At 38.6% G+C, this 72,089-nt stretch overlaps 2 protein-coding genes across 2 annotated transcripts; both read left to right on the forward strand.

The window, feature by feature from the left end:
- Positions 1-22,336: 22,336 nt before the first annotated feature.
- On the forward strand, positions 22,337-23,888 carry LOC110940288. The gene is made up of 3 exons (XM_022181835.2): positions 22,337-22,729; positions 22,809-22,924; positions 23,482-23,888. The coding sequence occupies exons 1-3, from the start codon at positions 22,574-22,576 to the stop codon at positions 23,606-23,608; spliced, it is 399 nt and encodes a 132-aa protein (XP_022037527.1). The 5' UTR covers positions 22,337-22,573; the 3' UTR covers positions 23,609-23,888.
- A 2,988-nt stretch (positions 23,889-26,876) lies between these two features.
- On the forward strand, positions 26,877-28,216 carry LOC110940287 (probable E3 ubiquitin-protein ligase RHY1A). Its single transcript, XM_022181834.2, has 3 exons — positions 26,877-27,290; positions 27,372-27,487; positions 27,718-28,216. Exons 1-3 carry the CDS (start codon positions 27,135-27,137, stop codon positions 28,031-28,033), a joined length of 588 nt encoding a protein of 195 aa, XP_022037526.1. The 5' UTR covers positions 26,877-27,134; the 3' UTR covers positions 28,034-28,216.
- Positions 28,217-72,089: the final 43,873 nt, after the last annotated feature.

Raw genomic sequence — 72,089 nt, forward strand, 5'->3', positions numbered from 1 at the left:
TTGTTTATTGAATTTTGAAAATAGATCGACAACTTGTGTTGTCGGGATCGTCCAAAAACAGAGGAAACTCTGCCCTTTTTTCGTAAAACGAAACGTTTATTTTATTAGACGAAGCCCGTCGGATTCAATTAAATTTTTATAACAATAATTATAATTATAAACGTAAACTTATTTATTTAGTCATTTATTTATTTTCATTCTTTTGATAATACTTCTATAATTATCTTAATGAGTTAATTTGGAAGCAACACATAAACTATGTATACTCTATGCGAAAATATATATATATATATATATATATATATATATATATATAAATGTATATATATATATATCAACAAGTTATACTTTAGATTTCACTTCCTATCCTCCATCATAATTCCTTTTACTCATGCACCATCGTTCGCCCTTATAGGGTGACCTAGGTGTAGCGTCCTCCCAAACTCGCACACTCGTCAACACTTGGATAATCGGAAGACTTAGCAATTATGTGAGTATACTTGCAACCCCCTTTTTATGTTTACCACTTTTTGGGGTGTAACATGTTTAACTATTAAACACACTTAAACTTATTCTTTATGCAATGCACGAGAACAATCCTTATACATGAATACTATGTTATGATACTTGATGCTTATACGTGGACCATACTTATGTGATATGTTTTAGTCATTAGCTTTCACGAGCCTCCATTTGACATGTATAACGCTATAGGAGTAACGCACCGCCCGTAGACTAGTGGTCATGTTGAATTATATTATTTTGCGTAAACAAAGGATTGGCTAGAAATATTACATGCCATGTTAGGTTGATCTTGTATAAACTAAGTTGCCACGTGGATTCGTTTTTTTAAACTTTTATATTTATACTTATTCTTAAACTTGTATACTCGCCTTTGCTTTTGCATTGAATTGTATTTTAAACATGTTACAGGTTGAGGACTGATGATGCTATGAAAATGGATTAGCAAAGATGCCTAGATACTCACTTAGACGTTTAGGTTTAAAGTGTTGTATCAATTTTGTTATGTGATGTTGAACAATGTTGTTATTTGAATTTCTTGTAATGTTTTAACAATTTATTTATGAAACGAAATCGGTTGAATTAAATATTGTCACAATTAGTGTTATGAAGTCTCTTGCAATCTATTTCGTCTCACTCTGATGTTTCCGCCATCGGTTGGGGTGTGACACAAACGGTCGGTGCTCTTCAATATGCAACTTTAACTCGTCCGCACATTGCTTCTAAAGTTAATAAGGTTTGTCAATTCATGCATGCACCTACCGAAAATCATTGGGCTGGTGTGAAACGCATTCTACGTTATTTGAAGGGCACGACTGACATGGGTCTCTTATTTCGTCATAACACGGGGTCTAGGCTACAAGCCTTTTCTGACTCTCATTGGGCTACTAATCTTCGGGCGTTCTCGGATTCTGATTGGGCTGGTTGCCCTATCGATCGTCGATCCACGGGAGGATATGCTGTTTATCTGGGTTCTAATCTTATTTCGTGGTCTGCTCGAAAACAACGAACTGTCTCTCGATCTTCAACAGAATCTGAATATAAGGCTATTGCTGATACTGTGGCAGAACTGATTTGGCTGAAATCTCTTCTTCATGAACTCGGTCTTTTCAACAACGCACCAACACTTTGGTGTGATAATCTTGGTGCAACCTATCTCTCTGCTAATCCAGTATTTCATACTCGTACAAAACATGTTGAAATAGACTATCACTTTGTTTGTGAACAAGTTACTCAAGGAAAGCTGAATGTCAAGTTATCCACTGATGATCAAATTGTTGATGTGTTTACAAAGGCGTTACCTTCACAAAGATTTGAGTATCTACGGTCCAAGTTGCAGGTCGTTCCCCGCCCTCAACTTGCGGGGGAATGTTAGACTATGTGACAACTCGGACCCTTGATCCGGATCGTCGAGAGATGAGTATTTTTATTAATGCTCATATTCACTTTTATTATTATCATTATTATCCTTGGTTGTTATTAAATACCGATAGCGGACAATGAGAGATTCATTTATTTAGTTATTAATTTAATTACCGTTATAATTTTAAGTGTTAAGATAAGCGGGCCAGTCAGTTAAGCAAGACACCCGATATTTTACAGACCCAAATGGTATTTTGCGGATTAGTCTACTTGGGTCAAGCCCAACCCAACTCATCTAAACATCCTAAAACCCTAGCCTATATAACATGCTAATCCCCCTTACCCCTCATTTTCTTTCTAAAAACATAAACCCTAAAGAAATGGGGCAGCCGCACACAACAACCACTTCTGTCTCCCTCTCTAGATCTCCGGTCACCGGAGATAGATATTCCGGCGAGCTCCGGCTCCTCTTCCGATCACACACCCACACTCCCTATTTCTCCTCACCCTCATTCTGTCCGTTTGCACAACACAAAACCCTAACCCCACTTCAAATTCCTCCTCTGCAGTTAGATCCACACACACACCTAAACCCCTTGTACTCCTTTCATCACCCTCACGCACACACACCTCAGCCCCTGTTTTACTTCGAGCAGATGACCGGCCACCACCAACCGTACGGCGGCACACAGCAGAGACGCAGAGAGAGAGAATCAGCGGTGGAGGCGGCAAACGGAGATGGTGTGGGTAAATGAAACGGGACGGTGACAAACAACGGCAACCGACGGCTGTGAAACGGTGGTCATCAGTTTCAGCTCAGATTTGATGCTCGGGTCTCAATGTTTCAGTTACGGCTAGTAATATATATTGTCTTTGAACAACTGTGGTTGCTATGAATCTTGGCTATGTGTATTAGAGGCTGTTTAAAAAGAATGTAAATGTCGGGTGTGTGATATTACCTTTGATGTTTATTGTGGTTTTGGTTAGAGCTATAGGTGGTAAACTGTATTGGTATACATGAGGTTCAAAAGTATGTTAGGATGTTTAGCACCAACTGTTAGTAAAATGATTTAAGAATGTCTAAATAATATGGCTGAGTAAGTATGAATTCGAGATTTATATGATGTTTATGGTATTACCCTAAGCTTAACTGTTTGTTTTACAAGTACATAAGGTCCGAAGGTGCTCAAAACTGTTATGATTATATTTAGGTGTGTGTCTGTTATGGAATTGATTGTATATTGGGATGTGTTAACTATTGAAGTGTATTATGCTAGAGAATTTTGTGAACCTTGGTTATACACATATAAATATAGCCACATTTAAACTGCTTCGTATACAAGATGTTCCTCGCTACGATTAATATGCAACTTGTTTGGTAATAATATATGATACGAAATGTTGACTGATCATATGAGAACGTTGAATGAATATGAATGTGAAAACCCTAGATGATGAACTGTTTGAACGATGCCAAAAATATTTGAAATGTATGCATTTGATCTGAGTTGGTAAGGGTAGGAAATGGGGAACATGTTAGTGAAACCTGATTGGCTAGTACATGCTTATGAAATTTGATTGGCTAGTACTATTCTGAGGAATTCTGGAAGCATCTGCACAGCTGCGAGTCGAGACCTTTGACGGGTAGTCCGTAGGACAACCCTTAAGTGGTATAAATGATATTAAAATCCCACATTTAATCGGGTAATTGTCTAGAATTAGATAACTACGGTTGCTTGTGTTTCAGGTACATTTGGGGCTTAAAAGTGTGGAAATAAAGCTTCGAATAGGCGCAACTGGATTGGAGATTGAAAGATGGAGAGTATATGAAAAAAAATCAATTATTGTTATGGAAGAATTAAGAGGATAGCATTATAGAGGACGAAATTACGAGAACGTAGGCGAAAACGGTGAAGAAAACGGAGTTGAAACAAAAAAGTTATGCCGAAAACAAATTTCATGCTGAAGCCTACCGTAACTTACGATGGTACCGTAAATTACGGTAGACCCCAGCACTTTTCTTCCACCGTAAGGCAGTAGAGACCCACCGTAAGCCATTCCAAGCCACCGTAAGCTACGGTGGTACCGTAATTTACGGTGGAGGCCAGCGTGAAACTTGTAACTCCCTCATTTAAGGTTGTTTATGGTGCCTTTTCATCATCTAATCATTCCCATTCGTTTTGTAACTCCTAAGGTGTAGGATCGTGTTTCGATCTCAATGAGTCGTTCAGAGGAGTTTTGTCAATCGCAGATGCGGAAAACAAGCAATTAACGTAGGAACAGCTAGTATTACACTTTAAACACTCTATTGCATTAAGATATAACAGATTACAGGCTAATCTCGATCCGGCAGCACCTCGGTATGAGTTTCTCCAAAAGTTACAAATGATTCGCTCCAAGGACTATATATAGTGTTTCTGGTCCGCTCCAAAGACACATGACCACATAAGCGGACCGTCTTTGGTTGTATAAGCGGACCACACTGATTGACAAATAAGCGATCCTAACCTGTCCAAATAAGCGAACCTACCACTTAAAACCTATACAATTTTCTATTTTCTCGTACTACGTGCCCTGATCTAACATTCTAATACTATGACTCAATCTAAGACGAAGTCAACAGATGAAATGCACCAACATAAGGGGGCGAATTTGGGGTGTTCTAAGGTGTTCTTGAGTGATCTAAACATGAAGACTTTGTTTTTGATTCCAATGGACAAAGGTTCGATTGTGAGGATGGTTCATAACACTATGAGCGGCTAGGTTTGCTTGGTGATCGTCTCGGATGTAAGGTTTTATTTGTGACAATTATGTTTGTTCTTTAATTTCTGGAATATTAGACTGTGCATGTGTTGTTAGTTTATTATGGTGTTTGATTGGTTGTTTGTAAATTGTTGATGTATGTTTGATCATAGTTCTAAACCATATGTTCTTGGTGCCGTTGGCAATCGAGATATCATGGGAGGGATTAGGGTTGGATATGTGTTGATTGGTCATCGGGTAACAACCTCGCGTTCTAGGAATCCGAGTACTTAGTTCCCTTTCATCACAAACAATTGATCTTACATGAGCCATGTCTATGTGGTTCTTTCCAGTTGAACATAAACGTTAGTTGTCCCTTAAAACCTGAAACTCGGGATGATCACTATCCTCTTATCTTGTTACAAAACTTAACCTTGATTTGTAATCTAATTTAGTTTAATTTAGTTAATTAAAACCAATCAACCCAAACATTGAAATTTATTTTTCTTTCAATTTAGTTTACTTTAGTGAAGTTAGACATACATCGAGATAGCACATATTCCATAAACTCCCTGTGTTCGATACCCACTTGCCACTATCTATATAGTTGTTCTTGGGATTAAATTTGATTGTGACCACGACATCACGTCAAATTTTGGCGCCGCTGCCGGGGAGTAGTGCGCAACGTGTGTTATCTTGTGTATTAGTTTGAAAAAAAAATTAAAAAAAAAACAAAAAAAGATTTTTTTATGTTCATGATTTACACTTGGTAGTTGAGTTGTGTTGTGCAGGATGACAGGGCATTACACAAATTTCAGCTTATTTACGTGTAGATTGTGCGGGGGTCCACGACATCCATGTATTGGTTGCCATGAGGCTCACTATAGGAGGGCGCATGGAAAACCGGTGTCTTATGTTTCACAGCTTCCACCTCCATCATACGTTGACGATTATGAATCAGAAATGGAGGATGACTATTATTCATATGGATACGATCGGGACGAGGAAGTTTATTATGAGGCAAGGATGGATAGTCTATGTTTTTGTTGCGGTCGCGATCACACTTATGATTATGATGTGTGCACGGTGTATTCAGAAAACCCAAAGTATTGGAATAAAAAGATGATGGAAGCGCGCATCTATAGACCGTATCAGGGATATCGACAATATCATCCCGAAGAATATTCTGAGCCCGAGGGTGTTTATGTTTATGAGACCGAGGAGGAAAAAGAGCTTGCTGTATTGGAAGTAACTTTGTCCAAACTCGAGCAATATTTAGCAACACCCAAACTGTCCGATGAAGACCGAATCAGCTGCTTAGTTTCTAAGTGTCATACTTTAAAATTGAAGATAGAGATAGAAGAACGCCTCTCACCATTACCTGACGATATTAGAGATTATTCTCACATGAAGGAGGAGGTTGTGGAGGATAATACCACACCAATGAGTCCTTTATCTGATGAAGAGTCACTTGTAGATCAGATGATGTGTGCAGATTATGAGGTAGAGCAGGCTGATGGGATGGATATGTGTACCGAACCTCTTCCCATATCAATGATTCAAATTAACAAGTGTGGGGAAGAGGGTTCGAGGAATAAGATGAGAAGGGTGAAACTACCAGACATTAAGGTATATGTCATGAAGTGGACTAGCAAAGCCCGTAGGAGCAGCTTTAACATGCCAAATATACTGACAAATCTATGGAGATGGCATGTAAATTTCTGGGCATTTGTTGGAAATGCTGCGGGTAAGTGTGCATTAAGACCACCATAACGCATATCAGGTATGGTCATCGGGTAACAACCTCGCGTTCTAGGAATCCGAGTACTTAGTTCCCTTTCATCACAAACAATTGATCTTACATGAGCCATGTCTATGTGGTTCTTTCCAGTTGAACATGAACGTTAGTTGTCCTTTAAAACCTGAAACTCGGGATGATCACTATCCTCTTATCTTGTTACAAAACTTAACCTTGATTTGTAATCTAATTTAGTTTAATTTAGTTAATTAAAACCAATCAACCCAAACATTGAAATTTATTTTTCTTTCAATTTAGTTTACTTTAGTGAAGTTAGACATACATCGAGATAACACATATTCCATAAATTCCCTGTGTTCGATACCCACTTGCCGCTATCTATATAGTTGTTCTTGGGATTAAATTTGATTGTGACCACGACATCACGTCAACCTTATGGTTGCGATTCGAGACCTTTGATTGGCAACTCGAAACCAGACATCATGCTCCAGGAGTCGAGACCAGCCTGGTTGCGACTCGAGATCTCATGATCTCGACTCAAGCCCGACTCGAGACTGGACAGGTTGCGACTCGAGATGTCCTGATCTTGACTTGATACCAGACTCGAGATCTCAGTGGTTGCGACTCATAACCGCACTACTCGAGACCTCCCGTTTACGACTCAGAACCCAGTGGTTGCGACTCGAGACCTCATAGTCTCGAGTCGAGACTATCCGGTTTTGACTGGACTACTTAAATTCATTATTGGGCCGCACTATGTGATGTTACGTTTTGGGCTATGTGCTACTGTTGTTGATTAACTGCTACTGTTTGATTGCTCACATGGTAAGAGAGGCCCAAAAACATATATGCTGATACGATACGTATTACTGTTGCCATTGCTGTACATTGTACAAAGTGTGTGCATTATATGAAATGTGGAATTACGTGCTACGTATTAGATACGTGCAATTTATACGAGACGTTACTTGCACACGAACCTAATAAATATGTATAACCATAATAGGGTATGGTTGACCAACCTAACACAAGTAAATTGTCTGCCGAGCAAACCAAGGTGAGTTCACACACTAAAAGCATGCGTCCCAAGGAGGGACACGGACAAACTGCCATATTTGGAAAACTTACTTCCGAACTATTATTTCCGGGGGAAAAACAAATGGGCACTTTTTAAACTACTATCTCCGGGGGAGATACGTTTGGATATCATTTACTCGGATAAACTGCCAACTTTGGGAAAAACACTTTCGAACTGTTATTTCCGGGGGAAATACGAATGGGTACTTTTAAATTACTATCTCCGGGGGAGATATGTTTGGATATTATTTATAAATCACAACTAGCAAAACTAAACGAAACTCTATCACACTAAGTCCCTGCTTACAGTACCGATTAATCGCCGGGGGCGAACGGGTTATTAGTTGATAGCGCTATTAGGTTTGACAACCTCACACCGTGACTGGGGGGATCGGGCGTGAACTAGTAGAACTTGCAACTTGGTCAATGATGATAGACATTGACTTGGGGCACAAAAACTTTCCGTCAACAGTTTCGGTATCAACAGTTTAGTAAGCTTACAGATGGGGTAGCTCCCCATAACGTGATTATAAATGGTATATCTAAACAACTTACGTTTTCGAAAAACTAAAACCGGACAACTCGTGAACTCGCCAACTTTATGTTGACACCCTACTGCATGCTTTGCAGGTTGCTCGAAACAGTTTTGGACGGACATTGCAATCGGTTGGAGTGCGTGGTTTGTAAGTTGCACAATTAATAAACTTGTGGTTTTAAATTACGATACGCTCTCCTTTCCTTTCCGCTGCAAACTTAAACTATGTTTTGAAAAATTTAAATTGGCCGCTAATTATACCCTCATTGCGACAATAACTAACCCGTTCAAGATAAGTAGTGGCTAAGATCCTGGTCAGTCACGCCTCCAAGCGGTGGTACTCCGCATGTGGATTTTGGGGGTGTGACAGATTGGTATCAGAGCCATTGGTTATAGTGAACTAGGTTTAAGATATAAAATATCTTTAAGATGAAAAATGTTTTTATATGGAAACCAGACTATAACCGTTCCTTAATGAAAACCACAACGACACCACACTCCTGATTGCAAGGTTCGTCAGATTCAGGTACTCACATGGTAATTATAGTCATCGGCATTTACTTGTGCACACATATATGTGTAAATGTGTATGTATATATGTAGCATATGTGCGTAAATACGTAGCTGTATAGTTTGTATTCAGTACTGTGAATCATACGAAAACTACGCAACCCTGATGTGCGCTAAGTGGGAGTGGAATCTCCTAACCTTGATTCGAAATCACAACACGTGGAGGGCAAGGAACCAGTTATCCCTAGCTCTCTCACCCACGCATTTTCTTTCCGATTTCCGTTCTGAGCTAGAACAAACCGACGCGATGAACCTCTAGGAGCCCGTTACGGATCCTAGAAAGAAGTTTCGAGAGCAAAGCGACACAGGATAGCAAATCCAAAATCACGCGTTATTGGAGAAACAAACTGCTATGGCGTAGTAGCACAACTATTTGGCTTCATGTGTGGAGCAACTAGCCAAGATTAGTGGGATCGACAACTTCATTCACACCCTTGTATTCGCATACTTCTTTTCCCGACTTGAGTGTTGAGACGCGTTCCCTCATCCGACCGATGACATGGATTCCTAAAGCACTTTAGTAAGCCTACACTTTTCGGATTTCTGTTTGCACATCTCAAACACAAGAAGCATGCACGATGTATGCTTCTCATTGTAGTGCCAACGATCGTATCGCGCTTCCATCGATCACGGAGCTAGTTCCCCAAATCCCTCGATTATGTGGTGAAACCTTATTCCAGTTCAACCTTATACCACAGCACGCCCCAAAACCCCATAAACTGATATCTTTCTTACAAATCGGCATATGTGGAGGCGTGACACGACGAAGACACAAACCAGACAACTCGTCGACGAGCACGACGACCTAGATGCTTACCTTAACCTTCCTTTTTCCAAGAGCCGTTATTCTTTGACGACTTTTCTGATCATGTGAATCCTTTCACTAGCTTTCGTACGAAGCAGCAATTATTGTTTGGGCGGTATCCTCACTTCTGACGTTTCTTTATTGCGACATCCACGTTTCTTCATATAGAAGCCTTGACCAGATCTCTCCTCGACTTAGTGAATTCAACAAACTCGACCTATAGTCGGAAAACTTTCGAGCCCTTGAAATCCAGCAATGTGTTGCTTCAATCATACTTCCTCAAAACAACCTGCTTTCGGAAGTTTCGCATCGAAACCCCTCGACGACGCAAGCGCTACTTTGAACTCAATCACGCGACTTAGAACTACACACTCAAGCTTGATTTCCTAGTGATTTGAGGAATCGCATCCCGCCAGACATCTTAGTAGCCCCTAAAACCTACAGACCCGCACGGTGACCATCCCTCTCTAGCTGCTTCTTACTATGCTAACCACATTGACGTAACACTCCATATCGGCAAGCTACGTTCTTTATTCTAACCACATGCAACTTGTGTACGACCAGCTACCTCATCAACACCAGATAAATCCTTATTGATCCCAAAGCCATTATGTTTGCCCCCAAGTTGAACGCATTGATTGCGACTACCCTTATTGCATAATTTCTTGCTACCCGCGTGATGCTTCACAAATTCCTACCCTATTCTGCACAAACCTCCGTTTGGACGAATTACCTTCTACGAACGTTACTCGTAGGAGCAACGAGCCAAGGATGCCCCGGAGGTAAAGGTATATCAAGTACGGTCCTTCGGACTTGATACGATCGACACACAGTCACAACTTCGAGTTTGTCCCACTTCGTCAAAATTTGACGCCTGACCCCTTCGACGACATCTGAACCTACCCCGAGAACCAGTAGGGGATCCGAACGACTCATATGCTTAACCCCAGGATCTCTACGGCCCAAACCGCTTTACGCTAAGTTTTCAACGCTCGACTTTTGGCGTCGCAAGGCCCGATTTTCTCGATCGCTTGCATTTCTCGTCAACTCAAAGTTCCCAAAAGGGGGCTACAATACACACGGTTCAGGATTTGGAGCCGTAGTCCTTGCGCTCAAAATGAGGAGACATTACCCGTACGGTACCAACTGCATGACTTACACCGATCACGAGAGTCTCCAGCACAGTCTTTGAACACGCGACAGCAGCGACGGGGTCAAACTCCTAAACGATCACGAATGCGCGATCAGGCATCATCCGGACTAGGCTAACAAGAGACTAAACCTAAGTAGGTAGGTGCGTTACATTTTACCATTCCTTCGAACCTCCTGATCAAACCTGAAACGCTCCAGTAGAAACTCTGCAAACAGAAAATCCTTTGGCTGAGTCCATGCGGGGCATGGAAAACCCGCTCGAACTCAAAGGCAATTGCGCTCAATGCTTTATGGAATGTTCTGGGTTCCATCTTACGGGAATCTCCGAGAGCTTGTGATGGGCGAAGCACACAAGTCCACATGATACATCCCAACGCGGACAAGATGCATCACGACCCCAAGGCCCAATTGGGGGATCATAAATCATTTGACTAAGAGTGCGCACTTCCTTGTGAACAAGGGGAAGGGCAGGTTTTCGAAACTTGCAGCTGTCTACTTGTAAGAAGCAATTGCTAGGCACGGGGTGCCAACCTCTATTATCCTGGATCGAGACCAACGTTTTGCCTCCGGGTCGTGGCAGGCTAGGCACAAATCCTTGGGCTCACATCTAGGCAAGAGCATCGCTGCACACCCGAATACGAATGGTCAAACAAACTGTTATTCCCGGGGGGAAATACTTTTAAACTACTGTTCCTGGGAGGGATGCCTTTAAGACTGCTATTCCCGCGAGGAATACCTATCCATATTTTGGTTAATATCCGATGTTAGTTAATAGACTCGACTCTACCACCTTATTAAGGAACCGGTTGAGACCGTGACCCTCGAGTGTAACAAGATGTCAACTGACCGAGTTCGTTGGAACTAGCGTCATGGCCCAGAGTATACCTGGGAACGAGAAAACCCGCTGATGCGCACGTATCCCAAGTTGTCTACAAACATTACTTCCAGCACTGAAGCTACAACTGAAATTTCGGGAAGAAATTTCGAGCCAACAAGGGGATGATGTGACACCCCACGAAAACTTTTAAACACACTAGTTTGTCAGTGGATGCGTGCTAAATTTCGGGACGAAATTTCCGGAACTTGGGGATAATGTGACACTTCGGGTTTTCCTGTACGTTACTTGGATGTTATAATTAAATTTGTGGAATTCTATGCTATGTGAAATGCATACGAACACTGTGTATCTTGGGCTACATGATCTTACGTGCTATGTGATCTTATGTCCTATGTGGCTTGCATGTTCGTTCTGTGGAGTTTCGTGAAATTGCTTGTATTTACGTATGGTAATGGAGTCTATGTATACAAATAGAGCGAATCGTATGACTTTTGCTTAAATTTCGAGGACGAAATTCCTGTAACATGGGGAGAATGTGATAACTCGGACCCTTGTATTGGAGGAGCCCTATCCCACATCGAAAGAATAAGACCTTCCGGTTGTATTAATAAGATCTTGGGTTACTCCCTCTATCACCAATTGGTTTTAGAGTGGAACCCCATAGACTTCAATATGGTATCAGAGCCACGGCTCTATGTCAGCTCCGGTTAAGGCCACGTGTACACCTCTTGATAGACCGGGTTACACGTGCGGGAGGGTATTGGAGGAGCCCTATCCCACATCGAAAGAATAAGACCTTCCGGTTGTATTAATAAGATCTTGGGTTACTCCCTCTATCACCAATTGGTTTTAGAGTGGAACCCCATAGACTTCAATACCTTGATCCGGATCGTCGAGAGATGAGTATTTTTATTAATGCTCATATTCACTATTATTATTATTATCATTATTATCCTTGGTTGTTATTAAATAACGATAGCGGACAATGAGAGATTCATTTATTTAGTTATTAATTTAATTACCGTTATAATTTTAAGTGTTAAGATAAGCGAGCCAGTCAGTTAAGCAAGACACCCGATATTTTACAGACCCAAACGGTATTTTGCGGATTAGTCTACTTGGGTTAAGCCCAACCCAACTCATCTAAACATCCTAAAACCCTAGCCTATATAACATGCTAATCCCCCTTACCCCTCATTTTCTTTCTAAAAACATAAACCCTAAAGAAATGGGGCAGCCGTACACAACAACCACTTCTGTCTCCCTCTCTAGATCTCCGGTCACCGGAGATAGATATTCTGGCGAGCTCCGGCTCCTCTTCCGATCACACACCCACACTCCCTATTTTCTCCTCACCCTCATTCTGTCCGTTTGCACAACACAAAACCCTAACCCCACTTCAAATTCCTCCTCTACAGTTAGATCCACACACACACACCTAAACCCCTTGTACTCCTTTCATCACCCTCACGCACACACACCTCAGCCCCTGTTTTACTTCGAGCAGACGACCGGCCACCACCAACCGGTGGTGGCATACGGCGGCACACAGCAGAGACGCAGAGAGAGAGAATCAGCGGTGGAGGCGGCAAACGGAGATGGTGTGGGTAAATGAAATGGGACGGTGACAAACAACGGCAACCGACGGCCGTGAAACGGTGGTCATCAGTTTCAGCTCAGATTTGATGCTCGGGTCTCAATGTTTCAGTTACGGTTAGTAATATATATTGTCTTGAACAACTGTGGTTGCTATGAATCTTGGCTATGTGTATTAGAGGCTGTTTAAAAAGAATGTAAATGTCGGGTGTGTGATATTACCTTTGATGTTTATTGTGGTTTTGGTTAGAGCTATAGGTGGTAAACTGTATTGGTATACATGAGGTTCAAAAGTATGTTAGGATGTTTAGCACCAACTGTTGGTAAAATGATTTAAGAATGTCTAAATAATGTGGCTGAGTAAGTATGAATTCGGGATTTATATGATGTTTATGGTATTACCCTAAGCTTAACTGTTTGTTTTACAAGTACATAAGGTCCGAAGGTGCTCAAAACTGTTATGATTATATTTAGGTGTGTGTTTGTTATGGAATTGATTGTATATTGGGATGTGTTAACTATTGAAGTGTGTTATGCTAGAGAATTTTGTGAACCTTGGTTATACACATATAAATATAGCCACATTTCAACTGCTTGGTATACAAGATGTTCCTCGCTACGATTAATATGCAACTTGTTTGGTAATAATATATGTTACGAAATGTTGACTGATCATATGAGAACGTTGAATGAATATGAATGTGAAAACCCTAGATGATGAATTGTTTGAACGATGCCAAAAATATTTGAAATGTATGCATTTGATCTGAGTTGGTAAGGGTAGGAAATGGGGAACATGTTAGTGAAACCTGATTGGCTAGTACATGCTTATGAAATTTGATTGGCTAGTACTATTCTGAGGAATTCTGGAAGCATCTGCACAGCTGCGAGTCGAGACCTTTGACGGGTAGCAAAACTAAACGAAACTCTATCACACTAAGTCCCTGCTTACAATACCGATTAATCGCCGGGGGCGAACGGGTTATTAGTTGATAGAGCTATTAGGTTTGACAACCTCACACCGTGACCAGGGGGATCGGGCGTGAACTAGTAGACCTTGCAACTTGGTCAATGATGATAGACATTGACTCGGGGCACAACAACTTTCCGTCAACAGTTTCGGTATCAACAGTTTAGTAAGCTTACAGATGGGGTAGCTCCCCATAACGTGATTATAAATGGTATATCTAAACAACTTACGTTTTTGAAAAACTAAAACCGGACAACTCGTGAACTCGCCAACTTTATGTTGACACCCTACTGCATGCTTTGCAGGTTGCTCGAAACAGTTTTGGACGGACATTGCAATCGGCTGGAGTGCGTGGTTTGTAAGTTGCACAATTAATAAACTTGTGGTTTTAAATTACGATACGCTCTCCTTTCCTTTCCGCTGCAAACTTAAACTATGTTTTGAAAAAATTAAATTGGCCGCTAATTATACCCTCATTGCGACAATAACTAACCCGTTCAAGATAAGTAGTGGCTAAGATCCTGGTCAGTCACGCCTCCAAGCGGTGGTACTCCGCATGTGAATTTTGGGGGTGTGACAGATTAAGATATTTAAATTAGACAAATTTATTATTATTAAGGGTACCAAGTTGTAATTAGTTTATCTATATATTGGGCCTTGTATTCATCATTATTAATCAATTTAACCTAATCACAATTACACGTTTCAATTGGAGCAAAACAAATTAAATTAAATTGACTTACTTTAATTTAAAACATTTGTTTTTTTAATAAAAAAACAATTTTCTTTTTAAGTTGAAAAGGCAACAAACTTTTTTGAAACAATGGGTAGATAAACAAAATCATAAGTAGACTTGTTATCACCATTGTTGAGCTTCCAGTTCTCAAGTTCACAATGATTATCAAGAGTCTGCATTAATAGCTTCCGAGTATCTGTTTCAGTTACTTGATGTTCATTAACTGGTCGTTTGTCTGAGTGTTCTTCTTTTTTGAATAAATGGAATTAATTTAAAAGTAAAAAGAACACTGAAACCAGTTGTTCTTGCTGTAGGAGACCGCGATGCGGTGGCCGACGCAAGTGGTTCTGTTGTGGTGTTATAGTCCACCACTTTTTGTGTGGTCAAAGTGAAACTTTGTGTGTGAACCGTGGGCGAAGTGGATTATGGAAATTTCCCATAGCCACTGTTTCCATAGTCACATGCGGTTACGGTTTGTATTTCCCATAGCCACCGTTTCCATAGTCACATGTGTTCGCAGTTGCGATTTACCTTTTCGCATTAACCGCAAGTGAAAGCGGAGAAGGTGTTTGGTTATTTGTCGTGTAATGCAACCATGTGAACCGCAGGTGGAAGTTGGTGGGATCTTGATGGTGAAAAGGTGATGTGATGACGACTACTGCACTACCCGAGGCATTAATTGCACTATAGCAGAAGCTTAACGGTCATTCACAGTCAGGCGCATGCAATTTGACGCGCGCGTGGTAACTGTCAAAGAACCGTCGCTTGCCAGCTGGCGGTCGTTGATTAGCGCAAAAAGCGCACGTTTTTGCAATCACTGTAACACCCCGTGTTTTCAAATGTCAAAGTCAAAGTCAAAGTCCAAGTCAACTTTGACTTCTTTGACTATTAATGTTCTTTTTACTTTTGTATTATGTGGAGTAAGTGTTGTATATATGAAATGATCGAATGTTTAAATCGATGCGACTGATTTACGACTGTGAATAGTAGGAAGTAACAATGCGATAAAGTTAATCAATCAATAATCAAGCTAATCGATTCATCAATCAAGCTCGAGACTCGAATTATGCGAACTCTGGTGTTATTATACTTGTGTGTGTGCCTTATATGTTACTTGTGCGTATTTACTTATATGTTGGTGTGATATTCAAGCGAATCAATCGAAAATCAAATCGAAACTCGAAAAGCAATCGAACTCAATCGAAACCGACATCGAAACGTGACTTATAGAAGATTGCATGTTAGATATAGTAGTTGGGACTGAAAGTAATTTGACTAGGAACTCTATCGTATTCGTATCATCGTCCATCGAAATCGAAACGTCGAAAATCGTCGCGAAATACTCAAAGTGAGTCGCGGATCGAACAGGAGGCATCCTGATCGAACAGGCCAGCCGATCGGCTAGCATCTTCCTAGCCGATCGAGCAGCCCATTCGATCGGAGCTCCTGGCCGATCGGCTGCCACTTTCCCCTTTTGGAGCCTATAAATAGGGTTGTCATTGTCACACTTTCCATTTTTTGGAAAGCTCTGACCGAACCAGCCTTCTTCTTCACATTTTCTCAGATTTCTCTCAACTCCGGTAAGTTTCCACTCTAATTCTTGTACGTTTTTTATCATTCCATTATTCTACACCTTTCTATCTTTCAAAACTCGATTTCTAACCATGAAATCATCAAGATCTAAGTGTTCTTGGGTGATGTCATCATAGTGTTCTTCAAGAACACTAAACTTGGGCCTCATTCAACCGTGAATAGCTTAGATCTGACCGATTTCCACATAAACAAACTAAGATTCTTACAAATCTTAACATTTTATGAATAATTCCCAACTTTCTTCAACCTTTTACACTTAAAACCTTTAAACCGGTAGAAACGGAGCTTGAACCGGCTAACTAATCATTCTAACAGTTAAGAGGTTCAAGATTCGGATTCTATATACTAGGTTCACCGATTTTGGGTTAAACTCTAAACCGACGTTCCGAACCGTTTACCGACCGGACTTGGGTGATTCCTGTCCGAGCCGAAGAAACGAGTAGGGACGGAGGATATTATAGTTCAACTCGTTATCAAACTACCTCGATACGACAACAAGTGACCAAACAGCCAAGTGTTAAACGAAAAGCCGACCAGGTCAGAAATGCTGGCCGAACGGCTAGGCTGTTCAAACAGCCCAGCCGATCGGACATGCCAGCCGATCGACCGGGCCAGCCGATCGGCTAGCACATGGTTCCACACTTTCAAATTTTCATGAAGTATACTATTGACGAAGTGATGTTCGATCGAGTACGCTACTCGATTGGTAAACATTACTCTTCGGATCATGAGATACTATGCTTCAACACTTAATCGTTTTCACAACTCGTTCGTAGTAGGAATGCCAGCCGATCGAACAGACTGTTCGATCGAGCGACATCCTGTTGAGAACCACTTCAAAAGTTCCCAGCCGATCGGTTAAGCCGGCCGATCGAACGGACCGTTCGATCGATTGACCTGAAAGGTAAGGACATTTTAGTGTTCTCATATACTACAACGAAAACTTCAAAAGTTCAAATCCTCAAACACAAACACATCAGAGGAAGAAACAATCCACTCGAATGGCCCAGCCGATCGAGCCTACCGGCCGATCGAACAGGACTGTCCAATCGGATATACCAGCCGACCGAACAGCCCGTTCGATCGAACCTGCCGTTCGATCGACCAGCCTATTCGATCCATCCACATTTGTTTGCATTTCCACGTTACTCATTGTTGTGCTATCGAACTATTCAGGCTAACCCTACTCTCAGCGCTCCCTTCAATCCATAATCAATCACAGTGAGTATACTCGAACCCTTTTTGCTTTAGCACTTTTGGGTGTTACATACGTTACTTATCAAAATCACAATCAAACATATTATTCAAACTATTTGAACGCTAACCAATTTGCATGTATTACGTGACTTAATGAATGCTTGTTGATTGTGTTTACACGTGGAATGCCGTCTGCCTGCCTTAACGACGTAGTACTATAGTTTGGACTCAGCACCCGTTCACACGGGGGTTGTTAAGGACAATTACTTACATGGATTACGGTGGTAATCATGTATTGCGAACCGTCTCGGACGGTCAACCCGCAGTCATTGGTATCGATAGGTCCATGTCGATAATTAACATGCTTCGTTTTTCTCTGTGTACGTGCTGGTTATGCGTAAACTATTCGAACTCTATATGCTATTATCAAACTTGTATGCTCACCTTTACATTATATGTATTGACTTTATTTTAACGTATGTGACAGGTGTTTAGGATGCTTACTTGCTTTCTCTGCTGTGAAATCGAGGCTAGAAAAGAGTCTAGAAACCAAGACAATTTATATTTATGTGTTTAAATCTGAGTTGTCGGAACATGTTTTTGTTTAAAGGATACCTACGTCTGTAATAACTGAACTTATCTTATGGGTCATGGTATGGGACGTGATATTTAAACTATTCGGTAATATTAGTTGTTATGGAATTTCTTTGAACAATCTGTTTCGCTCAGTGCTGCGCTCCGATGATTCCGCCATCGGTTGGGGTGTGACAGTCACGTCCCTTATATTCAATGCGAAGGGTATAAAAAGGGATAACCCTTTAGGGTTTCCCTTCACTTGTTTCAAATTTCAAGAAATTTGCCCTTTATCTTCTTCTTCTTCTTCTCCGACGAGTGTGTTTGTTTTTTTTCCGGCGAGTTCAAGTCATCTTTTTCTCTTCCCCCCTCATATCTACATTTCTTTTGATGGCCTCACCATCGATACCATCTTCTCCACCGTTGTCACCAGTGGAAGATGATGTTGAGAACGTCGATGCCGGCGTGCTATGCCGGTGTTGAAGTGGACAGTAGGGTCATTCTGGCAACTGATGTTAAACGTCAGGATGCCAGATGAATATGGAGCCCGTTATCCGGCAGAGGGCGAGACTTCCGCCGATGCCCCTGCCGGATTTATAACTCTCTTTGCCGATTTCTTCGGGACCGGGAATTTCCGTTTGCCGTTGACGGTGTTCATGGTGGAGTTGCTGGAGTATAATAGAATCCATATCAGCTCAGCCCGTTGGGGATGGTTCGTGCTCGCCATTTCGAGTACTGTTTCCGATCCCAGGATCTTGAGCTGACGGTTGAGAAGTTACATCGGTTCTACCAGATGCAAGCCCAATTGGGTTTTTATTCTTTCATCCTCCGCACGGGCGCATTCAAGCTTTTGGAGCAGCCTCCTAAGGGCCTCACGAACTGGAAGTCCAAATTCTTTAATGTAAACGAGGTTACGGTTGGGTGTAAGAAATATTTTTGGAGTGTTTTTGTGAACATTCCAAAAGAGAAGTTGCCCCTTCCCACTTTGGAGGCGCATGAGTGGTATCAGGAGCCCCAGGTTATTCCCTTGATTGCATTAACCAGCAAGGAGCTGCAGGTTCTTCATATGATGTTGCGGTGGAAACTAGGCAGCAAAAAGAAGCTTGTCTGCAAGGAAAGAGGCACTAGGAGTCCACCCCGCACGCGCGGTTGGTGGGAAAGCAAGGTAATTTCTGTGTTACCTGCCAAAGGTACGCTTGCGGCACTAGTAGTCCACCCTGCACCCGCGGTTGGTGGGAAAGCAAGTGCTGGTGGTAGCACAGGAGCTACAGCCATAGGTGCGGTTGCAACTAAAGCGACAAAGGCCAAACGACCAGAAAAGGCAGTCACCATTAAGGTAAAACAGGCTCCATCAAGTACCTTCCGCCCCAGATAAACTAAGTCTGAAGATTATGTCTTAGTCTTTGATACTCTTGAGGGGTTGGATGTGCTAGGGTCTTCCTCGGGCGCAGGTGGCGCTGGTACCGGGCCCGTGATAGGGCAGAAGAGGAAGGTGGAGACCGCACCTACCGGTGCGGTGAAGAAGGTTACCCTGCGTCGTGGTATGACGGCGTTGCTGGGTACGCGCCTTGCGCAGCCTGCCAAGGGTAAGTTCACACATTTTTCCTTGAGGTATGTTTTGTTGAACTTTTCCTTAATTATCTGCGTTGTGTTTTTGCAGTTGCCATAAGCACAACTTTTCCTACTCCATCGTCTTCACCACCCTGGTCTGCGGTTGAAGAAAAGAAGAAGGACCCTGGACCTGAAAAAGTTGTTCAAATTGTAAGCAGTGAAGAAACCCCACCTGTACAGGACGCAGGGTGGCTGTTCGAATCTCCAGTGGGCGAGACCACTGTTTACGATGATGTTGTTGACTCATCGGATAACCTTATCAACCCCACTGTGCAGCGGGGGTCCGGTGAAGGCGAGGGGGCACACAAGCAGAAGTCCCCCATTTTTTAGCATGGGGCCAGCTCCAACGCGGGTGGAGGGGGTGTTCATGAAAATGAAAAATTTTACCATCTTCGTTAAAAATTGTTAACCTGAAGGCGGCGAATGCCAGCCTGGAGAAGAAGGAGGACGCGACTTTTGCGGCAGTGGAGGAAGCCATTGCTAGCCGCAACACCGCGACCAAGGCACTTGAGGAAGCCAACCTTGCCCGCATTAATGCGGTAAAGGCGTTGGAGGAGTCCAACCTTGTGTATGCCAACGGCGTATGATTTTGTGCTCTTAAATCTTGCGTTGATTGATAGCCAACATTTGAGGTTTCAGGTCTTTATGTTGTTGAATCATCCGGGGATATCTTGGCTGTCCTTCTGTTGCATCCAGATTATATGTAGACCTAGACACAGTCAGGATATCTTAAAAGATCCCAAGAGGACATAAACCCTAAGGAATCAAATCTCAAAATGAGAAAATTCCCAATGCTCAAAGAGCCAAATTCGTACCAAAATGGTATTTGCCTCGCCCTCGTTGAACACAATCATTGGTCGCTCTGCTGTACGAAAGTACTGACCTGTCACCAATGGTCTAACTTTGTAAATAAAAAAGGATGACGTCAGTATACTCACCTGTTATGATGAATCGTTGTGCTTACATTGATCGCGGGGGTATGCCTTGGAATGGGATACACGGGTATAATAGTATAATATTACCTTAAGCATATCACGAAGTTGAAAAATTAAAAGTTGAGCATTAAAGTTTAAGCGGACAAACATATTGGGAATCACATAGACCGATTTGATTAGGCTCGTAGTGAAAAGTGTTACTTAGTCTGCCTGAGAACGAATTTTGATCTCATTGCAATTGTAATTGTATATTATAGTAGTTGTTTATATTTTAAGTTTTATTTGTTTTTAGTTCTTAAAAAATTAAAAAATTAGAAAAATACAAAAAATACAAAAATAGTGTCTTGTTTTCTATAAAACCAAAAATCCAAAAATAGAGTGTTTATTTGTTTTTCTTAAAATAAAAAATGTAACTGTTCTTGAAGATTTGACTGATCATCAAAAGTTGAAAGAATTTAAACTGTGAAATCCGAGTATAAGTACATGGATGTACCTAGTGTTCATACGGTACGTTCCCCTGTTACATAAGAAATGTTTGCTTATGAATTTTTGAGCATGTGCAGAACTTGATTTCAATCAAGAAACATGAGTTGATGAAGATTGAGATGTTGTTAGCTGCTGACAAAGCATGAAGCATCACAAAAACAAGATGTACCTGAGTCAGAAGAATCGGATACGAATTGCCGTCTGACAGTGATAGTGCATTTGAAGAAGTACCTATGAACCTGCTTGAAAGAGAAAGACTGAAGAAGAAAAGAGCTGTTGAGAATCCTCCTCTCATATTCTTTTTAACAAGATTTTCAAGCAAATGCTGATCGTGATCCTGATATGAAGCTAACCACAAGAGCTGAAGAAAGAGACGCAGCACTGAGAGTTCAGAAGTCAAGAACTTCCACAACATCTGCAGCATAGCGTCGACCATAGACTTCGTTGAATACGTTGCTGAATTCAGATTATGAAGACAATTTGATGGCATCAGTCTAGGGGGAGATTGTTAGGCCCTAAAGTGTGAGACTGACGCATCACATTAACACAACGGGCTATGGTTACGAACTGGGCCTTACCGGGTTAGTTAACATTAGGTTTTGGACCTTTATAGGTCACTTGGGCCAAGCTTTAGGCCATGTGGGCCAAGCAGGCCTAAGGGGAGCCCATGTAGGGCAGTGAGCTTGAGCAGGTATATAAACAAGTTTTTAACTTGTTTTAGGGTTTGAGCCTCATTGTTTCACAACTTCTAGAGAGTCAGAGAGAGGCGATTGTGGTGTTGGATACTTGTACCAGATGTTTTGCTTATTCAAGTAATAGAACGTGTGCAAGTATTAAAAGTGATTCGGTATTGTGTTCTTCGTATATTTGTGTTTTTTCTTAAATCACCTATTGATTGGATTCCGCAGAATCAATTGGTTGTTTGATATCATTGAAAGATCCGTTTTACGGGACTTACAAGTATTTTGTGGTTTTAAAGTACTTTGGGTGTAGAATTAATATGTCAATACGAGATTGGTCTTTGCTAGGGTAGTACACTTAGATGCCCCATCCCACGAGAGTAACAAGGAAATCAGATTTATAGTTTTAGGGTGTGTTCCCGAGTTAAAAATCCCTCCCCATCCCTCCTCTCCCCTCCATGTCTTTTCAAATTGAAAAGACTATTATCAGGCAAAAAAAACCTCATTTTCCCTCCCCTCCCCTTCCCCTGTTAAGTGGATCTCTGGAACACAGCATTAAAGTTTCAGATTTCTCTATTTTAACAATTCTGGTCTTAACCGTATCATACTATCATGCATGAAACTTCCTACCTCTTTCCGACTTTGACCCTTTTCTAAACGAACCATACATCCTCCAAACCACTATAAAAACACACCAATTTTCCTTGAACCTTCCTCTTAATTTCAGTTTATTACCTACTTTCGATCTCTTATATCAATCCCAGATCAGATCAAGATTGTATCAAGAGTAACAGCCTCTATTAATTTCAAAACTTCTTTGAGGCAATTTGTCGAATGGCTGGCATGCTACCCGGAGTCGAAAGCGCTAGGCGCAGGAGGTTACGTGGGAGTAGTGGATGGTCTGATCCGTCGTCTGTCGTCAGTTCTGGTTTGGGATTTGCCAGAATTAGAGTTTCTAATAATACCCATCTCACACCCACTTCGTTATTGGTAAGAATCATGATTTATTTGAATTTGGGGGGTCAAAATTGGTGTGGATGTATGAGTTATTTTGACTTTTTTTGTTCAGCAAAGAGGCATGGTGAATCAATCAGATGAAGATGAGAAGTTGGGTGGGGCAGCCAGAGAAGCCAAAGAAAGACTTGATGGGAGGTTGAGGGGCCATTTAAAAGTAGAAATTAAAAGGTATATATTTTTATAGGTTTTTTATTTTAATGAAATCCAAATAAAAAAATAAAGGTATATATTTTTATAGGTTTTTTAATGAAATCCAAATCAAAAATAGAAAATGCCCCCCAAAAGTTATGATTTACTATTTGGGTTTTCATTTATGTGAGTGAGTTTTGGGGGCGAGGTCTCATGGAAGTAGCGTCTTTATTCCATGTTTGCGCAAGGGCGGCTTGACGATTTCATGGGCCCTAGGCATAATAAAATCTGGGGTCTTTTTGGTGTTTGGATGTCTATCACTTGGTTATGGAATTTTCTATCTGGATTGGGTCGGGTTGAGTCATATGTTGTACGAAGGAGATTTTAGTTTTCTTCCTTTTTGGCACATGACTATAGCTTGTGTTGCCTCACTTTTCTTAGTTTCATGCGTAATAATTCGAATAGTACCGTCCTTGTTTTGCATTAGTCCCACCCGCGAAAACCCTTTTGATAGCTTATAGCTCTACTATATGAGTGAGCTTTTATTGGGAACATTTGTTTGTTTGTTTGTTTATTTATGTGAGTGAATTATGCAGGCAAAACAATCAAGAAACTACTCCAGTGGTGATGGAAGATCTGCGTATGGAGATTTGCAGGTCGAAAAAGAAGCTTCGATGGGGGAAAACGTGGTTAAGATGGAAATCATTGGAACAGAGACTGTGAAATAATCGGAATCAAAGAAAAAAAGTGTTGTTGGTATGGTAATGTGCTTATGATCTGGGCTGTTAGTTTCTAGTCTTTTATTTGGAATCCTTTGATTGTCTATATGTATGAATATTAAAAAGATCACGAGTAATGGTAGTTGGAAGAATATGCTTCAACTGACATCCAATACTTACAATGACAAAATCAAACAACTCACTATTGTAGATTTTAGACATGTTATTTGATTCTAACATAATATCTCTTTCATATTTTAATAATGTAAACTCTTTAGAACTCATTGTGTTATTTTTGGTAATCTTGTTGACTATGATAGTTGTATCACTGCTAACAATTTCAAAATTCCTTAATGGAATGACTTGACAAACTATGGGTATATCGAACGCTCAACGAGAAAATTCTTTATCAATTCGTTGAATGATTTGGGTCAGCGTGTTAAGATATTATCTAATCTACTTGTCATGTTAAGATTTTAGAAAAGAAATTGGCCATGTATATATGCTTAACTAAAAACCATGGGATCTAGTGATGTTTTTTTTGTAAATGTATATGTAATGTTATGTGGATGATATGGTTAACGTATGTAAATGTATATGTTTTTTAGGTAACATGCCAAAATATTTGCTTCTGCCAACCAAGCAAGCTTCATGTGACTCTAGAAACCCATTAAAACGATATTTGGATTTATATAACTACATTGATTGATTCACATTCCTTTAACGGTCGGGGTTACAAGATGGCAAATGCCGTGCAAATGAAATGAACTAATATACACCAAAAGACTCAACAAGGTTTGTTAAAGCAAAAAAGAAATGATTTGGTTCAACACAATACGTTCAAAATGTAAAATCTTAAAGTTTAACAAAAAGTAAAAGGCGAAAGATATGGATCCATTTCCAAAAATTCTATATAATAACAAATCATATTGTGAACAGTTAAAGGTTAGAATATTATTGTTTTTATTTATTAACTAGGTTTATCACCTTAGCCGCGTTGCGGCGAACTTATTTTGTTATTTAGTCTATGTTTACATGTGTTTTAAAATTATTACAAGCTTGTTGCACACGGAACCACTAACAAGAATAAAAAGAAAATGTAAAAAACTGTAAAAAATAATCGAAAGAAAATCAACCAAAAAAATTGTATGTTAATGATGTTGTTCGTATGAAACCCGTGGTCAGAGATGAGCAAATAATATTGGGTACCGGTACCGAACTTCCCGAACAGAAGGATCCTAAGTACCAATTCGGTACCGACATTTGGCGTTTCTAGTACTGGTTCGCTATCGATTTTTAACTTCATATACTGGTACCGTAACCGGTATTTTCGGTATCGTTTGCGACGGAGCTCTGATAAGGGATGAGCAAATGGTACCATGTAGCAGTACCGAATTTCCCAAACTAAAAGATATTCAAACTCAATCCGGTAGCGACTTTTGGCGTTTTCTGTATAAAGCTGGTATCGATTTTTACCTTCATGTACCGATAATGAACCGGACCGTACCGATATTTTCGATACCAGTATTGATTGACACCAAACTTATCCAACTTAGAAAGTAAAGAAACTAATAATAATTATTAATATACTAATATATGATTATAATATATTATAATAAATGTTCATTTCATTTGCTTTTTTAATATATAGTAATAGTAATTTATGTTTTTAACTTTTAATTTTAGTAGAGTTATCATATCACTCTTGCAATCTGATAATTCTTTTTTCTATAGATGATTTAAGTTTATACCCATAAAGTTTAATAGATTTATCATACGGAAGTCTAATGCTAATTCTTTTTCTATAAATGATTTATGTTTTAATCCTCTAAACTTTAATAGAGCTATCATATGGGCGTTAAAGTTTAATAAAGTTATTTTTTATATTTATAACAAATATTTGTTCTTTTATCTTTTTATAAGTTTAATTTTTTTATCTTACCTATTATTTATTCAACTTATTATAGCTAAAGCTAACTTTGAACTTTAGACATGTTTACTTAATCGTGTTGGATGCTTATTTTTAGCGTCATTTAAATTTAAGTCTACATGGTCTATATTTACCCATCAATATACAAGGTGACAAATTTAACTATTTTTTTTTTTAATTTACCTCATTATTGTTAAATCTAAGTTTTAACTCTAGACATTTTACTTAACTGTGTTGATTGCTTATTTTTATCGTCGTTTAAATTAAAGCTTGCATTGTCCATAAGTCTAGACGTCTAGTGGTTGTGGAGGAGGGTAGTCCCTTGAGGATGATCCGCCACGTAGACGTCCACGTCAACGGATATGGGGGATGAGCCTGGCCTAGGGTGTGGGGGATAAGCCTCTTTATATATACATACATATGTACGTATATGTGTTTGTGATAAAAAGTGAGAGCCCCGTCGAGAACAACTAGGAGGGGACGATGATGACGTGACGCAGCAGGAGGGGCGTGGAATAACCTGCTCTCGACGCGACTCGCCGTCCTGGGGACGAGCCCCACACCCAATAGCCTAATAACCTATCGATATATCATGTAACAAGTACATCCGCACCAATGCCTTCCTACGACCCGCTGCGAAGGGCGGGCTCAATACTAATTTAAAATAAAGCAACAACACGAACTATGCATCGAACCACATAGTTTATACATTAGCTGTCCACTAATTTGATGTACCATCAACCTCAAAAAATAGAAATTTAATTAAAATAATTTTCGCCGTTCAAAAAAAAAAAAGGCAAATTGGATTTAAATAATCCCAACTCACTGTTATTGGCCAATAATAATCCCAACTCAATTAATCACCAATAATAATCCGAACTATTCACTTTTGTTTGTAAAATACTCGCAGTTAAAAAAACACTAACTAGGTTAAAAATTTGCTGATGTGGGTTGCAACGTCACCTGCCACATCAGTTGCCACGTAATCGAAAAATGCCACGTAGACTACCACATCAGCTGCCACGTCATCAAAAATGCCACGTAGACTGCCACATCAGCTAAAAGGGCCACATCAGATGACACATCAGCAAATTTTTAACCTAGTTAGTGGTTTTTTAACTGGGAGTATTTTACAAACAAAAGTGAATAGTTCGGATTATTATTGGTGATTAAATGAGTTGGGATTATTATTGGCCAATAACACTAAGTTGGGATTATTTAAATCCAATTTGCCAAAAAAAAAAAATTAAAAGAATAAGTTGTCTCTTTAATATCACATGTCTTTTGCTTTTCATCCACATGAAAGAGTTAAACAACTCAAACAACATGATGATTGAGTTCGGTAGCTTCTCTTTGTCGACCCCACCAGGTTACTTATTGGTTAATTACATCTTTCTTGATTGGCTATGCATGAAGCTTCATACCTCTTTCCCACTTTCACCCTTTTCCTAACCAAACAAACATCCTCCAAACCACATTGATTCACAAACACACACATCTTTCCTTTAACTTTCTCTTAATCTCACTTCGTTACCTACTTACACTAATCCCATATCAGATCAATCAAGAGTAAACAGCCTTCTTTGAGGCATTTCGTCAAATGGCTGGCATGCTTCCCGGAGTTGAAAGTGCTAGAAGGAGGAGGATACGTGGGAGTGGTGGGTGGTCTGATCAGTCGTCTGTGGTTGGTTCTGGGTTGGGGTCTGCTAGAATTAGAGTTTTCCATGATACCCATGTCACACCCACTTCGTTGTTGGTATGAATTATCACATATTTGAATTTGGGGGTGGTCAAAATTGGTGTGGATTTATGAGTAATTTTGACTTCTTTTTTTCAGCAAAGAAGCATGGTGAATCGATCAGATGAAGATGACAAGTTAGGTGGGGCAGCTAGAGAAGCTAAAGAAAGGTTGGATGGGAGGTTGAGAGGCCATTTAAAACAAGATATTAAAAGGTACATATTTTTGTTGCTCTAGGTTATAGATCCCTCCCCATGGTTCTATCTAACCAAAAATTTCTATTTGGGTTTTTATTTATTTAAGTGAATTCCCGGGGATCTCGGTGAGAGGAGTCTCTATGTTCCCTGGGATAGAGGCTCCACTCGCCCAGACCCCTGCTGATAGCTTTGTTATGAGTGGGATTATACTAGGTGTGTTTGTTTATTTATGAGATTGAGTTATGCAGGCAAGGCGGTCAAGAAACGTTAAGTAGTGTTGGAAGAAGGTTAAGTAGTACTACAACGGTTATGGAAGATATGAAAATGGAGATATTGAGGTCGAAAAAGAACGGGTTAAAGAGGCTTCGGTGGGGGAAAAAGTGGTTAAGATGGAAATCATCTGAAGAAGATGAATGTGCAATTTGTCTAGATCGGTTTAAAGCGAGTGAGAAGATAGCGCAACTTCCTTGCGTGCATCGGTTCCATTCTGATTGTTTGTTACCGTGGTTGGAGGGTAATGCACATTGCCCTTGCTGCAGAGCAAATGTTTTTGGTTCTAGTTGACCATTTAAGTTGTTCCAACTTTGTTATAATGATGTCATTTGTATAAAAAGTGAGATCGTGTTTGGGTAATGTGTAAGAACAAGGGTAGAGAAGTAGTTCTTGAAATGTTATTCATACCATTTTATGATCGTATGAATTTTGTGTTTACTATGAGCCAAGTCAATGCAAGGGTGGTGTTTTGGATATGGTGTGTCATGCTGGTATCAATGTTTGATGGTGGTATCTATGAGGGCTAATTGTATGCAAAGTAACGGACATATGTGTGTGCTTCCATAGGCTGAGCGGTGTCGGGTGGCGTGCCATGCCACCTAGGCATGATGGCGCCCCGCACACACACCCAGAGGAATTAGAAGGGGGCGCTATCGTTCATTTCGCCAGAAGGTTGGCGAGCGCCAATGCTTGAAACGTGTTGATTTTGATGTTTATGACCGTTGGCAACGGTCAAATAATTAATTTTTTTTTTCATTTTCTTTATTTATATACACAAATCTTTCAACCAAAATCACATTCAACTCAATTACAACTCACAAAACATTCTAAACATTCAAACTCTTTCAATTCTCTCTTTGGTATGGCAGATGCAAACAATGATATCCAAGTTTTACAATCATCAATCAAATCTATTTGATGACGTCGAAGACGGGGTTGTACCAGATACATCATTTTATTCAAATGATGTGGAGTACAAATATGGGTATTATGTTGTCGATGATATTTATCCGGAGTGGGTTACGTTGGTGAAAACTCTTTCATGTCCGGATGACGTCAAACAGTTGTATTACAAGAAGAAACACGAGTCAACAAGAAAAGATGTAGAACGGGCGTTTGGACTATCATTGCCCAACCCTCATATAATCGTGAAGAGTAAAAAATGAGAAGCATGATGTATACGTGTATTATCTTGCATAACATGATCTTGGAGGACACGAGGAAAGCCTTATGTGCCGACTTCGACGACACCTACCAATTGACGAACCAACTAATAAACGACGCCCAGAAAGAAGCTATCCAAATGAAAATCCGTCACAGGGAAACACACTTGAATCTTCGGATTTGGTTGAACATCTATGCAGTAATCGTGACAGCAACATAAGAGGGGGGTGTGACAACTGTCAAATTTGCATGTATCCGTACAATTAATTAATTATGATTAATGCTTAATGATTGTGCTTGATTACAACTGATGATATAAACTGCTTTATGATTGTTGTATCATACATACATATGCATCATATTTCATACTCTCACAACCATTTACTGCATACAAACTTTAGTGACATAGATGATGCACAAAGCACGGTTAGCATAGTGAGCGGATAACTCAGAAATATACTGACAGTGCCAGACAGACAATGTTTTGAGGCCCAATATGAGCCAGAGACAAGGTACTACACTAGTATGGAGTGTAGGGAAGTAAGGACCATAAAACTGCGTCACTAGGTGATAGTTTAAGTGCCAGAAAGTGCCTAAAACCCACTCTAAGTGCAGAATTCTGCATTAATTAACAAAAATCAGCATTTTAACATGCTAGTAATGTGCAAAAACATGACAAAATGGCCCTGTATACTTTCCTAAGTGTCGGGAATTAAAAGTGTCACAAAAAGTTACAAAAAGGACACTATACGGTATAACTTAGCACTTTAATGGAACGGTATCTAACCGAACAACCGGACATTACCCGGAACACCAAAATATTGCTAGAAGCATTGTTTTACTTTTTCTGAGCTAGTTATGGCTCCCGAACACTTAAACATTTTACATAGAGCATCCTACATATAAAAACACTAGCTTTTACATTTAACCTCCACTAATTAACTCATTTACCATTTAACTTACAATGTACCCCCCCCCCATATGGTGTTTACGGCTACAAGGCATGGCCCCACCTAAGATTACCTTAAATCTACTATGAATCTTTCATGGATCTCCCCAAGATTTGATTAGATATGGTTGGTACTTTGAGAAACATAATGACCATTGGATAATACTCAAGTATATGGTTATAAGAACAAGCATCTCCTTCATCTTCATTCACCAACACACTCCTCCTCTCTCCCTTGGGAGCTCACGGCAACACCATCACCATTTTTCTTTCAAGATTCATCCAATCCAAGGTTATCTCAAGGTGTTACAAGGTGTTTTAGGAAGCTCGTGCCCACGGAACTTGAAGGACCTCTCTTGTGTGCTATTATCCACTCCTTTTTCACTTGTGATCTTCCCTAGCTTGAAGCTAGTAGTAAGATTCATCTAAACTCTTGTTTACTTCATATTTTCGGTGGATAAAAGATATATTATGTTGATTTACACAAGAACACTAAAGAACATACACTTGAATCTTGAAACATAAAGCTAACATAAGATGAAATATGAGTAGAATGATGTTGTTTAACATATGAATGATGTTGCTTGTTGAGTACTAGATATATTGATGTTGATCATTACATGGAACTTGCTAGATTGTGATTAAAAACATGATTTAGCAAGTTAGGAGATGATTATGTGTTTATACAAGATGATCATCTTCTTGATTAAACATGAACTTGAAAACAAGATGATTTCTTGAAAAAGTAATAAACAAAGTAAGCTAATAATCTTGTAAATCCAAGACTTGTGAATGATTTTTCCAAGAAAACCAAGTTTAAAAAGATGATTTTTGAAAGATCATGGTTTTTACTAAACTTATACTATTTTTGTGGAAAAACAAGTGTATAAACACTAGAGAAACAAGAAAGTTTAATAAAGAAATATTTTTGTAAAATATGTTTACAAGTTGTAAACATCTAAAATCCTCAAGAATGGAGTTTACCAAGAAGTAAATATATTTTGGAGGGGTAACTAAGGCTACTAAACACTTTACCAACTTACTACGCGTTTTTGTGAAGTATCAAGTTCATGTTATTATGTAAAGTGTATTGTTTTTACACTTGGTGAGTATAATATTGTTTAGAGAGTTGTTGTTGATTGTTTGAATGATTTTCGAAAAGAAAATGATATGCTAAATAGCATGGACACCTCCATTTACAAATGAAACTATGGCGAAATTTTCTAAAAATTCCAACTCTAAGAAAATATTTTCTAACAAGTGTGTTTTTAACTTTGTTTTTTTCAAAATAAACTTTGCCATAGGTTTTGTTACAAAAATACAAAGTATCGGAGGTTGGTTTTTGTAAATAAAATGGGTAAATATATATTTTATATTAAGACGCTTGTGTGAATATTTGTTTGCTATATGGAATAGTTATATTATTATAGGGTAAAATAATATAACTTAACAAATACCATGACATTTACAACTCCAAAATAATACCAAAAGTTACAAGGAATAAATATTTAAGCTACACACTTGTTATTGTGAAGCCGAATGATAAAGCGTAACTTACGAAATATTCCGGGAAATACTCTTACACATATATTTTTGGTAAATATTATTTTGTGTACAAAGGAAATGAAAATACGGTTTTTGTAAATATTACCAAGTTACAACATAGGAAAATATATTATTTTTGAAAAGTAAAAATATATTTTCTTGAATATTTAGAAGATGTATGATTTTCGGGAAAAATATACATTTTCTTGGAATACATTATTGACAAATAAGTTATATATCAAAGTGAGAATTGAAAATATATTGTTTTGGAAAAATATATTGGTATATTTTTAATTGGAATAATACACCGGAATACGACGCCAATACATGGCTAAATACACACATACAAAAATACGAATACACATGTACGAGAAACCCCCATCCTTGGGAAGGAAATATGAATATAAATACTTGAAGAATATTCCTACGAAAATATTGATTAACAATTATTCCAAAATTTATAAATATAATTTAGTGTTAAAATATTGATTATTTTAACAAATAAATTATACACTTGGAATACTATCAAAGACACTTTAAAACGTAACTCAAAGGCACTAATCAATACTAAGAACAAGGCACGACCCGCTCGTCTAAAGGACCGTAGTACACATGTAGGTAGTCGTGCGTTCTAGAGGAAGCTTTGAGTTACATCGGATACAAGGAATGCAAAACTGTGAGTTCATGTCCCCCTTTTCTTTTAACTGTTTCAGTTTTATACTTCGGGGGTGAAATACATGTAACAATTATTACAAACGTTTATTACATGGTATGATTAGCTTAAGGAGGGTTTACTACTAGATCATGTGAGTAGTGGGTATAACACTTAAGGCCATTAATCCTCGTCGTAGGACCGAGGGACATGAGTGATAGATCTATTCGGGTGTAGCGAGCCCCACCCCTGAGTCCGCTGAGTGGACCATGTGGTGACTATGTCTTATTGACGAAATCTGCTAGGTTTGAAGTCTTCCTGCATCACTTCACACATACCATTGGCTTTGCAACCCAGTGGTGATCTCTTTTTCCTTATTGCTACACACCAGGGATTTACATACATACTTACAACGTTTCAAAGGTTTATACATTCACACAAACGAACACATGAACTCGATCAACTTTTGTTGATGTTTTTCAAACTACATGTATTTCAGGGAATTTGTAAAGTGGATCTGGCGGGCGTTGGAAGTTTTTATGCTGCCTTAAGAATAAAGATGTCATCCATGGTCTTTGAGTTTGGTTAGTGTTTCTTATTCCTGGACAAGACACGTCTTCCAAACCTTGGTGTTATTCATTAACTTTTGATGAGTCTTTAATAAGCTCATAAACAATTTGTATAATTTGTAAAACTTGAATTTGAAGTCTACGTTTTAAAACGATGTTGTTATGTTTACACTTATTTAATGGATGACAAACCTATGGTTTTATCATATAGTTGATGTTATGATTGAATGCAATGATATTAAGAAAGTCACACCATAATCACACTTCCGCAAAAGTCAGGGTGTGACAGCTTGGTATCAGAGCTTCGATCGTAGCGAACTAGGATTCTTTCTCGAGTCTAGACTACGATCATTAAGGCTCTCACGAAAATGTTTTTACGACATGTTTTCATTGCATACACAAAACGTCCAGATCCAGGGAACAAACGAGTGACAAACAAAAGACACAAATCACATTTCAAAGAACTCGTTTATAGTTCAGTCTTAGAGAGTGAGGGAGGTTCAGTCTTAGAGGCTGAGGGAGGTTCAGTCTTAGAGGCTGAGGGAGGTTCAGTCTTAGAGGCTGAGGGAGGTTCATTCTTAGAGGCTGAGGGAGGTTCAGTCTTAGAGGCTGAGGGAGGTTCAGTCTTAGAGGCTGAGGGTGGTTCAGTCTTAGAGGCTGAGGGAGGTTCAGTCTTAGAGACTGAGGGAGGTTCAGTCTTAGAGGCTGAGGGAGGTTCAGTCTTAGAGGCTGAGGGAGGTTCAGTCTTAGAGACTGAGGGAGGTTTAGTCTTAGAGACCGGGTGTTTAGTCTGAGAGACTGGATGATTAGTCTTAGAGACTGGGTGATTAGTCTTAGAGACTGGGTGATTAGTCTAAGGGACTGGATGTTTTAGTCTGAGAGACTGGGTGTATGGTCTAAGAGACCGGGTGTTTAGGCTGGGAGGCTAGGAAGGATAGAAAGTTTCATGAGGAATAATGTGAATACATGACTACATGATAAATTACCTTTGTTTGCATACGCTAATTGTTAGTGATTACTATGGATATACATGCTATGACTATTATATATCGGCACACATGTCACCTTGATTAGAAAGCGAATTGTCAGACGTTGATAACCCGATGATCGCCGCCACAGACAATGGGATTACATCTGTACCGGAGATATTTACGACAGACACTGGGAGTAATCCTGATATGCTGACCAAGGACGAGGACGATTTTCAACAGTCCACGCTACCCGATTTTGGCGACGATTTACCCTTGCTGATGGCTCCTCCGACAAGAATCCTCCTGTCACTCTTGTTTCAGTCCATGACCACTTTATCACTGGTTATCCCAAGGACGAACACACCATGGCTCCGATCCTTGACAATGCGCCTCCTGTGGACATTCCTTCCGAAGGTTGGCTACTCAACGAATAATTGATGATGATGTTGACATGTTATTGATGGTCGTTCTAATAACACCCATGATGATGGAAAGTTAGACGAGAACGTTGTTACTAATTTCACTTTTTGAGACCCCTGTTAACAAGCTATCCTCTGATTCTAGCATGCATTCGATTTCAGACTCCTTTGAGTCTGTGACATCTGCAGCCTTACAGACAGCCGGATTACAGCTTTCTACTATTGACGTAGACGATGACATGACTGCTGCACTATCACTTGCTCGAGGCACCACACCGTTACACGACCTAGAGCCTGCTCTTGAGCTAGCTTCTGCACCTTTTGGGTCAGCTTGATGTTGCACCTGCTGATCCTGCACCCTTACTTGATCATGACCCTGTTTCTTTTGGTTTACCAGACATTGCACCCCTTATATCTGACCCAGTACCTGCACCTGACGATCTCCTTATTGGTTGAGATGTTTGTTTTTGCACCCACAACCGCTGATGTTGCTCCTTTTCCCCTATGGAGACTGACGTCCATTGCACTGGCATGCTTATCGTTTTCTTTTAGGACTTGCCCGCACCCCGGAATAGTACTCAAGAACAGCACCTGCATGACGATCCTTTTGCTACTGCAGCATTTTCTATAACCCCACAGGCCGCAACGTTTGCTACATTCACCCCTACATCACTGGACGAGCCGTTTTGATGGTTCCTATACTACACTATCTGATTTTAGACCCTTACCATCCCTCATATTATGGAGGCTACGCACGGGAATAGTGCTCCTGTGACATCAGCTACAGTTTGAGGATATAAGTCACAGAATTTTGGAGCGTGAGCTGACACCACGTTCTCCACCCTGTCTGTTGCTAGTATACTTTGGTCCTCCACATTTATCAAAGATTCCTTTTGAACTCTCGCCTGCTACTATTACACCTTTCCCAGGTTTTTGGTTGCTCGTTTCTTTACTGTCGAGCGTCAGATCAGTTAATTACTTCGACGTATATACAAGCTCGAGGAGGAATTCACGCATGTTAACAGTTTACTTTTCTTTCCTTCTCCACCTCAGTCACCAGTATAGTTGGTTTCTGGATTATGCGACTTGCATTACATTTGGGTAAAGACACTAATGATAAGCCGGGATTGTAGAGACTTTTGAAGACCACATCAGACTACGTAATTTTGATACACTAATATAATTAATGGACAAGGGTAGGGTGACTCTGTGTCCCTGTTGATGCGATACATTTTGGAAGACACTACAATTGTGGTCAGGGAATAATGAGAGCCCAATAATCATTAAACATGCGACAATACTTTGTGACCAATGACCAACGAAAGCTCAGTCACTATGTCTTCGTTAAGCACGTTATTGATCTATATGTATGTGCTATAATTTTAATGCTACGTGCTTACTTGCTATGCTCTCATTAAACATAATTACCAAATTACTTGGTTATGCTATTATTATGATATTGCTTGATTGGTTGGTATGATAACCTATTATGTGTATGTACAAATGACCTCTAAACAACTATATACACTCCCTGAACAATAAGACCTGACCTAACCGATCTTCTTCTCAGAAGATGTCGATACAAGGGAACGTCGATACAAACAACCCTCTGCCGACAACAGCAGAGTCAGAACTGCAAGGGCGCATCTCACGGGCCATTGCACAGCTCGAGGCCCTTCGCTCTGAACACAGTGGAGGTACCTCAGGAAATAAACCACCCAGCGGCTGCACCTACAAGCAGTTCTTGAACCACAAACCTAGAGAATTCGACAGCACTGGGGGTGCCTTAGCTTTTGTGCGTTGGGTTGAGAAGACAAATTATGTTTTTCGGCTAAGTAAATGTGCCCCAGAACATCAGGTCGTGTACGTAGCTGGACTATTTGTAGATGGGGCTCTGTCATGGTGGAACTTTCATGTTCAGGCAATGGGCGGGATTGCTGCGAATGCTTTGACGTGGGGCGAACTGAAAGAACTGATGCGTAAAAGATACTGCTCTAGGGCAGAAGTCCAAAAGTTGGAAACTAAACTATGGAACTTGAAAATGGAAGGTCCAAAGATAGCTGAATATGTGCAGAGATTTGGCGAATTATCACAAGTTGCTTCGCGTTTGGTGGAACCAGAATCTAGGAAGATCGAACGTTTCATCGGGGGACTGGCACCTCAGATTCTAAGCCTGGTAACAACATCTAAGCCTTCAACATTCATCGAAGCTATTGACATGAGCGTGGCGCTTACTGAAGAAGCAACTAGACTAGGAGAATTTTCCACTTCAGAAGAGAAAAAGGAGACTCCTGTAGAGTCATCTGGGGATAACAAGAGAAAGCTCGCAAATTTCAAGAAGGTTACTCGGGCGAATAACAAGAAGAAGGCCAAAAAGGGAAAAGATTACATGGGTATCCTACCTAAGTGCGACAAATGCCTACGTTATCATGTCGGGCGATGTAAATATGGAAAATGTGATAACTGTGGTAAGAGGTGGCTCCTAAGGAAACTTGTAGGCAAGACACTGAACGTAGAAATGGAGGCCAAGGTGGCAGCGAGAATCATGAAGAAATCAACGACAATGACAAAGGCAGGACGAGTGACAAACAAAAACGTGCTCAAGGTTGTCTTAACTGTGGGAGCAAGAAGCATTTCAGAAAATATTGCCCTAACAAGAATCAGGCACAAGGATAAAAGCTCAGTAGCAGAGCTAGGGGAGCACACCAGGAATCCAAGCGTGGGTATCGGTACGTCCCATATTATTCAACGTTATGCATCTGTGCTGCTAGATACTGTTGCAAATTTTAGCTTCGCATCTCTTGAGTTTGAGAGTATACTTGGTTTAGTAGCAAGTAAGTTAGATATTCCGCACTCGATAGAACTAGCTAATGGGAAGCTAGTAGAAGCCAACAAAGTAATTGGAAACAGCAAGATAGAACCCGGAGAGCGTGAGTTTACGCTTGATCTACTGCCAGTTGAATGGGGAAGCTTCGACAAGGTAATTGGATGGATTGGTTGTCAAGTGATCGAGCGGAGATTGATATCCGCGTCCCAATCGCGAACCAAGTAACGATCTTGACTCACGAATCAGGATACGCCTCTACAAATTACTAATTGCTTGAAGGCACAAAAGTTGTTGCGAATAGGATGTGTTGTTTTCTTGACTCATGTCGTGGACAAGGGAGTCGAAGGACCAAAACATGAAGATATTCCTGTGATAAGGGAATACCCTGAAGTCTTCCCTGAAGACTTGCAAGAATTATCTCCTTAACGACAAGTCGAACTTTGCATCGATTTGATTTCGGGCGTCGCGCCTGCTGTTAATGCACCTTAGCGACTTACACCTTCGGAGAGGCAAGGATTGTTAGTGTAACTTCAGTAGTTGATAGAGAAGGAAGATAACAGACCAAGTTTCCTGCTTGGGGTAACCTCAGTTTTGTTCGTCAAGAAGGACGATAGCCCCATACAAACATCAAACTACCAGGAGCCGAACAAGTCAACCAACAAGAGTCGGTGACTCTTGCTAAGGATTAGCGAATTACTATTTTAAGTAACTAAGGGGATCCAACTACTATTTCACGACTGGTCAATGAACGAGTGTCGTTAGCCGTAAATTCCGGAAGAAAGTATACCGGGGAAATTGTGGGACAATAACTTGTTTTAACGTACACAAGAATGATGTTTCCTACATGATGCACAGAACAATTCTACTCCAAATACGAAACTCCGAGAATCTAGAAAACATGTACTTAGGACCATCGGGAACCCAGGTCCAAATTCACAAAGGTTGTTACTTAGGAACCACAACTGTTAACTCAAGCAAACACCATTAACCTGACATATATGCCATTTCAGTTAACCAAACAGAAGGTACTTGAATTTCTTTTGTTGAAATCTTCACTTTTGCTTCTAGCAAGTAGATGTAGCATCTCTACTCCCCTTAATGGTAGTTGCATCGCGTTAATTTTCTTCGCTAAGAGTGAACACACATTTGCTTCGATCCTTGGTCATTTCTTCATTTTAACAAATATTCATTGTTTCAGTACTCGGAAACTTTTATGACACACATGCACCATTTGCTACGCATGAGGTTTCGTTTCGAATAAACGTTTCATTGAAGATCACATATTATTTTGCTAAAGCTAATTGTTGGTTTAACCTGCATTATTGAAATTGTTGGCTTCCTTGTGATCAAGTTAACTCACTTTCTTGAAACTTCTTTTATTTCAAGTTACGCTCATGGTTTATCTTTGTGACCATGCCGAGATACCTTTGTTGATACATACGTTTATTGCCAGGTTACGCTGAAACCAAGTTCAATTGCTTGAACTTATCCATTTCGCATATTCAGTTCAAGACGTCATATGATGTATTGAGAGCATCATATTCAAATATTTTTGCAAAGATTCTTTCATTTCGAGTCGTGGTAGACTTGGTTGGTCTACGACTCCACTAAATCGGTTGACTGATTTCGATACCTTATGGCGATACTTTCACAGAACTGAAGCTTGCGCTAAGTTGGTTACGCACCTCATACACAGATTTAAATGTTTACTTATTGACTTGCTCTGAATCCGTTTTATTTATCACAATCAAAGCAGTCTCAACACAATTGTGTGTTAAGGCAATGGTACATCGATTCATTTCATATCACGGTGTACCTCCTAACGATTCTTTCGTTACAAATTGAAAACCTCGCAGTGTTTATGGCTTTCCACCTTCAATCAGAAACAGTGGCTCTTTGATGTCCCGTATTCAACTGAAAACTTTATGACATTGTGTAAATCAAATCTTCAGACTGTTTCAGCATACTTTTATTTGATTTCAAACACGGTGAACTTGCTCAGTCACCACTAAAATTTGAATTTTGTCACTACGACACCTTATGGTGCCATTGCAAATTTGTAGCTTGTGCTAATCATGGTCAACTGTTTCACACAAAACTACATATACTTTTAACTTGTCATTTAAACAGTTCTGATGCAACTACAATGATACACCAGGTTCACTTGTACTTCATTCGGTGTATTATCGCAATTAAAAAATGTCAACACGCTAATCCTTACCATTTATTTATTCGAAAGTTGACAGATCATTTTCATATTCAAGTTGTTGATTTTGAGTTCATATAGCGGATGCTATGATTTGTGAAAACTCGTTTGCATACTGTGATCGATTGTTTGAGAATCCTATTAGTCAAACTTCTCTTTTGAGAAACCCCTGTTAACTGCATTACACTAGACTATACGTCAATACGTCTTGTACCCTTGACATCAAATGCTAAAAGCACGTACCTTTAACCATTGGATTCGTGTTGTTATATATTCTTGGATTCACCTGATATGAATAAGGTTGATTCGATGATTACCTACTTCAATATTATCCATAAACATATACGCATAATGTGACACTAAGGAGATAAGGTAGTATAAATTTTGAGGACGAAATTTTCTTAACAGGGGAGAATGTGACAACTGTCAAATTTGCATGTATCCGTACAATTAATTAATTATGATTAATGCTTAATGACTGTGCTTGATTACAACTGATGATATAAACTGCTTTATGATTGCTGTATCATACATACATGTGCATCACATTTCATACTGTCACAACCATTTACTGCATACAAACTTTAGTGACATAAATGATGCACAAAGCACGGTTAGCACAGTGAGCGGATAACTCAGAAATATACTGACAGTGCCAGTACATAGACAGACAATGTTTTGAGGCCCAATATGAGCCAGAGACAAGGTACTACACTAGAATGGAGTGTAGGGAAGTAAGGACCATAAACTGCGTCACTAGGTGATAGTTTAAGTGCCGGAAAGTGCCTAAAACCCACACTAAGTGCAGGATTCTGCATTAATTAACAAAAATCAGCATTTTAACATGCTAGTAATGTGCAAAAACATGGCAAACTGGCCCTGTATACTTTCCTAAGTGTCGGGAATTAAAAGTGTCACAAAAAGTTACATAAAGGACACTATACGGTATAACTTAGCACTTTAACGGAACGGTATCTAACCGAACAACCGGACATTACCCGGAACACCAAAATATTGCTAGAAGCATTGTTTTACTTTTTCTGAGCTAGTTATGGCTCCCGAACACTTAAACATTTTACATAGAGCATCCTACATATAAAAACACTAGCTTTTACATTTAACCTCCACTAATTAACTCATTTACCATTTAACTTACAATTTACCCCCCCCCATATGGTGTTTACGGCTACAAGGCATAGCCCCACCTAAGATTACCTTAAATCTACTATAAATCTTTCATGGATCTCCCCAAGATTTGATTAGATATGGTTGGTACTTTGAGAAACATAATGACCATTGGATAATACTCAAGTATATGGTTATAAGAACAAGCATCTCCTTCATCTTCATTCACCAACACACTCCTCCTCTCTCCCTTGGGAGCTCACGGCAACACCATCACCATTTTTCTTTCAAGATTCATCCAATCCAAGGTTATCTCAAGGTGTTACAAGGTGTTTTAGGAAGCTCGTGCCCACGGAACTTGAAGGACCTCTCTTGTGTGCTATTATCCACTCCTTTTTCACTTGTGATCTTCCCTAGCTTGAAGCTAGTAGTAAGATTCATCTAAACTCTTGTTTACTTCATATTTTCGGTGGATAAAAGATATATTATGTTGATTTACACAAGAACACTAAAGAACATACACTTGAATCTTGAAACATAAAGCTAACATAAGATGAAATATGAGTAGAATGATGTTGTTTAACATATGAATGATGTTGCTTGTTGAGTACTAGATATATTGATGTTGATCATTACATGGAACTTGCTAGATTATGATTAAAAACATGATTTAGCAAGTTAGGAGATGATTATGTGTTTATACAAGATGATCATCTTCTTGATTAAACATGAACTTGAAAACAAGATGATTTCTTGAAAAAGTAATAAACAAAGTAAGCTAATAATCTTGTAAATCCAAGACTTGTGAATGATTTTTCCAAGAAAACCAAGTTTAAAAAGATGATTTTTGAAAGATCATGGTTTTTACTAAACTTATACTATTTTTGTGGAAAAACAAGTGTATAAATACTAGAGAAACAAGAAAGTTTAATAAAGAAACATTTTTGTAAAATATGTTTACAAGTTGTAAACATCTAAAATCCTCAAGAATGGAGTTTACTAAGAAGTAAATATATTTTGGAGGGGTAACTAAGGCTACTAAACACTTTACCAAGTAATTACGCGTTTTTGTGAAATATCAAGTTCATGTTATTATGTAAAGTGTATTGTTTTTACACTTGGTGAGTATAATATTGTTTAGAGAATTGTTGTTGATTGTTTGAATGATTTTCAAAAAGAAAATGATATGCTAAATAGCATGGACACCTCCATTTACAAAGGAAACTATAGCGAAATTTTCTAAAAATTCCAACACTTAGAAAATATTTTCTAACAAGTGTTTACAAGTGTGTTTTTAACTTTTTTTTTTCAAAATAAACTTTGCCATAGATTTTGTTACAAAAATACAAAGTATCAGAGGTTGGATTTTGTAAATAAAATGGGTAAATATATATTTAGAATATATATTTTATATTAAGATGCTTGTGTGAATATTTGTTTGCTATATGGAATAGTTATATTATTTTAGGGTAAAATAATATAACATAACAAATACCATAACATTTACAACTCCAAAATAATACCAAAAGTTACAAGGAATAAATATTTAAGCTACACACTTGTTATTGTGAAGCCGAACGATAAAGCGTAACTTACGAAATATTCCGGGAAATACTCTTACACATATATTTTTGGTAAATATTATTTTGGGTACAAAGGAAATGAAAATACGGTTTTTGTAAATATTACCAAGTTACAACGTATTTTCAACAAGGGGAAAATATATTATTTTTGAAAAGTAAAAATATATTTTCTTGAATATTTAGAAGATGTATGATCTTCGGGAAAAATATACATTTTCTTGGAATACATTATTGACAAATAAGTTATATATATTTTCTAAGTGAGACATGAAAATATATTGTTTTGGAAAAATATATTGGGAATATATTGGTATATTTTTAATTGGAATAATACACCGGAATACGACGCCAATACATGGCTAAATACACACATACAAAAATACGAATACACATGTACGAGATACCCCCATCCTTGGGAAGGAAATATGAATATAAATACTTGAGGAATATTCCTACGAAAATATTGATTAACAATTATTCGAAAATTTATAAATATAATTTAGAGTTAAATTATTGATTATTTTAACAAATAAATTATACACTTGGAATACTATCAAAGACACTTTAAAACGTAACTCAAAGGCACTAATCAATACTAAGAACAAGGCATGACCCGCTCGTCTAACGGACCGTAGTACACATGTAGGTAGTCGTGCGTTCTAGAGGAAGCTTTGAGTTACATCGGATACAAGGAATGCAAAACTGTGAGTTCATGTCCCCCTTTTCTTTTAACTGTTTCAATTTTATACTTCGGGGGTGAAATACATGTTACAATTATTACAAACGTTTATTACATGGTATGATTAGCTTAAGGAGGGTTTACTACTAGATCATGTGAGTGTTGGGTATAACACTTAAGTCCATTAATCCTCGTCATAGGACCGAGGGACATGAGTGAGAGATCTATTCGGGTGTAGCGAGCCCCACCCCTGAGTCCGCTGAGTGGACCATGTGGTGACTATGTCTTATTGATGAAATCTGCTAGGTTTGAAGTCTTCCTGCATCACTTCACACATACCATTGGCTTTGCAACCCAGTGGTGATCTATTTTTCCTTATTGCTACATACTAGGGACTTACATCCATACTTACAACGTTTCAAAGGTTTATACATGCACACAAACGAACACATGAACTCGCTCAACTTTTGTTGATGTTTTTCAAACTACATGTATTTCAGGGAATTTGTAAAGTGGATCTGGCGGGCATTGGAAGTTTTTATGCTGCGTTAAGAATAAAGATGTCATCCATGCTCTTTGAGTTTGGTTAGTGTGTCTTATTCCTGGACGAGACACGTCTTCCAAACCTTGGTGTTATTCATTAACTTTTGACGAGTCTTTAATAAGCTCATAAACAATTTGTATGATTTGTAAAACTTGAATTTGAAGTCCACGTTTTAAAACGATGTTGTTATGTTTTACACTTATTTAATGGATGACAAACCTATGGTTTTATTATATAGTTGATGTTATGATTGAATGCAATGATATTAAGAAAGTCACACCATAATCACCCTTCCACAAAAGTCAGGGTGTGACAGCTTGGCATCAGAGCTTCGATCGTAGCGAACTAGCATTCTTTCTCGAGTCTAGACTACGATCATTAAGGCTCTCACGAAAATGTTTTTACGACATGTTTTCATTGCATACACAAAACGTCCAGATCCAGGGAACAAACATTTTTACAAACAAAAGACACAAATCACATTTCAAAGAACTCGTTTATAGTTCAGTCTTAGAGACTGAGGGAAGTTCAGTCTTAGCGGCTGAGGGAGGTTCAGTCTTAGAGGCTAAGGGAGGTTCAGTCTTAGAGGCTGAGGGAGGTTCAGTCTTAGAGGCTGAGGGAGGTTCAGTCTTAGAGGCTGAGGGAGGTCTAGTCTTAGAGGCTGAAGGAGGTCCAGTCTTAGAGGCTGAGGGAGGTTCAGTCTTAGAGGCTGAGGGAGGTTTAGTCTTAGAGGCCGAGGGAGGTTCAGTCTTAGAGACTGAGGGAGGTTTAGTCTTAGAGACCGGGTGTTTACTCTGAGAGACTGGATGATTAGTCTTAGAGACTGGGTGATTAGTCTTAGAGACTGGCTGTTTAGTCTTAGAGACTGGGTGATTAGTCTAAGGGACTGGATGTTTTAGTCTGAGAGACTGGGTGTTTAGTCTTAGAGACTTGCCGCCCACTCCGTACGCCCTTAACAACTTTAGGATTATCATATATTTTCTTGTGTTCGATTTCCACAACATGATTAATAACATCATCCCTTTGCCTTAAGTCCAAAGCTTCCTTTGTTCTCCAATCGGCTTTTGTAACTCCCGCCACCAATACCTTACTCGATTGTCAACATCAAGAATTGAAGATTCTTGGGATGCAACCCTAGATACAAATCAAATTAAGTCACATTGTAAGTAATATATATATATATCTCATCGTTTCCATGAAATTCCACCTAATTCTTATAATGATTGACATCCAGTATGTTGTTGAATGAATTACTCATGTTTGATATGTGGATAATCTGAATTGTTGCAATATTTGATCCATGATCTGTTGATTTATGAGCACCTGTAGTTCCTGTTCTTGACCTAAAAGTATGATGAAACTGTGTGTGGTTTTTGTTTGGGAACTCTATTCTTTTAGTTTTAACTTGTATGTGTAGTTAAAACCCTAGATGCAATCAATTTAGGGTAATGTAAAGTTTTTTATTCCCCTCAAGGGACCCCATTTTTATGTGAAAATCAGTAAAATAAGGCTTGAGTGAGGGAAGGTATCCTTCGGGCACTGTACGTTAAACTTTGTTACTAAACGAGCAAAGGTCTGCTCGGTTCGGTTGGGCTCGTGAACAGCCCTAGTAGTGGGAGGGTAAAACAAAGCCCCCACCCTTGTACGTTTTGCACCATGTGGCAATCCAGTCAGCAAGGGGGCTTTATTGGGCATTATGTTAAAAGAGGTGTAGTAGGGCTTGAAATCTTGTGGCACATTATATTCTAATAGAATTAAATAAAAAATAAAAATAAAAACCATAAAAAATGCTATTGGCCAAAGATAATGATGACCTTGACCGTTTTTAAAAGCACGCAAAACCCATTTTTTTGAAAAAAACGCTCAAGGGGCGGTTGCTGGGCTTTTTTGGGCGTTTTTTTGGGGAAGAAACGCCAAAAAACCCTCCACTACGGGTGGTCTAAGTTTTTTCTAACTTATTTTGTTATTCTTATTAAGACCAAAGACAATTACAACATGCTTTATAAATTTTCCCATATTTACATACATCAATAAACACAAATATTTTAAACATTGCTATAAAAGTTACATGCTTTTACAAAGCAATATACATTCCAACAAATAATTATAACCCAACCGGTACTTTGTTTTACTTTTTTGAGTTTCTATTCGAGTTTGGTTTACGAATCAAAACACACCTTATACTCAACCGAATATATTGGTCATTCAGAAACTTACACCATAAACCTCTTTCATGGTATCAGAGCATAAGATCTGATTACCTCTTCCTTCTCCTTTTTCGTTCTTTCATGGTATCAGAAACTATTGACTATCAAATATTTCAAACATCGTTTAATAGTGTTAATATTTTTAAAACGAGTTACTTGGCAAGGATATTTCCTTATAGAGAATGTTTAGATAAAACAAAATAATTTACAAATTTCATCGCGGCTCCTTATTAGACAAAAATATAAAATTTTATAACTTCTATGAACTATATTAGAGAAATAGAATATTTTATATAATCTGGATTTTAGAATGAAATACTTATAAAAGTTTCGTAAACCGACATGGGAAGCCGATACAGAAACAAAACCAAATACGTAAGCCGAGACATTTTAAATACCATTTAAAATCTCGCAATCTTTAAAAGAAAGGATTATCAAAACCATTATCTTTAAATAAACATTTAGAGGAAAATCCATATCTAGTAGTTAATCAATATTCATAAGTTATTATTTATTAAAATAACTATTTTATAACTTTAAAGATTTATATTTAGTAAATGAAATATTTTAGATAATGTGAGTTTATATGTTGAATAATAAAATCCTTATGAAACTTCATAAACCGATTAGAAAATCGACACGAAACAAAGACACATTCAATGACAAATATCGAACAAATACTGAATCAAATACTGAATACAGATACTGACGGATACAAACTAAACGTATAACACGGAATCTCAATCCAAACCGAGACTAATACTGAGACGAAATTGATAAGAACCGGTATAGATATTGAGTCGAAACAGACAAAACTAATACATAACAGAATCGGATACTGAACACATAATCAGAAGCATAACTAACTCGATACATTATCGGAACATACCCAAATGCGTACAATCATATCAGACATATCGGAACAGAGAACATAATCGGAAGCATAACCCGATACATGATCAAAAACATAATCAGATGCGTACAAAACATATTAGACATATCAGAACAGATAGTGAACATATTCACATACAGAAACATATACTAACTTCAACGACAGATGTGTATATCAACAAAATCATCGTGCAACACAGAAGCACCCAAAGCCAGAAACAACAGAATGGTACACAGCTAGCTAGTCCATGCACCTATGAGATGGTGAGTGTGGCATGCACCCATTATTCCATCTCCAGACAAACAAACTCAAACTCAGAGCTAAGATCGATCTATACGCCTCTAGTGGCCAAGGTGCTACACAAGCACAAGCTAGAGACGCCGTGAACTTTGATTACGCACTGTCAAGATAAGTGCCATGCCGTTGACGCCCCAACTACAAGCCAGACATGCTTGGGTGACAGAGTACAAATACTAAGGCCTTATAAATAATATACAGGCAACTAAAGATAATACTAACAGGAACATGCGATCGTGATACAAGTCTGAGGTATGGCATGCTACAACACACTAAATAACAAACAAACAAATAAAAACCGACTCCTATAAGGTATCACATATCAAACGAATATTGGTATCAAATCATGAAAATAACACTTTAAGACAAAGACAAAAATCCGTACTATAAAGTAACGGACATAGAAAAATACTATGATAGAAAGACCAAAGAATCCGTACCAACGAGTAACGAAAAATAAAAGTATACTACGATAAAAGAAAACAGAATCCGTACCAACGGGTAACGGAAAAAATAAAATAATACTACGATGTAAAAGAAACGGAATCCGTACCTTAGCCAATTAGCAAAACAAGTAAAATTTATATCATCCTTAAGCGGTAGGAGAACCTACACTTTAATTATGGTTCAAATTAGATTTGCAAAACTTTAATCTCGTTTTGTGATTGGGACTTATTGGCTTGTTTGATTTCTACTTATTACTTCTATAACTTCATATTATATTTATTATTGTAATTGTGACTTCATATTATATTTGTCAATATTTTATACATGAATTACTAACCATCATACACACACGTTCAAATTCAGTTAAGATTTTATAACACCCACACACTTTACACTCAAGATGACACACACATGCAAAAACATGTTGGAAATTTTAGTGAAAATGAGTTTTTCACTAAATATTTTGGACATCAATAATATTTATATATGTGTTGTATAAATAATTATTTATGGGTTTGTGTTCAAACTATGTCCAAATAGAGCTGAGATGAATGAGATATCGAAGCTTGAAGTTGTATGTTTGGAAAAACAAAGATGAGAAAAATGGATTGAGATTTGTCATCTTGTCCCACATAGGTGGAATGACAAAACTTAAAGTGTTATATAAGGAGGAGCACTCCTTGAAGGCAAACTGTCACACCCCCACCCCCGCGAGGCGTGTGACGTACCAGGATCTAGCAACAAATCACATTGAACTCATAGTAACATTTCAAATAAAACTTTCATTTATTAACATAAGTGTTACAAAACATTAAATGTAGTTCATTGTATATAGCGGAAGCATAAATCGTTTGTTAAATGTTTCATAAATCAAATGCACGTAAACCATTAGTCTCGTCCTGCCATTCCATGTATATCGACCCATGACCACTCCAGCCTCCCAGACAGCAAGTTCCAAATGATATAAACCTATAGACCTGTAAGCATGCAGACAAGTGTGTCAGACGACGCTGGTGAGTTCAAAGTTTTGTTAACGTGTTTAGATACCAGTTACCAGATTAAAACGTTTCACAGATTCGATGATTTGAATTGATGTTGTTATTAACTCGATTACCGCAATGGCTACAAGATGACTTTGCCCAACCCCAATGTCTCTATCAAAACATTGGTCATGCTTTAAGGTAATTAGTTCACGCCCGTCCTCCCGGTACGGTGTGAGGGTGCCAAACCTAATAGCGCTATCAACTAATAACCTCGTTGCCTCCCCGGCAACTATCAGTAGATGTAAGGGGTCTTATATGATAGAAATGAGTAATAACAAACATCCCATTAACCTGACATTCCTCCCTGGAACGTTACCCGATATCCCTCCCCGGGACGCATGCTTGGAAAAAAAGCAATGAACTCACCTTAGATTGCTCGGTATGTTAAGTTACTTGTCTAATAGTTGCTTAACACACCATAACATGGGTATCAGTTACAATCAGTTTCGAATGCATTTATACTAGATCTTTCACATACAATTAATTCTCGTATTCCATAATCACATACCACTCACATACCACACTTATAATTTACACAGATTTCACATAACATCATACGAGTCACAACAATAATTCATGCGACACACTAGTTCATTATCATCATATATTCACATAGTATATATTCAGGTCACGTATGAGGTCATATTATTTATTCATGTTCGACAACCACCCAATAGCCCATTGTTTCCTATCATGAAAGTACGCGGCCCATTAACATAATTCATATTAACATCTAATGAACTGTGATCATGCATAGTCCAATGAGTTCCATTGATTCAAACAAATACATATCATGCTTGTATAACCTAACCCATCCCTGTTTTATAGTAACCAGTCCCAAATTATCACTTAGTGATTATATCATCCCATCAATATTCAAACCATATTAACCTATATCGAGCCATATGACAATCATCGCTACACAGGCCAAACTCGTTGGTTTACATCATAAGTTAATTTTTGGTCATCATTCGTCGGGTCGGTTCACACAATACTTCAGCAATCATGTTGGGATTGAACCCTACCAGAGGAACAGATAATGTAAAGCCAAAACCTGATCACAACAGTGGATTCACAATAAGAAGATGTTTACACTAAGCTCTCCCCTTGACAGTGGTTACCTATCTGCTGATACACTCTAAACACTGCTCAGAAGAACAACTGATGAACCAAACACTGATGAAACAACTAAAGACTGCTAAAAGGCAAACGCTGAGCTCTATCTACTGCTGTCTCTTAAGTACTGCTGAAGATCCAAGCACTGCTCATTCAAAGACTGATCACCTTTTGAAGAAAGCACTGATGTTCAAGTAATCAGTGCTTAGGCAACAACAGTGGAACGTGAACAGTGTTAGCCTTGTTTTGTATTGTATTATCAATAAGTTGTTAGACATCAGTAGTTTTGTATAGATCAGTGTTTATAGGTTGTTAGGCTGTTAGAAGTCACTATCATGGTGACGTCAGCTGAAGTACATCAGTAGTTTGGTTTGCCTATAAATATGACAGTACTCTATACTATTATATTTGATTCGTTTTGAGTGAGTTCTTCTCCTCAATTCAATCCTTTCATCTTGTGCAACCAACCCTGGAGTATCAGACTGAGGGGGAGCTTTAGTCTGTAAGCTTGCATTGTAACCTTTTGCTTTAATTGTAATCTTTCGACTCTATGAAAAAGCAATTGTTTATCAAACTATATTCTCCTTTGATAGTGTTTACAAAGTTTGTTATCCATTTCTACAGAACTTAAAACTGCTCATATCTATTTGATATGTTCAGACATCACAAACAAGCACAATCATGAGGGCCTCGGATCCTAACAATTGGTATCAGAGCTTGGACAGTCAAATTCGATCTAACAATCAATTTGACATAACAGTTCGGCTCAAAATTCGTTGTTACTAAGGATGGTTGTATTCAGTTGAAAAACAGAGTAACGAGTGAATCATGATCAAAATGGTTATTCAGAAACTCTGTAAAACAACCAAGATGTCATATGACACACAAATTTCACGCAACAAGTGATATCATGCACAAGTCACTCATAGTTTTCAGATCTGTAAAATATCTGATAAATTATGGGATCGTTCGATATTTTCAAAATTGATTTCAATTGTTGTTTTGATATTTGTGATGTTTTCACTAAATGCTAATGTGACACCTGTGTCACCACCACCATCAAACAAATACCAAGCCAATGAAATATTGTATTTCATTCTTGGGATCTGTATAAATATGTGTATCTTTTGCACGTATCAATTCTTGTTCGATTTCGGGCTTTAAATCGCTTTCTGGAAAGTTATACGCGATCTGATGCGTAAATATAACCAGTTTAATGCAAAAAACACTCCGGAACAGTGAAACAGGCTTAACATACCTTAAATAACCATTACATAACTTAGAAATAAGTTTTGGATGGTTTGGTATGCCGAAATCAAGTTTATTCGCTTACAGGGACTAAATTCGACAAACTGCGAAAGTATGTCAATTTGTACTGTAACAGACCTTCCGGAAGTTAATCATAAGTTAAGTATGCCCTAAATATTCTTTACATAGCTTATAAATAGGCTTTGAGGTGTTTGGTGCGCAAAAATAAACTTTATGCTCATTCAGGGACTAAAAGCGTCAAAAAGTGCATAAGTTTGCATTTTCGCGCATATTTTACGTTCTGAATACTTCCGGACTTCCAAAAATTTATGTAAGCATTAAAATATTTTATTTTAGTGTTTGGTATGATAAATTCCATTCGTCGCTTAATTTGGATCGTTTTTGCGTTCGTTACGACTCCCGTCGTAATTAAGCGAATAACGCAACCGTACGACCAAACGAACCGACATCCGTGATGTCTTTGAGCATATTTTAAGTTCCCTATACTTTAATATCATTTTAGAGCCTTGAAATGAGGTTAAAGGGGTTTAAAAGTGCCAAAAAAAATCAAGTTTTACAAGTGTAGGGACCATTTTTGAAATTTCTGGCAGATTCAATGAACCTAGTCCATTTTGAAGTGTTAATGGTTTTCACCCATGGTTTTGCAAAACCATGGGATGGTATTCAATGAACATAGTCCACATTAGGGGCTCCCATGGTTTTTGAAAACCATGTGCCCACATGTAAGGTCTAGATCAAATCACGTTTTTCAACGAACGATCTTAACGGTTCAAGGAAATCTATAAATACCCCTCACCCATTTCATTCTTCCTCACATTTGAATCTGATTCTACACTCTCTAAGTGGAAGTATATGCTTCCTACCTGAGAGTGAATCGGGTTCGAATCTTGCGGGGACCTTCTGTAAGTATTCTTTCGCGTTTTTCATTCGTTTTAGCGTTAAAGTCAAACTGCGTTTGACTTTCTACATTAACCAGTTTATGGTCAATGCGAAGTTCGTTTGAACTTCATAACGTGAGCGTAATCACGATGGTTATAGTCCCTAGTAACTATACCTACTGATTACCACGTTATCTAGGCTCAGTGACGAGTCGTAGTTTCGGCCAAAATGCGTTTTCTCGCGTATTTTGTAACCAAATTACTCTAGGGTATTAAAACCGTTTGTTTTAATACCAAACCTGTTTTCTAACTTTACTAAACATGTTCTAGCATGTTTAGCTCGTCGCTTTTAGATTTGTGCTTGTTTAGGGTCGTAAAGGTAAGCGATCTAATCAATCGCTTATGCTTACGAACCCGACCCATTGGTCGATCTTTAGGATCCGACCAAACACATTAGGTGACCATAGTTGTATAGGGAATAACCTTCCGAGGTTATACCTTATGGTCACGACGTTTAGTTAGTTATATGATAGGTAGTTTATATGCCTTAGGTAAATTACCAAAATGCCCTGTTTACGCATAAATTCATTTTAAGTCTATGTAACGAAATTTTTGACATCTAAACTGATTTAACAACAATATTAAACATGTTAAGGCATATCTTGCTTGTCATAGGACTAGTTAGGAATTCCAAACGCGTTTTACGCAAACGACGCGTTAAAGTGGCGTAAGCTACCTAAACGGGTCGTAATGGGTCTAAAGCACTTAGGATAGGTTTCGTTTTAGTACGTAGGCTTTGTTAAACCATATTACATAAGTTCCCATACTTATTTGGTTTACGAACCCTTGTACTACCCGATCCTCCGATAGGTCCGTTTATTAATGTAGATACCTATATAGGTGCCGTTTGATTCCGTGATCTTCTAGCTTTTCTTGGTGGTTATCCTAAGACTTCTAAGCACCCTCAAGTGAGTACATAGACCCCTCTTTTACTGTTTTTCAAACATTTTGGGGTGAAACACATGTGCCTACTTGTTACTTTCATGATTTCATGCTTTTATATCATATACTTGCTATGTTCATTAGTACACTATTAGTACATGATTTCATTATGTTTTTGCTATGTATGCCCATTGTGTGCATACTTAGTACATCGTTTTACATAACATTTCATGCTATGTATGTTCATCATACTTAGTACATTTTACATCACATGCTCTGTATGCCCATTGTGTGCATACTTAGTACATCGTTTTACATAACATTTCATGCTATGTATGTTCATCATACTTAGTACATCGTTTTACAAGACATCTTATATTTGGTATCATGCTATGTATGTCCATCCCTCGCATACTTAGTACATTGTTTGTGCATTCTTACCTATGGTTTGGTTGTTACATATTTCACTTGCCATACATGACATTTTGTTTACACAATACTTGATTGACATTTGACAACGGTTTAGACATGGGCAATTTACATTGGTGGTTTATGTGGGTAAGTGATTTGAGTAACGAGACGTGTGTAATGTGATACGAGCATGGTGGATACGCCGCTGGTACTTCTTATATATAAGTGCTTGTATTATATTACATGGCGTAGCGTTATTTAAATCATTCATTTGGATTTATACATTTTTACACAAATAACATATTTTTCACAAGACATTGTTTTACAAAACAGTTTGTTTTATACAAACTTATTTTTACTTGGTTATTCATTTAACCTTACATCATTCTTTTAACTATACATATCTATCATCGATTTTCAAACGTTTTATAAAAGCAAACACTTAAACTGGATTCATGACAAGTTTTTGGTTAAACATTTTCTTAAACCTAAGTCATGGATCCTATTTTTCATAAAACGTATGTACTCGCCGACATTTTTATGCTGACGTATTTTCACATGTGTTTCAGGTACAATAGTTGATGATATTTGATGATGATATTGATGCATGCTCACATAGGATTGGACGAGACCTTAGTGACATTAAAAGATGCAAGACTAGTTAATTTTTGTTATGTTTCTTTATTGTTAAGACATTGTAACTCATTTAATTCAATAAAATGAAATTTGTTTAATCCATGGTTGTGAAACAATGATTCTGTTACAACACTCCCCGACGTTTCCGCCACGTTTTGTTGTTTTACGTGGTCGGGGTGTGACAGCTAAAGTATGAACCTCAGATTAACAAAAACCTATGTTCTTAAAACATTAGTGTTTTTTAACATAAAAGAGGGAAATTAAAACTTTAGTCATTCAGATCTTATGTGTTGAAAACAGGTTGAGTTCCTTAAAAGGACAAAATCAACTATGTTAAAATACATTAAGAAAATCAGGAGTAAAAAATGTCCAGATCATAGGTAATGAGAAGGTTGGCATAAGCATGTGCAGAAATGACCAAATCTCTCAAGACATTACTGCAAAATGATTCTGGAACAAGTATTCCTTCAATAAATACCCCTCAGTAAGTATTTCCATACTTATGATTGGGAAGGGTAAAAAGGGAAGAAGAAAATTCACAAAAACTCAGAAGTGTGTTTATCTCAAAACTTTTCAAGTCAAAAGAAAAGAGTATAAACATAAAACACTTATGAGTCATAGTTTAGAGTAATAATAATCATTAAGCAACTGTGTGCATCCATTTGCTCAGGAAAAGGTCTTGATTCCGGTGAATGAACTCCAAAGAGGACTTGAAATTTTTTTTTCTCATCCATGTGTCCTCATGTTTGCAATCAACTGACAAAGAAAATGGTACCATACAGTGGTGAGAACGTATTCAGAATGTTCTACCAACTATTGTCAAACCACTGACCATTTTGTTAAACTTAAGAATGCTATGATCACGTATCTTTTTGAAAAGTTTACCAGATCCTCTTTGATGCTGTTTTCAGAAAATCCTTTAATCATTTTTTTAAAAGGATTTTCTCAAATAACCAGGATATATTGTTCAATTTTTCTTTAAATAATGTATTTTGAACTTTTGCTTGTTTTTGTTGGCAATAGTCTCTGTTACCTGTCAGGATATAATACCTTATTTTTGTTGCTATTATTGTCCTCATAAATGGGTCAAAAGGAAAAGGTACATATGTCAAGGTCATGTCATTTTCAGAGTTGTTTTAAACATCAAAGGTTGATTGCTAAACAGTGCTTAAACTACTGAGGTATTTATGTTTTAATTTGAATATTAAACGATAATGAGATGCCTTAGTAAAAAGTTTTCATCATCTGGGGTACTTAACCACTGTTCTTCAAAATTGACATGTGGCAAAACCTTGAATGAAAATTCTCAACACAGTTGCTGAAATATTTGTTCTTCAAATCTGTATCATTTAACCTAATCACTGTTTTGTTCAAACATCTGATCACTAAATACTATCCACTGCTAAAAGTCAACCACTGATTCCTCATTTTGCTAAGATAAGCACTGATACTCAAAATCAGTGTCTTATCCACTGATATACTATCCACTGATAGTAAAAATCTTCCACTGTTTTCACATTATTACCGTTGTAACCACTGATGCTTGATTCATCAGTGGCTCTTAAAACAACTGTTCTTCACCCTTCATCCATTTCATCAGTGTTTGACACGTGGTCAGTTTTTAGCCTTCAGATCAAAATAACCGCTGCCACATCAGCGATCACTTTTTCCCTAAATAAAACCCTGCCCTAAACCCCCAAACAGGGTTTTACACTGTCGAATTGAATTCCAAAGTTCTCTTCTCAAAGCAGTTTCCAACCCTTCTTCTCAAAACATTCTCCGATTCTTCTTCATCAAAATGACGAAGTCAAAATCAAAATCAAAATCTAAACCAAAATCACCATCATCTTCAAAAGAGGTCGCTCAAACGACCGAAGAAACCATTGAAATCCCATACAAATCACCTCATAACTATGTGGGTCTCCTCACAAAACCTACCGATAACCACACCTTTGACTCCATCATTGATACACTATCTGCATCAAAGTATAAAACTTTGTTGACAGTAGATTCTCCCATTTACTTGCAAACCCAGAGAGAGTTTTGGAAAAATGCAAATCTTGAAAAACAAGACGGAAAAGTAGTAGCCATTAACTCCTCGATACAGGGTAAAGCATTTCAAATCACCCCACAATCAATCTCAGAGGTCTTCAAACTCAATGATCTGAAAGGTAAAACTTCTTTTGATAAAAACGAGTTAAAAGCTGATTTTCTGAAAAGAGGGTATGCAGAACAATCAAAGGTAGATACCTTACAAAAAGGTTATTTTCCATCTGCACCTAGATTTTTATTCCACACACTTTTAAGTTGTGTTTCTAATAAAACAACAGCGTTTAATAAAATACCATTGAAGATTCAATGCCTGGGATATGTTATTCTAAACAATAAAGATTACAACTATTCCCAGGAGATCTTCAATGACATGGTAAAGAATGTTGACAGCAAATCATTTCTTCTTTTTCCAAGATTTCTGAGCTATTACTTTAAACAAAAATTTGAAAAAGAGGATGAAAATTTGCCCAAACAAGGTGTCCATTTTCAAATAAAAGGTTTAACAATTGAAACATTTTCAAGAATGATGGAACCAATAAAATTAAAAGCAAAGGTGCCTGAGCAGACTTTAGAAACTGCCACTGATCCTCAGGCAACTTCTGCTGAGCCCACTGCTCCAGGTGATCAGAGCAGCACAACCACTGCTCTGAAACCCACACCTGACATTACCAAAAAGACCAAAAGAAAAACATCCAGAAAACCCACCAAACCCAAAACAAAGGCAACTCTGGAAGATGAGATCCCAGAGCAACTGCCAGTGACAAAACAAATGTCACCACAAACCACTGCTGCTACTTCCTCACAGCAGCTGGAAGAAAGATCTCAACCTATGCCTAAAACTCCTCCTGCATACTCATAAAAGGATCAGGTTGTAATCACAGGGACACCAAATTATGAAGCTCTGGATCCACTCGGATCTATCTTCCACAATCCTGATCCCAAGGACATGTCTCTTTCAACACCCATACCCTCACCAATCATAATGCCACAATCAATAATACCCCTATTGCATGCAGTTGATATTGCACAGACACAAACCAGTTCCTCTCTATCACCCATTACTGAGAGTATACCTCCACAAGTGACTGGGTCTGATGCTTATACCTCTGCTATCCCAGCAACAACTGAGGAGGTTACACCCCCTGAGTTACAAGTAACTCTCGGTGGTAGTTCAAGTGGAGCAGCAACTACAACTTGCTCCACTACAACTGATGGATCAACAGATCTTCAGTTGGACAGTTGTTACATTAATAAGACTCCCTTGAAGGCAATTTCTTCCATGGCAACATCGGTAACCACCAGTGAGTTGATTTTAACCACCGGTACCATCAAAGGTTTATCGATTGCTGAAGAAAGAAGTCCCCAGTACCAAGAACAAGGGGCATCAATGGATGATTTTTGGGACTCAGTTCCTAAGTCACACATTGGTACAACCACTACTGGTGGGGATTCAAATGATCCTACTAATGTAGGTGATGATTCAAAATATCAGGAATTGACGAAAAGAGTTGAAAAACTTGAAGATTCTTTTGCTGAAATTAAGGATATGGTGCCAGAGATTTTAAAAGCTCAAAAAGCACAAGCTACTGCTGTTCCTACTCAAGCACCTGCACAACATGCATTTGCTGCAAATGAGCTTTGGAATATTTTTCAACCCATGCTTGAAAAACAGCAACATATGGCTGATCAAAAGCATGCTATTCAAGTACAAATGCTGACCAACATGGGGGAATCAAGGTTTAAAGACACTCAAGCAAATATCAAGGCTATAAAGGCTAGCATACAAAAGACTGCCCATAGTGGAAAAGTTCCATCTTCCATCCTCTTCATGGATACACCCCTTGCAGATAATGCCAAAAGGGGGAGAAAATCAAGTTGAGAAAGAAAGGAATAGAAGATGGGCTATATATTGAACCAGAAGAAGAAAAACAGTCATCTAAATCACCTCAAACCACAAAATCCAAAACTTCAATTCAAACAGCTGATACATCAGTAGTTACAAAAACTGTTGTCAGTAGCCAAACAGCTGCCATGTCATCAACACACACACCTCCAACACACACCACTCTATCACACACCATCACAACCACTGTTCCACCACTATCATCATCTACAATCATATCACCACCACTGCCTCCTGCCATAAAGCAGAAGACAGCAGATGTTACAACATCTGATGTAATGACAACAGAGATTGAAACACCAGTTGTTTCAACCACTGTCAGTCAATCACAATCACAAACCACTGCTATCCAATCTCAAACCACTGATCCACCCAAAACATCATCAGCCTCTCCTTCATCAAAAAGGAAAAGGGTTGTCATTCCTGATGATGAGTCACATCTTCCATCCCCTGCTCAAAAGCAGAAGACATCTGCTGACATATCAGCAGTTGTAATGACAACAGCGGTTGTAACACCAGTTGTTTCAACCACTGTTAGTCACACATCCACCACTGATCTCTTCATTCTGACATCACAACCTCCAAAGCCTCACAAAAGAAAAAGAGAAACAACACAGGCTAATGATGAAAAGTATGATCCTGTTGCTGCTAAATATCCATTGGAATTAGAAGCTGTGAAAAATGAGATGAAACAGTTTTACACTCAAGATGATCCTACAAAAAGGAAATTTCCTTCTCTCATAGGTTTCATAATTCCAGAAAACATGGATGAATATCTCGAAATAAAAGCAAGACAAGCAAGGATAAGAGCCAAAGTTGAATGCAAGGATCAAGGGGATGAAGCCATTTCGGAAAGAAGGGAATTCCTGCTCAACAAAGTCAAACAAATAGAAGAATATGCAAGTGATCTGAACAAAGAAATGTCAAGTTTATTCCCTGAAGCAGAATAATGAAATGAATTGAGAAAAGAATATCTTGCATACATAATGAAAGAAAAGTTCTATCCTGCTGAAGAAACATAATTCAAAGACTGGCCAATCGTTGCACTAAAGCATGAGGCTAACAGAATTGAAAAGATTAAACTTGATCCACGGAAGAAAAAGACAGCTCCAAATTGGAACAAATACAACAAATTCATTGCTGATCTTATTTCCGAGCATAAAAGAAAGAAGCAGGAGTTGGTGGATGGAAAAAGGTATACTGCGGATGCCGTAGCAAAATGGTCAAAGCAGCAAACTGATGAAGCTTATGAAAGGCTTGAGAAGCAGAGGTTGAAAGTCTCTGACATTCCTAAAAAGTCTAACTACAAAAAGCCACAGAAGCAAGTCAAGACCTTTGAAACACAGATCAGCACAGCAGAAGCCTTTGTCACAAAATTGAGAAAAGAAAGGAAGGAAATGCTGTCTGCTGGAGAAGAAAAGAATAAAGAAGCTGATCAGATTGAAGAAGCTATCAAGAAAATAGCTTTAGATAAAGAAAGATTAGCAAAACTACAAGACCTTGCCAAAAGGGTCAAAGTAGTAAGCCAAAAGTCATCAGCAGATGTCACAAACAGTGAGCTGTCTGAAGTTGAAGCAGACATAGCTGCAGCTAATGAGATTATTGAAAAAGCATTCACACGAGTGTCTGAAGCTCATGATACTGCTCTACACTTCTTCTCTAGGCCAAACACTTTAAGTTCATCAGTCAATAAACCTCTCCTAAGAAACCCATTTGGTTTAAAAATACTAAAGTGGCTCTCTGATCAAAAGACCCACGTATTGCCTCTGATCAGAACCAATGGAGAAGTGAGGCATATATCAAGGAATCAAGCACTAGGCCTAAGTGTTGAAGATCTACAAGATCTCCTTGAGCTTACACTATGCAGGGGTGAGGCTGATTTAAGTTCCAAAGAGTTTGAAGAAGAATTTAAAAGAAAAGCAAAGGAACTTCTGATGAAGAATAAAAATCCAGAATAATGACTGGTTTTGGCATTATCTGTTTCAGGGGGAGATTGTTGGGATTGAACCCTACCAGATGAACAGATAATGTAAAGCCAAAACCTGATCACAACAGTGGATTCACAATAAGCAGATGTTTACACTAAGCTCTCCCCTTAACAGTGGTTACCTATCTGCTGATACACTCTAAACACTGCTCAGAAGAACAACTGATGAACCAAACACTGATGAAACAACTAAAGACTGCTAAAAGGCAAACGCTGAGCTCTATCTACTGCTGTCTCTTAAGTACTGCTGAAGATCCAAGCACTGCTCATTCAAAGACTGATCACCTTTTGAAGAAAGCACTGATGTTCAAGTAATCAGTGCTTAGGCAACAACAGTGGAACGTGAACAGTGTTAGCCTTGTTTTGTATTGTATTATCAATCAGTTGTTAGACATCAGTAGTTTTGTATAGATCAGTGTTTATAGGTTGTTAGGCTGTTAGAAGTCACTATCATGGTGACGTCAGCTGAAGTACATCAGTAGTTTGGTTTGCCTATAAATATGACAGTACTCTATACTGTTATATTTGATTCGTTTTGAGTGAGTTCTTCTCCTCAATTCAATCCTTTCATCTTGTGCAACCAACCCTAGAGTATCAGACTGGGGGGGAGCTTTATTCTGTAAGCTTGCATTGTAACCTTTTGCTTTTAATGTAATCTTTCGACTCTATGAAAAAGCAATTGTCTATCAAACTATATTCTCCTTTGATAGTGTTTACAAAGTTTGTTATCCATTTCCGCTGAACTTAAAACTGCTCATATCTATTTGATATGTTCAAACATGACAAACAAGCACAATCATGAGAGCCTCGGATCCTAACAAATCAATAATACTTGATTCAAAGAAATTAAGACAATGAGTTTCTACGATCAAACAATTGGTTGATTTTAACAGTTTGACTTTGAAAAATCAAGAATTTGAGGGGTAAGTGAAAATTCTTGAAGATGGGAGAAATGTGTTTAGTAAAAACAACATTGAAAAACAAAAGATGATAAATTCCCATCTTCAGAAGATTGCCGAACTTGAAAAAGAAGGTGAAAGCGCTCAAAAGAGAATCAAAGAGTTGGTAAAAGAGCTTGAAAGCAAAAAGAAATCGTCAGAAGATGAGGATTTCTGGATAAAGCTTGAAAACAAAAACCTGAAAGCGAATGAATCAAAATTTCAGGAACAGATCAAAATTTTGATAAATGAAAAGTCTGTTCTTGAAAATTTGAAAGTTGAGAATGAAAATTCCATCAAGTCTCATCTTGAGAGAATATCTCAGCTTGAGGAAGAAGCTAAGAATTCCAGGATCAAGATAGATAAACTTGAGAAGAAATTGATCAGTTTTGCGACTAAATCTGACAAGTTGAATATTCCTTGTCCAAAACCGATCAATTCAGTTCCGATAAGTGTAAATGCTACAAACTTTGACAAAGTCAAAGTCAAAGATTGTGATGATAAAACTGATGAGGAAAAAGAGAAATTTTATTCAGCAGATGAGTCTGAGACAAAGTCTGATGATGAAAATGTTAAAAAAGAAAAACAAAAATTGTTTTTAAAGTTGAAAGAAAAATTTCAGAAAACTGTTCTACAATCAACTGACAAAGGTGAATGTTCTAAGCAAAACCTATGAAGAAGATTGTAAAACAGAATCAAAACTTTAAAAATGAAGAAAAAAACTCATCAGTACGATCATCCAATCAAAAGAAAAAATTACAAAAAATAGAAAATGAAAATTCAAAATTTGTTGTGTGCAGAACAAACCACAGTGCAAAAGCGTCAAAACCAGCACATTTGAAGAAGGAATATCACCAAGCCAGACAATGTTATGATCTGAGCGTTTGGTGTGAAAATGGTAACTGGTATGATAACAGGGTGTGCTACAGCTGCGGATATCAGGGGCATATTGCTGTTAACTGCCAATACTGGAGTTATGAGACCAGGAGGTGCTATAATTGCAATATCAAAGGTCACATTGCCAGAGATTGCCCAAGGAGATCGCATGAAAGATTGAGGGCCAATTCTCAGAAAATGGCAAAGAAAATACCAGTCGTTGTCAAGACCAAAGAATTGAAAGCTTCGGGTCAAAACGTCAAAGAACAGAAAGTCAAAGAATCTAAAGTTCAAGAAACAAAAGTGAAGCTTTCTCAGGGGCAGAAAGACCGACTGAGAAAAAAGAGAAAGAAAGCGAGAGAATATCTTGAAAAGATTTTGTCCTCGGGTTCATCCGTTGGAAAGAATATAAGTTCTGATGAATCAACTCCCTCGGATGCAAAGTCAAGAAAACCGAATTCGTCAGATGCAAATCTGAGGACTAAAGAGGATAAGAAGAAGAAGAAAGTGAAGTTTTCACTTCCTGGCGATGAATTTGTTTCTTCGAAAACAAAGGAGCCACATGTCGGCGATGAATCTGACTCATTAAAGTCAGACAAGCCACATTCAGGCAATGATTCTGGTATGGTAAAACCAGAAGAGCCATGTGTTGAGGTAAAGGTCGAGAATTCTAGTTTAACAATGGATGAGAAAAATTTTCCACCATTGTTGAACAAGAATTCAAAATCACCCAAGGCTGGTCAGGCTTGGGTGAAACTTTTCAAATAGAAAAACCTGACTTGCCGGAGCTCCCAGGTTTGTAAGCGTGGAGCATGAATCGGCATCTTTTTAAATCTGTGTTTGAAGATTTTGCAGGAATTGCCGGAGATCCCAAGATGGTATCGTGGATCATGAATCGGCATCTTTCTTGAATTTTATTCGGTAACGTCAATCATGCAAACGGTAAAGAGGTTTGGTTGTGTTTGTGAATGTTTTACAAGTGGTACAGAGGATTCTGGACTGCATATGGTAAATCAAGGACATTAACTTGTACTTGGATTTTCCTACTTTTGTGTAGAAAACAAGATGATGAAGTAACCCCGTACCTAAACTGTTTGGTAAACAAACTAAGTTTTCCGGAAAAGCCATTTTGATTAAAACAAACTTAAGTGTTTTGAAATCACAATGGGAAAATAGTTTGTTGTGAGGGGGAGTTCTGATTGTTTATGCCAGGTGGATAGAGAATTGAAGTGATTCTCATCAGGTTGTCAAGTTTGTACAGTTTGTTTCAAATTTTCCCAGAAAATCAAAATTGAAACATATTTTGATTTTAGGGGGAGAAAAATTTTAAAAAAATTAGAAAATTTGAAAATGTCAAAAACATTGAAAAATTTAAAAATGAGTTTTGTTGTGAAAAAGAGGAAATGATTGTAAATCAGTGGACTATCACAGCATGCTAAAGAAATGTAATGTCAAAAGTAATAAACGGTCTCACTGATGATGTGACGATAGGTTTTTGTACATTTAGTAGATTGATTCGGGATATAAACCTAAAATTTCAAACTTGTGAAATTCGTGGGGAAAACTACTTGGATATATAGGTAACCCCTGAAATCTCGTTTGAAAGGTCTCGTATTCTGATATACTAGGTGTTTATACTCTATGATGTCTGGGGTATTATTCCGGGACTTCTGCTGAACGGTAGTTCTGACCTAGTCCTTGGCTAATACTTTCCGCGAAATGCTTGAAACATAGCATAAAGCCCTCAGCTGATTAGACAATAAAATTGATAATCATCTGTTGTAGCTGAAAAGATCCTCTAAAGGGGACACACTGCTAAGTCAAAGCTGATATCTCTCTGCTGAACGGAAGTTCTGACCTGAGATCCCTCAGTTTTCGCATCTTTCCCCTAATTTATGTACAGACATCATTGTAGTGTTTATACCTGTAAGACTGAATATTGGGATTCTGGATACGAGAGTATATTCAAGAGGTGGGACACATGAATTGAACTAAGTTCATAAAATACCTAAATAGTATCCTGAATAGATTGAAAATTGTATGAAAATTTAAGAGGACAATTATATCGTCAATCTACGTGAATCGTTTAGTACTTAAAACAATTAAAAGCTTAATGGTGCTTGTGTTATGTCTCAAAAACTGATATGATCCTCTTGCACAAACTCACAAAAATATATTTGTTTTGCATTTAAATTTCTGTCTTTGCATTTATGTTTCATATTTTCAAAAATCCAAAAAGATTTTCGACAACTGATGGTGAAAAGCTGATTTTCAAAATCTCAAAGGCTAAACTTGATGAACATACAGGTTGGTTAAGTCATTTGAAATGTTTAAAATGATTCATTAGGTTGAATCAGTAATTGGAATGTTTCAAATTTGTGAAGCAGTGGTTAATTGAAAACAGTATCACATGATTTAGTTGATTTATTAAGTTGAATCACAATTATTCTGTTTTGTGATAGAGTGGTTAAGTTTTGCAGGTTTCTGATCCTGTTGCTACAGATAGCCAGGAGACATATCAGAACCAGAGATGAAGAGCTTAAACAGAGAGAAGCCAGGAGATAATTTCGATGGTGGTAACAAAATTCCAGACGACTATCCTAGCAGGGTGATAGGGGGAGTCTGATGAAGGTTATAGCCAAAGAAAGATAGATCCAGGCAGAATTCTTGAAGAAGACCGAACTATATCCGAGAATGTCTTGTTGAAGACTCTCACTGAAGATTCCGTCAACATTCAAGGGGGAGTCTGTTGGTGCAGTTGTCTGTCGACTACATCTTCGTTCGAGTCTTAGAATAGAAATGATTGTAAAATGTACGAAATATGAGAAATTGTGAGATTGTATAGTTTTTAGGTTGTTTGGATCGCTCATAGTCTATTAGGGTTTGGACCGCTCGAACGGTCATATGCTGGACCGCTCGAACGGCAAGTAGGCTGGTCCGCTCGAATAGCAACTAGCTTGAACCGCTCGAGCGACATATTGTTGGACCGCTCATGTGTCAATAGCTATGGACCGCTCGAGTGACAATCATACTGGACCGCTTATGTGTCATGTGTATGGACCGCTTATTGGGCCTGCCCAATAAGCGGTTCCAAATCTCTATATATAGTCCAAGAGCGATTTCAGTTGTAACAGTTGGAGAAATCGTGCCGAAGTTCTGCCGGTACGAGATTTGAAGTGTAATCAGCGTCAAAACAAGTAGTTAAAGTGATTTTCCTGCTGTTTCTACCTTAGTTTCTTGTTATTCCGCACCTGAAACCAAGGAGAAAGCCTCTGAACGACTCGTTCGGGTCTCCAAACGATCCTACAGTGTCAATCTACTTCTTCACATGAGCAGATCTAAATTTCACATACAAAACATCATGGTATTTTCTATCACACATCGTACTCTTGACTAACATGAATCCTAGAACAACAACCATATAAAAATAATACCTAGATCCTCAAAATCATGGCCATACACACAACCTATAACTTAATAATTGACATTAGTAAAAACATAATTAGTTTAGATAGGTAACATACCACATGGGTACTCATCACAAACTAGGCCACTACTACCGTCAAAACAAAGAAGATAATTATCGGTTTTGGCTTGTGCCTCTTTTTGGGAAGATAACTAACATGGCACTATGCATAAAACCCTATATCATCAATCATTAATCATCACTTATGCTCCTAGACTTAACAGTCTGCACTTATTCACGTAATTATCTGCCATCATGCAAATATATCAAAATCTATAGCACACAAGCATAAGGTACTACTAACCCAGAGAGTCTGGGGAAAATGGCGATGGTGATCACGACTGGGGAGGGTTTCCTGCCGCACGTTGTTTGAGGGAAGTAGGGTTGGAATAGGTGTTGTGTTATCAAGTTACGTAGTTATGTGTGTGTATAAATATTCTAAGTTCAATAGCCGCCCCCCAAACCATGTTCCACTCGGGCTCTATCCGGCCCAAACAAGATGCTGATCCAGTTACACGTGCTCGGGTTTGGGGCGATTACATGGTAGCCGAAGTGGGCTCAAGCCCGCCTAATTAGGTTGTCATAATTGTAGGTGGATAATTGTCACATTATATCTGATCCGATCCTTGTGACTTTCTTATATATCGTTCCAAATTACAAAATTAAGTCAACAATTTTGATAGATATCGGTTAACTTTGTCAGCGGCCCATGTGACTCATTAATGGATTTCGGCCCAAGATACTCAGAACATATAGCCTCTTGTCAGTCCATACTTAACGGTCCAATAAGCAAATAGATATATCAAAAATTGTCGGCCATTATTTATTTGTGGTCACATCTTTTGAATTTGTTTGGCTAAGCAATCACGTGTAGTATATTCAATTCAAACAGTATGCATGTGAAGTATTGTGTGGCTCAATAAGTTGTTGGCAGCCTACATGTGTTTCATTTGAAATTCATGTCTTTTTGTGTTTCAATTGTCGAACGAAATGAAGTGGTAATTCAAGAGTGCTGCAAATTTTCCTCAGGTGCCACATCATCCCCAACTTGAAAGAAATTTCGTCCCGAAATTTGGTAAGCGATCCAAAGCAGCACGGTGCTAGATCAAGATGACTGTGGATTTTTCCGCGGGTACCACATCAATCCCAACTTGAAAGGGAATTTCGTCCCGAAATTCACCAATGATTGCAAAAGTTGGTTCAGCCACCTGAACATTTAAGGATACTAGAGATTCATCTGATCTTTGCGTTCCCACGTGAACTCCGGTCCACGTCTTTAGTTCCAACGAACTCTCACGATTGGAATTCGACTATGCTAACGATCCTTGACGTTCTGGTCTATGATTTCACTAGATTCGTCAACAACTGCTACTTATCATTAACCACAGACTCTAATAAGGGTATCACAAGCGTTTCATCAGGTAACCACTGCCTTAGATTCAAGTCATCATGTACGTTATTCAATTCGTCTGGTAACTCAAGTTTGTAAGCGAAGTGACCGCTTCTTTCCAGAATTCTGAATAACTCAACGTTATGTAAATTTAGCTTGCCATGCTTCCCAAGCGTACCATACCGTCCCAGGGCGAGATTTTCAACATGATACGGTCACCTAAAACGAGCTCCCAATGTTTCCTAAGCTTACCAACTTTCCTAACGGCCACTCGCGTCTGCCAAACGATTTTTGACCCAAACAATCTTCCTAAGAGTTTCGAATACAAATCCTGAACCTGCGATTAGGTTGTCACCCACCTTAATTCAATAAGGAGATTAGCATTACTGTCCATGCAATGCCTCAAACAGAGCTGTCTGAATACTAGAATGGTGACTGCTATGGTAGAACACAACCAAAGGTAAATGTCCTTCTATTCTTACTAAAGTCAATCACACACATGCTCGCAACATGTCTTCGAGTGTCAGGATGGTTCGTTTGTTCTGACCATTTGTCCAACGGTGATAAGCAATGTTCATGTCTAGACATGAGTCGAGGGTGTTGCGTATTGCCTGTCATAAATCAGATGTAGTTAAAAATCAGGGGTAACAGGAGTTGACACCTTGTGCCAAAAACCGCCTCTCTCAGAGGAATATTCACAGCTGTGAAGACTCGTCAGTGTCCTTGATTGCAATAAAGTGCGTTGGTTGCGTAAGACAATCAACGATCATCCAGGTGTTATTATCTCGATTTCGATGCTTCTGGTTGCTGGTACTCGTCCTTGACTTTCCCACAAGTCAAACATCATTCACATACATTGCCAGGTGGGCCTTCATGCCCGACCACCAGTACAAGGTTTATAGATCCTAATATCACTTATCGAAACCCAGACGATTAGAATATCGAGGTTGGTGTGCTTTGCTCAACACAAGTTCCCTAAGGTTGCAGTATAATCAGATCCACATTCGTTCCATGAGGTAGCGAATATCATCCGACCCGCCAAAGGTTGCTTCTCCATACCCCGCATGGGTTTAACTTGAAAATCCTCTTCCTTCAGTTCTCCAGTTTGAACAGAGCGAGTCTGATCAGGTAGGTTAGAGTCGATAGTGAGTTGCAAAGCCCATGCTCATTCAATTTTCACAGTCATAATCATCCAAAAGTTCCATCCAGCAATGCCATTAATTGATTCAGCTCTTTTGAAACCAGGGTATATGGGAGGTCCTTGTGATTGGTGTAAGTAGTGCATTCAGTACCGTCCAAGTAATGCCTCCATCTTAAATCCAAAGACCACGGTTTTCACCACAGATTGTGTGTCGTGCAGTTCCTCTTCGTAACTCCATCACGTAAGTCATCACTCTCTCGTGTTGCATCGGTGTGTAATTGGGACTCTGATTCGGATAGAAGCGATGCTCAGTGCATTGCAGAGTTGAAATTCAAAAACTGAAAAGACGTTCTCCTGGTTTTTTTCTCCCATGAATACACAGCACCCTGTTGTGCTAAAGAGGTTAGAGCTGCGTGATCTTCGAAAATCCTGTGATGAATCTGCGATAGTATCTAGTGAGACCAAGAAATTGCTGTATCCTCGAAGGGATCTTTGGTGTCGATCAGTTTCTAACAAAATGGATCTTAGCGAGATCCACGTGTATTCCCACTTCGTTGTTTATACGACCAAAATGTACCTCTCGATTCCAGAAGTTACCTTTTATCAAGACTTCGCGCAGAGTGGCTCCTCCCTCAGGAGCTCTAAAATAGGATACATATGCCGTACATGTTGTTCCTTTCTCCTAGTAATGATCCAAAACGTCATCAACAAACACGGTCGATTCTTGTGGTCCATGAAGCTGCTGGTGCGTTGATTAACTCAATGATCATGGTGTACAAAGCCGCATTGCGTTCGATATGCCGTTCTAAGAGCATTCTCCCCTTGGAATTCCCTCTGATGATAGTTCGTTCGTTAGTTAGTCCTCGAATAGAAGCTTGTCCCTCGTAACTGGTCAACAGGTTTTCAATATATGGTCGAGGAAAACGGTTCTTAACTGTCACCTTGTTAAGTTCTCGATAATCAGTACACGTACGAAGAGGCTTATCTTCATGGATATAACTGGGGCTCTCCCAAGCGGAAAGCTAGGTCCGATAAAACTCCCGTCCAATAGTTCCTGAAGTTGATTAGGCAGCTCCTGCAACCTTCCTGATGTGAGACAATAAGGAGTGCTAGTAATAAGGGTTGCTTCTGATATGATACCGATCTGATATTCCACCTGACGATGTGAAGGTAAACCTGCTAGTTCTTCTGGTAGCACATAGGGAGAAATCACGAACAATTGGTGGATCCTCGATCCCCTCTTCCTTAGCCTTAACATCAGTAACGAGTGCTAACATAGCGGGGTAATCCTTCTGTCGACACTTCTGGCCTTCATTGCTAAATTGATGCTAACCTCTTCACTACTCGGATACTTTATGACAGACGACAACTTTCTCCTCACAGGGTATATCTGCACGATATCTGGATAACCAATCCATACCGACTACTGTATCAAAACTATCAAGGGTAGTAGAAAGAAGGTTGATGTCGAACATTTGTCCCACAAGGTCGAGTTTGCATCCCAACGAACATATGAAGCCACAATTGGCTTGCCATCAGCCGATTCCACAACAGGTTCGGTTTCAAGAAACATTAGGGTTAAGCAGAATAGAGACGAAGCGATTAGCTACCCATACAAGCTATCATGCTGCTATAATCCTGGCGTCGCCCATGCCAATCCTAAATGCCCTTCCATGAGCATCATTTCCAATGTTGTTTTTGTCGTCGTTCCCTTGGTTTTGTCGTCTTGATTTAACAACGGCCAATCCATGTCGTGGGCAACTCCATTTCTATACCGTTGGCTACAATTACGAGTATCTTGATGTTGCCGTGACTGTCACCCATAATGTCGTCGCTTGAAACGGAGCCCTATGATTTGCACCGTCAAAGGCCATCTTTTCACATTCTTCGCCACGTCCTAATGCGCCACCCACTGTGCTGGCAGTTACACATACCATACTATAGTCGATTGTCATTGCTTATGCCCCGACGAACTCGTAAGAGCTGACTCCCATAAGTCACTGACTAGGGTTAAAGATTCGATTGTATTCAAATTGCTGATGTTCATTGCCGGTAATCAGGGTCGTCCTAATACTGAGGTCAGTACGGCACTACGCTCATCCTCTTATCCGTCGTTCTTGCAAGTTGACTGAGTATTACACGATATGTTTCCCAAGCGTTGCAGAAGTGATCACACTTCGGAGTCTAAGACGTCAATACATAGAGTTCCATCAAACGAAGAGAGGCGAGAAAGGTATAAACCAACTCAAGGACGTTCGTGCAAGCACCTAACATTCTACACGTTTCGCTAGGCGTTTAGATGTGTGTTTAAGTAATACTCGATAGCATCGAGATTCGTAAGGGTTTAGAAAGGAGTGAAAAGATCATGTTCGAGTAAGAGACAATCACTGATATGACTCCCATAGACTTGTTACGTTTCACATTGATCAAATAACAGAGCGGAACCCCTTTTTCACTTGTTAAGCCTCACTGGGACTCACATGCACCCCAGATTATTATCATGTGTGTACCCACAATAATATTGTAATTTGCATGCTCATCTCAGTTCCTCCTAACTTATGTCAAATGGTTCCTCAAACTCAGATGCCAAACAAAGAATATCACAAAGCAGGGATCATGATTCTTTAGGGTAACACCACACTATCAATCACTTAGCACATGCAAGTAATACATGAATTCATATTGTTGTGCTAAACATGCAATCACATGCAAGATCATACGTAAGTGTTCACTAGTTATGCTGTGCAAAGAGTAAACGAGAGACAAACCTTGCAATCTGGAGCTGAGTGTCATGGTCGTATTCACGTATTTAGAATTGCTCGGTTATAGTCTGGTTTTACAAAAATGTTTTAAAACCAAGTTCACTATAACCAGTGGCTCTGATACCAAACTGTCACACCCGCAAAATACCACACGGGAACCCCCGCGAGGCGTGTGACGTACCAAGATCTAGCCACCAATCACATTGAACTCATAGTAACATTTCAAATAAAACTTTCATTTATTAACGTAAGTGTTACAAAACATTAAATGTAGTTCATTGGATACAGCGGAAGCATAAATCGTTTGTTAAATGTTTCATAAATCAAATGCACGTAAACCATTAGTCTCGTCCTGCGATTCCATGTATATCAACCCATGACCACTCCAGCCTCCCAGACAGCAAGTTCCAAATGATATAAACATATAGACCTGCAAGCATGCAGACAAGTGTGCCAGACGACGCTGGTGAGTTCAAAGTTTTGTTAACGTGTTTAGATACCAGTTACCAGATTAAAACGTTTCACATATTTGATGATTTGAATTGATGTTGTTATTAACTCGATTACCGCAATGGCTACAAGATGAATTTGCCGAACCCCAACATCTCTATCAAAACATTGGTCATGCTTTAAGGTAATTAGTTCACGCCCGTCCTCCCCGGTACGGTGTGAGGGTGCCAAACCTAATAACGCTATCAACTAATAACCACGTTGCCTCCCCGGCAACTATCGGTAGATGTAAGGGGTCTTATATGATAGAAATGAGTAATAACAAACATCCCATTAACCTGACATTCCTCCCTGGAATGTTACCTGATATCCCTCCCCGGGACGCATGCTTGGAAAAAGAGCAATGAACTCAACTTAGATTGCTCGGTATGTTACGTTACTTGTCTAATAGTTGCTCAACACACCCTAAGATGGGTATCAGTTACAATCAGTTTCAAATGCATTTATACTAGATCTTTCACATAGAATTAATTCACGTATTCCATAATCACATACCACACTTATAATTTACACAGATTTCACATAACATCATACGAGTCACAACAGTAATTCATGCGACACACTAGTTCATTATCATCATATATTCACATAGTATATATTCAGGTCACGTATGAGGTCATATTATTTATTCATGTTCGACAACCACCCAATAGCCCATTGTTTCCTATCATGAATGTACGCGGCCCGTTAACATAATTCATATTAACATCTAATGAACTGTGATCATGCATAGTCCAATGAGTTCCATTGATTCAAACAAATACATATCATGCTTGTATAACCTAACCCATCCCCGTTTTATAGTAACTAGTCCCAAATTATCACTTAGTGATTATATCATCCCATCAATATTCAAACCATATTAACCTATATCGAGCCATATAACAGTCATCGCTACACAAGCCAAACTCGTTGGTTTACATCATAAGTTAATTTTTGGTCATCATTCGTCGGGCCGCTTCACACAATACTTCACCAATCAATAACACTTGATTCAAAGAAATTAAGACAATGAGTTTCTACGACCAAACAATCATGTTATCCAGAAACATGAGACTATCACTATCCATTCTGATTAAAATCATGATCACCAATACCCTAATGATTACTTGTCATTGTGTCAATCTATTTCTTCACATGAGCATATCTAAATTTCACATACAAAACATCATAGTATTTTCTATCACACATCATACTCTTGACTAACATGAATCCTAGAACAACAACCATATAAAAATAATACCTAGATCCTCAAAATCATGGCCATACACACAACCTATAACTTAATGATTGACATTAGTAAAAACATAATTAGTTTAGATAGGTAACATACCACATGGGTACTCATCACAAACTAGTGATGGTGATGGTGATCACGACTGGGGAGGGTTTCCTGCCGCACGTTGTTTGAGGGAAGTAGGGTTGGAATAGGTGTTGTGTTATCAAGTTACGTAGTTATGTGTGTTTATAAATAATCTAAGTTCAATAGCCGGCCCCCAAACCATGTTCCACTCGGGCTCTATCCGGCCCAAACAAGATGCTGATCCAGTTACACGTGCTTGGGTTTGGGGCGATTACATGGTAGCCGAAGTGGGCTCAAGCCCGCCTAATTGGGTTGTCATAATTGTAGGTGGATAGTTGTCACATTATATCTGATCCGATCCTTGTGACTTTCTTATATATCGTTCCAAATTACAAAATTAAGTCAACAATTTTGATAGATGTCGATTAACTTTGTCAGCGGCCCATGTGACTCATTAATGGATTTTGGCCCAAGATACTCAGAACATATAGCCTCTTGTCAGTCCATACTTAACGGTCCAATAAGCAAATAGATATATAAAAAATTGTCGGCCATTATGTATTTGTGGTCACATCTTTTGAATTTGTTTGGCTAAGAAATCACGTGTAGTATATTCAATTCAAACAGTATGCATGTGAAGTATTATGT

The sequence above is a fragment of the Helianthus annuus genome, chromosome 5, assembly GCF_002127325.2.
Source record: "Helianthus annuus cultivar XRQ/B chromosome 5, HanXRQr2.0-SUNRISE, whole genome shotgun sequence".
Lineage (NCBI taxonomy): Eukaryota > Viridiplantae > Streptophyta > Magnoliopsida > Asterales > Asteraceae > Helianthus > Helianthus annuus.

Excerpts from the sequence above, each read along its gene's own strand:
- LOC110940288 (XM_022181835.2), top strand. The coding sequence starts at position 22,574 with ATGGCTGGCATGCTACCCGGAGTCGAAAGCGCTAGGCGCAGGAGGTTA. Across the intron at positions 22,730-22,808 it reads TCACACCCACTTCGTTATTG|CAAAGAGGCATGGTGAATCA; the intron begins GTAAGAATCATG and ends TTTTTTGTTCAG. Across the intron at positions 22,925-23,481 it reads TTAAAAGTAGAAATTAAAAG|GCAAAACAATCAAGAAACTA; the intron begins GTATATATTTTT and ends TGAATTATGCAG.
- LOC110940287 (XM_022181834.2), top strand. The coding sequence starts at position 27,135 with ATGGCTGGCATGCTTCCCGGAGTTGAAAGTGCTAGAAGGAGGAGGATA. Across the intron at positions 27,291-27,371 it reads TCACACCCACTTCGTTGTTG|CAAAGAAGCATGGTGAATCG; the intron begins GTATGAATTATC and ends TCTTTTTTTCAG. Across the intron at positions 27,488-27,717 it reads TTAAAACAAGATATTAAAAG|GCAAGGCGGTCAAGAAACGT; the intron begins GTACATATTTTT and ends TGAGTTATGCAG.